Below are 72,089 nucleotides of genomic sequence, written 5' to 3'. Positions count from 1 at the left end.
GCCTTTTGTATTATGCTCATGAATATGAATTGAAAGGCAGAACAAATAAAGGTATTTCCTCCTCTAGTCAATTGTCTTTATATTCTAACATAAATTTAAATACTTTTTACTAGCATTTATCTTCTTTTGGAGACCAAACCTGGATGGGATAGCTTTGCAGTTAAGGAGATCAATTTTCAAGTCTTGCCTTTGACACAGGAGAGCTGTCTACTTGTGGCCAAGCCATTTTACCTCTTACTGTCTAGTCAACTTTCTAAGACTTAGCACTTACAGCTGATCTGCATTGGTAGAAGCAATTTCCATACTGGGTGTTCCAAAGAAATCACAGATCCACACTGAAAGATATTTTTCTTTTATTTTCTTTTATTCAATTAATGTTTAAAAACATACAAACTTAGAGGCATCACAAGAACATGATGGCTCATTTCAGAGCTTCCTTTTTAAATGAGTATGTAGCTGGCAATAATCAAACAAAGCAGAACAAATATAGAGTCGTGAAGTTTTTACTTTGGTTAACTTTGGAATCAATGATAATAGCCCGTAGTAGTATAGTTTTTAAGCCTTTTTTAATTAGCAAGAGAAAAACTGATTAATTTCCCATATTGTTTTTCCCCTTACGTTTTTAAAGTTTGCCTAAAGGGGAAGTGATGTTGGTTATTTCAGTGATTTCCTTTTTCTGGTATAGCTTGTGGCTATATTATTTGGTTTCCTAAGTAATGGCTCTGGCTGTCTATATGACTCATAGGGAAGTAGAGGCAAAGAAATGATCAGAAATTTAAGATACCAAATTTCTTTTTATTAGGTTCTATTTCCTTTTCTTTCATATCTACTCCTTTAGAATTCACTAAATAGAATGTAGGAAAACATGGGAATTTATGAAGGCTCTTCTTAGTTTCCACCTAATTATAATCTTTAGTTTAAAAAAGAGTTTTGGAAACTGTGTAAGAAATTAATTCTTTATTCTGTTATAAGATTGATGCTTTTTGTTAGTAGGTTATATTCCTCAAAGGTTAATTTAGTTATACTGTGGATAGGCAGTATGGTTGTTTAAAAAACATTTAGACAAAATACTTTGAAATTTCAAAATTCTATAATGTCCCTTTCTGGTTTAGAGACTCCCTGCACTGATATAGATTGCAAGCTTTCTGAAACTTAAGTAGATGGTCTTTGAAAGGCTTTGTAGTCAGAGAAATCAGAAGTATTCATCAACCTGTGGCCAATCTAGTTATGAGGTTTTCCTTACTTGGCTACACTTACATGGACAAGAGAAATATAAATCATTACTGGCTCATAATGACAAATATTCTAATGAAAATATTAATCATTGCTCATTGAGGCTGATTCTTCTCTTCTTTCCATTATTCTCAGGAGTAAATCTGGGAAACTACATCAACTTTGTCGAGTTTTAATGATGTAATAGCAGAGTTTAGAAGGCATTTGGAAATTCAAGCTCATGACTAGATGGCATTTAAGGAGCTGTCTAACTAACTCTGAGGTAAGGTCAGATTCATAGTTCACAGATCTTTGGGCAAACTTGTCTTTTCTCCAAATGATGGCTAACTATATGAATCATTCTTGAAGAAGTGGCCTCCTATTGGTACTGAAGCTGATAAAATGATTGCAAAAGGAATAGTAATGCAATAGATCTTTCTCTCAGCTGTGGAGTGTCTGTAGTCATGACGACTATGTCTTCTTGGCTGGCTGTCATGTTTGAGAATGGTTAGTGATGAGAAGACAGCATTGTCTAAAGAAGACAGGGATTAGCAGAGCTGGTCACTGACTAGATGTACGATCTTGGACAAATCACTTGGGCAACTTGGGCTTCATTTCTTCTTCTCAAAAAAGAAGAGGAGTGAATTATATGACTTTCAAAATCCCCCTTCTAGCTTTGATTCTATAAGAAACACATCAAAAAGACAGAGAAATGCTATTTTAATTGCAATTCAAAATCACTTGTAAAAGCATCATTCTATGAGAATACACTTATTTCAGGGATAACTCCATTAAATAAAATGCAAATGCAAAAATCTGTGACCAGAAACCATACAATTTGCAAACATATAAAGGGAAGTAATGTGGTTTGTTTCAACAGAAAACTTGAATTGCATATTTCCTTTTTAGTTCTAATGTTTATTTTACAATTATCCCTTTTCTGGGATAATATGATTTGTACAGCAGAAATCACAAGAACACAATTTACTGCAGCAAACATTTTGATTGATATTCTCTGAGAATGTTGTATGATAACATAATTTTCCATCTGTTCTTTTTTCTGTTGAAATTTTGCCTATGATATTAGAAATAGGACATAGCTGAGGGTTCCTATTTCTTATCTGCTGTTGACATATTACAAGTAAGACAACCATCATCTCTGATGAAAGATTACATAAGACCACTTTTTTTTTCTTGAGTTTTGATGGTCTCTATTTTTCCAACTATCTTTTCAATCTTCAAAATTTCTTGAATAATCAAGTCACAATTAAGGAAAAATTATAATATTACATCTGAAGTTGATGTATTTCCAAAGCTCACATTTACTGTGGTGATATGGTTGACAGGCATCATAAGATTATAAGACAGTTTGGAGGTGATCTATTCCAACTCCCTTATTTTTCCTGATGAAGCTCAGGTGGGTTAAGTGATTTTTGCAGTGCACATAATTAGTAGCAGAGACATATAAGAGATTTAAGTTCAGGTCCTCTTATTTATTCAGTGCTTGTTCCATTATATCATGCTAGCTTTTTAGAAAGACATGGCACAGTATAGCATTCATTCTCTTACAATCTAGGGAAGAGACAAAAAGGTCAAGTGACAATCTTAGAGAAAAGAAGATGCAGTTGAACTAAAATTTACCTTTTTTAAAAATTTAAAAAATTTTAATTTTAAATCCTCCTGAATACTTTCATTTTACACTCAAATGAAAGTATTCAGGAGGATTTAAAATTAAAAATTTTTTCTCCACATAAATCTAGAAAATACTGACCAACCATTTGGACTAAATTAGAGGCATCCACAGAAACTAAATGCTTTCCTGAGTTTTATGTCAAAGATAATAAAGAAAATAATACAGATAATTTTAAGAGGCATTGTAGTTACCTTTATTGATATGTTGTTAGAGAATTGTAGGAAATGATTAAATATAATTTTGTATTGTCCTGAAGGTGTGTTTTACCTCCCCCAACTGATTCTAAGCTCCTTAAATGCTGGGAATGTGTGTTCTTTTTCCTATCCTGTACTATCTGTTTAACTAAGTTTAGGGCACACTGTTGGTACTTACAGCACATTATTCAATGATTAAAAGATTTATTAGCTATATTCTGGTCTCTAATGGTAATAAAGTATTATTAGTCCCTTTCCCCACATTAAATATATTTTGTTATTCCCATTATCTCTAGAATCTCACATACTAGGATTCAAATTATTGGGGACCTCTTCATGGTATTTTACTTGGCTTATTTGGCTTCCAGTTCAAAAATAAGCAAATTTTGGTGGTAATTCAGGCATAGGTATTCACTTGGTCACCATGCTAACAAACTTGGACAGGGGATAACACTAATACATTACAACATTTAATCAGTATGGAATCATTAAAGTAATACAAGTGCTATAAGCATAAATTCCTAAATGAAAACCCTGATCTACTTCCCCTCAGAGTAGTTTGGTAAAACTTCAAAACAACTCTGAGGTACCACCTCACACCTACCAGATTGGCTAACATGACAGCAAAGGAAAGTAGTGAATGTTGGAGGGGATGTGGCAAAATTGGGACATTAATGCATTGCTGGGGGAGTTGTGAATTGATCCAACCCTTCTGGATAGCAATTTGGAACTATACCCAAAGAGCTTTAAAAGACTGATCATAGCACTTCTGGGTTTATACCCCAAATAGATAATAAGGAAAAAGACATGTACAATAATATTTATAGCCGCACTCTTTATGGTGGCAAAAAACTGGAAAACAAGGGGATGCCTTTCGATTAGGGAATGGCTGAACAAATTGTGGTATCTGTTGTGTTATAAGGGAATTAATCTGGTAGGTAATAAATTGGTTGTAATAAGGGAATAGGCTAGAGGTAATAGGGAAATTAAGTCAAGGTAAGGTTGTAATAGAGGATAAGGCAAGGTAAGGGACTAAAGTTAGTGTGAATAGGGATAAGGCACTGTGCATAGGGGTTTGTGGATCCCTAAGGAAGTAAAGTGGATAAGGAGAGTACAATAGTGGAGCGTGATAAATTGAGGTGGTAGGAGAGGTAAAAGAGTTGCAAGGGAGAGGATGAGGTATTTTGAGCAGGCAGCTGCAGCCTGGGAGACACAGACTGGGTACACAGGTTTGAGATAGAGACACTGAAGGGAAACAAACTGAGCCCTCCAGGCAGGAAGGGCACTTCTATAGACAAAGGTTAGGGCCAGCCAAGAATGGCTTGAAACTGACTAGAGGGCTTTTTAGTCAGTTTCTCAGGTTCACAAAGGAAGAGTCCAGATGAAGTATTGAGATTACACTTCCTCCAAAATGGACACCTCCAATTCCTTCAGGACCCAGAGACAATATTATTCCTTTCTCCCCTTCTCTCTCTCTTATCAATCAACTAATGAACTAGCCAAAGGTTTGATTAAGTGACAAACAGGTTTTATTGAGTTCCTGGGTTGATTGGAAGGGATGGAGGGATACAAGGTAACTCTAACAGCTGCCCAGGGAAAGCTTCAGGTGGGGAGGGACACAGGAATGTGAGACTGAGAAAGGACCTGCCTAACTCAGCCCCGAGAGGTTTTGTAGCCTATAGGGTTAGGAAAGTTGGTTACAATGATTCAAGAGATAATTTGTAACAAGGGTAAGCCCTATTTGACTACAGGGAAACTAAATCTACCAAGTTTGAAAGCTGCCACCCAGATCCACCCTCCTTAAAAAAAAAACCCATAGAAATTCAGGAAGGGAAAATGATAATTGGGAATAGGGGACGTTGGGGAGATCCAAAGGAAATAGTTAAGCTAACAAATTTTAAGATAAAAGCTGCAGAATATAGGCCAGGTTTTCAGTCCAAAGATAGAGCTCAGTTGACTGTCCTACTCTTATCGAGTCTCCAGAGTCAACTGTCTAACCTCAGGATTCTAAACCCTTTTCAACTGTCAGAAACTCTGCAGTAAGGCTTTGCAGGGTTAATATGCACCCTTTCGCACTACAGTTGGTGATGGAATAGTATTGTGCTCAAAGGAATAATGAACTGAAGGAATTCCATGTGAACTGGAACAACCTCCAGGAATTGATGCAGAGTGAAAGGAGCAGAACCAGGAGAACATTGTACACAGAGACTGATACACTGTGGTACAATAGAACATAATGGACTTCTCTACTACTAGCAGCAATGTAAGGATCCAGAGCAAGACTGAGGGACTTATGAGAAAGAATGCTATCCACATCCATAGGGAGAACTATGGGAGTAGAAACACAGAAGAAAACAACTGCTTGATCACATGGGTTGAGGGGGATATTATTGGGGATGTAGACACTAAACGATAACTCTAGTACAACTATTAATAATATGGAAATAGGTCTCAATCAATGATATATGTAAAACCTAGTGGAATTGTGTGGCGGCTAGGGGGGACGGGAGGGTTTGAGGAGATGGAAAGAACATGAATCATGTAACCATGGGAAAAATATTCTAAATAAAATAAATTAATTAAAAAAGAAGACTCAAGTCTTGGAGAGGGCAAGCTAGGTTCTTCGGAAACTTCAATGCAGAGAGAATTGCTGTCCAGCTACTCCCTGCAGTTTGTAAAGACTTATCTATCTGCTCTTAGTCTCTGATATCGCTTCTCATTTACTTTGCTTCAGGTGAGATTTGTTGCTCCCAGTTGTAAGCATCTCCATGCTTTTAGTCTGGCTTTCTTCTCCCTCCTTGTGGCCACAAAAACCTATTAAGAGTTCATACAAGTTTTCCTGGACTTTTTTGAAACTACCTCCTACATCATTTCTTGTACCACAATAAATAGTATTCTATTATATTTATATGCAATAATTTATTCAGGTATTCTCCAATTGATAAGCACTCCTCTTTGTGTTTCCAGTTCTTTGTGGCTATAAAAGATCTACTATAAATATTTTTGTATTTATGGGTTCTTTTCCTCTTTTTTGAATCTCTTTGAGGAATAAGGATTGCAGTGGAATCACATAGTCAAAAGGGACACATACTGTTTAGTTTTAGTGGAAGCACAGAATTTAAACCCAATGGTGTAAAGACAAAAAAAAAAAAAAACCAAACAACTTTGAGAAATGTGTGGACTCTAATTAGTTCAATGACTGACCAGGATTCTAGATAACTTGCAATGATATGTGGGACTCACCTTTTGATAGAGAGATGATAAACTTAGGGTATATATTGAGTCATATTTTGGATGTGGTCAGTTTGGGAATTTGTTTTGCTTGACTAAATGTATTTATTACAAGAGTACTTTTCTTTAAGAGGAGGAATATGAGATAGAGAGAAAAAATATTTTTGTTAAGTTGAAAAAATAAATTAAATTAAAAAACTTGGCAGAGATCTCTGTTAAGCCTTCATCTCTCAAGGGGAAAACAATCAACCTTCTGTTCTGGCCATTTTTTTTCTGAAATGAGGGGCTATGAAGACCCTTCTCAGATGTTGCTGGGGGAAAAAAAAAACCTTCCTTGCCTCAAAATCACTGAACAGCTGACTCTTTAGAGCAAGAGAAAAGGCAAAAGGAAGTGTACCCAAGACAGTCTGATGCTTCAAGGAGTAGCCAGCAATGTGTTAAATGATAAGGAACATTTTCCCATAGTATATATGATAGGTCTATTATTAATCTTTCCACTTTTTAAAAGGTATAGAATCTGAAATTTGGGTCTATATTAAAACCCAATGTCTGAAATCCTAAATAAAATCCTAGATATACCTTTGAAATCATTGCCAAAAGTGTCAAGAAAAGCTCTCTTTGCTTGGAGTCAAGTGATCTGACTTTAACCTTCATCTAACTTCCTACCTGAATAACTTCAGTAAGTCTCTATATAAATCTTGCTGAGTCTCAGTTTTCTCATTTGTAAAGGAGAAAAGTAGTACTCATCTCACTAGGCTGCTGTGAGAATCAAATTAGGTGTTTATAAAGCACTTTATAAGCCTTAAAAGTCTCTAAAAATATTAACTACAATTATTTTGGTGCCACTGGAAATCTTTAACTATTTTTGTCAATTTGTTTTAAGTGCTTCATTATTTCAAATTGACCTATTCCCATGTGAAAAATTAATGACATCTCATGTTTTAGTGGATAGTGAATAAACTGAATATCAACCAATACTCTGATGTTCTTGCTAAAGTTACTGGTTCTAGCCAATCTTTACAGGTTAATAACATATGATTGTACCTCATACTTTTAGCTTAATGGATCTACTCATCACTCCCATATGCAACATTTCATTGCCCCCTAACATGACTGCTGTCTCTTTACTTTTATCTTTTAGAATCCACGCACTAGCTACACTCAAAGACTTACCCTAAGGACAGCTTCCTATAGTAGATCTTTCCTGAATTCTCCAAAGTTAGTGCTGTACTCTTCCCTCCCCTACATAATCATTGTGTATTTAGTTTGTATATGCTGTATCTTGTATTTACTCATGTGTGAATAGTTTCTATCCTCCTAGTAGAATAGAATGTAAACTCTTTGAAGGCAGGGACTATTTCATCTTTGTTTTCCTAAACCTGGGGGAACTAGCACATAGAAGGTGCCTAATAAATACTTTTTGATTATCTGTTGATTGAAATACTAACTAGCTCTAGATTCAGAGGGAAAAAAGAAGCTGTGAAATTAAAGTGATCACTTTCTCCTTGGCAATTTAACTTTCCTTTACTTAGGTTTTCAATCATTAAGAAAAAGAAAATATTATTTCTGTAATAATTACCCATTTTTCTCTTCTCTCTCATACATTTGTATATACACTTTTTTTTTTACTGTAGAGGGAAGAGAGATTAAACCAAGGTTTATGAAAGCTTAGGTAGAGCTTAAACAAAAGATTAAAAAAATTGTAAATAAATGTAATTTGAGGGTCTGTCCCATACATAATTGTCTCCACATAGACATAATGAATTATTACAAGACTTCACAGAAAACTCCAGGCTTAATTTGAGTATGGCTTTGAGAAGATTAGGAATATGGTTAAAATTAGGCTAAGAAAAGAATTGTTTAGGGTAACTCCTAGTGATAAATAACCACCCCTAAATATTTCTCGTGTTCAGAGAGACAGACATGGAGACAAAGACATAGAGGGAGAAACAGAGAGGCAGATATACAGAAAAAAAAAGAAATGTCACAGACACACAGAGAAAAGAAAAAGATAAAGAGAGTAACTCTCTCCTTTCTCAGATTGTAAAAGTTATTCTAGAAATATAGCAAGCACACATTGTTTTGAATACGTAGAATAACTATGAGGGTTGCTGCTTTGGCAATGTGGTTTCCTGTCTGCTTCACCATTTGTGAAGGGGAACAGTCTATGAATAATATTTCTTTTAGATGGTACTAACAACCAGGAATAAAGTCCTTAAAAAAAAAAGGTTTTTTGTCTCTCCACCTGATATCCTCCAATGTTCCTTCTCATCCTGAAAAATAATCCTTTTACATGACTTCAGTTGCTCACTTACATGACAAAGCCTAGAAAAGTTGGTGAGTGTTTTCTAGGCTTTATACTTGTTCTTCAGGTAACTGTCATTAAGAGAATGGATGTACTTCTTTTAGTACTTACCTTTGGAAGTCTGTTATCTCCATTTTTTAATTGCTGTTGGCCAGTACTTTGCAACTGCTTGATAGATATTTCTTAAAGGTATCAAGTCATTTTTCTCTGAATATTTTAAAATTTATTCATAAAAATTATAGCATAGGGAACACTTTGCTTGTGTGACCTCCAGAAAACTATCCCAATTATGAAGTATTCTCTGGGTCAGCCTCCACTCAAAACTGTAATTCACAATAATTCACAACCAACAAAGTGTTTTTACCAGCCAACTAGATAGCACTTCAATTTAAAGCAAAAGGTATTATTTACTGAACAGGTAAGAGTACTAACTAGGGACCTTCTGGTCAGAAGCTTCCTCAGTGGCCCTTTTGTGTATAATCAGGCTTGAAACATTAACACTAGGGCTGGAAATGTGTTAACTTGTTCCTAGGCATGTTGACCCAGGCCCTCTGGCAGTCATATTCTAAAGCAATGTCATTTCCCTGAGAGCATTTTTGGCAACAGCAGCAAGTAGAAGATGGAGTGCATCAATGACATAGTAGCACTAAGGATCCTCTTGAGTCTTGACAAAGAGCCCCTGGAGGTGAAACAAGAGTAGGGAGCTGAAAAGTCACAATGTGGAAGAGCAAATTTGGACTTTAATTATGCCTTAGGAATATTTCTTTGAGGGTCCCTGAGGAAGCTGAACTCATCAAAGAAAGTTTCATGCCTCTGTGAGCTAATTTTGAATTCTTTTTGGTGTATATAAAAATATCAAAAATGTCATTAACTTGGTGCTATTAATGTAATATATGCATAAATGTAAATAATATATGATGTGTTATAATATTGTATATAATTCTATTTAATGTAACAATATTTATGAATGTAAATACCTGTCTTACTTCAGTGCCACATGGGGACTTAAGAGGTGAATCTGGGTTTTCACATATTATGCCAAGGAAACCAAGTTATTTTTAAATAAATGGGAAAATTCATAGATTATTTGTGTTTATGTTTTATCCTTCTAAGAGCATAGAAACTCATTGAGATTAGAGACTATTTCATTTTTTTAACCTGTTATCCCAGTGCTGTAAAAATAAAAAGGTCCTTTGAGTAAATGGAGTAATAGGAGGGTAAAGTGAAACCTCCTATATGGATAATTGAGTTTACTTTGAACCAGCTTCAGTGATTCTGCAGTTGAATGTGGTTTGTGATGAATCAGCTGACAGGACACTTTACTCACTTGACTCCACTTACTACAACTGACTAATGAGGGAGTAAATGGTTTCCCTCAACTAGTAACTGGTTTATAAAATGAATTCAAGAGTAATAAACTCTAATATCATGAATGCCATTTCTGACTGCGATTGTTAATCCTACACACAGAAGATCAATAAGCTTTTAGATGTCTTCAGTAGTGTAAAGGAGAAGTTTTAACTGACAACTTCCCCTTGGGATGTTGAGAACAAATCAGGTCAGTATCAGCTTCTTTATAATAACTATTTTAATGATGGTAAATAAGAAGGTAAAGGAAAGGATGGGTTAAATATTGAGGAAATGCCAAGAGCCCCTCAGAGAAATAAGGGTCCACCATCAGGGTACCATTGGGTCAATGCAGATGGCAGAGCCGTACATTGATCCCTGAAGCCTGAAAATCAGGCCACAGGATGGATGGATAACCCAACTTCAGACCCCTCTGTGTGACTTCCTTCTGATCAACACTTTTTATTATTGAAATTATTATAATCTATATTTTTAGGATAGCCTCAAGTTTTACAGAATAGATATAAAATCCCTTTATAGAAATCCATTTATAGAACTCCCCTTATAGAAATCCCCTAATTACTCTATAATAAACCAGCATTTAATGAGTTAATAGTTCATACCCTCAGAAAAATAGAAGCTCCTTTAATCTTTTTCTCTTTCTGCCTTGAGTTGATGGACACAGTGTAAATAAACCAAAATATTCTCACACTTCACTCCTTTCCCACATTAGACTTGTCCCCCCGAATTTGAGGGTTCTCACTTTAGTTCACTTTTGAAATATGTTGAAGGTCTGTTATCAAAATAATAATTGGATAACCTAAGGTCTTAGTAGCCTTGAAATCTGTTTAGACTAAAATGTAATTGATATGAGAAATTGTACTTTGCTTGCCAATTTTTCTATAACTGTGAGTTCTTCTATGTTTTGATTTTGAAATGTAAATTTTCCCAGCATTTGTGTGACTATGAGAGAAAAGTATAAAAATAAAGATTCACAGGAAGTGTTCAGAACAGCTTCCAGAAATCCACTGTGTCTCTGACTCTATTCTTTCTCACCTAAACCATACACCTTCCCAGACCCCCTGGAGCTGCTGGCTGGCTTCCAGCAAGGAAAGAGGGACTAAGGATAGGTCCTAAACCTTCTCTAGATAATGAATTTATGCTAAATCTTTAGTAGATTCCAGGAGAAGCTGATATCCTGAAGCCTGCCAGGCAGACTGCTTTGGCCAGGCCAAAGGCCTGACTGATTATTTGATGGTTTATCTCAATTAAAGATGATTTTGATTTTAGAGTTGATCTTCTTGTTGATAGTAGATTTGTATATGGATATTGAATGATGACTAAAGCCAGATGCTGTTAGCACTGTTAGCAAAGAATGACCAATGAGTAGCCTAGGTACCTAATCCTACAAGATATGAGTAACCTAGCTAAGAGACAATCCTGAGATGATGCCTGCCCTCCCACCTGAATCTCAAAATTGAGACCCTAATGTTTCAAGTCTCTCTCCTTTTATAGGCACATTTCAACTGGCTTTTTGGTCTCATGCCAGCTCAATGCCACCTCTGCATTCTGTGTTCTAACTCAGTAACTGGCAATCATGCTGGTACAAAAGTGGCTTCTTGCAAAAGTATCTACTGTGCTTAGCATTATCTGGCATGTAGTAAGTGCTTGATTTTTTGTTTATTAAATCTTCCCACTCTAATTCATCCTCTCTTCAGTCATTAAAGTGATTTTCCAAAGACATAGGTCCGATTGTATCACCTCTTCCTTCTCTACTCAATAAACTTCAATGGCTTCCTATTGTAGGACCAAATATAAAATGCTCTGTTTGCCATTCAAAGCCCTTCATAATCTAACTCTTTCCTGACTTTTCAGTCTTCTTATACCTTATGCCTCATACTCATTCCCTTTGATCCCATGATATTGGCCTCTTGGCTATCTCTCATGCCTGGTATGTTCTTCCTACTCCACTTCAATTACTGACTTCCTTCGCTTCCTATAAAATCCTACCTTCTATAGGAAGCACTTCCCAACCCCTATTAATACCGGTGCCTTTCCTTAATTATCTATTTATACTATATGTTGCTTTGCGTCTGTGTGTTGTCTCCACCATTAGATTGTAAACTAATTGAGCTTAGGGAACTTGTCTTTTGCCTCTTTTTTGTATCCTAGGTGCTTAGCACAGTGCATGGCACATAGTAGGCTCTTAATAAATGTTCGTTGATTAAATTGCTTAATATTTGTTTAGTTAAATTTGAAAAACCTTAGTAAGTAGAATAGCAGAATGACATTGTTAAGTCATAAAGGCATGTAGTGAAGGAGTATAGAGCTGCATGAATGAAATCATACTGATTTCAAATGGTTTCTACAACATTTTTGGAAATCATAATATATTAATTGAATAGTTACAGCAAATCCATTACATCCATAAATATGGGTCCTTCTTGTATTCATATAGATAAGAACTTCTCTCTTCCTTAGTAATTGGTTTTATTTCTGTGTCACCCAACCCCTCTCTCCCCTCCCAAATCTTACCATCTGGCAACCAGCCTTCTTATAGATGAATTCCTTCTGACTTAGCTAGGCTGGTACACATGTGGTAGACATATGGTCTATCTTCAGATTTCACAGAAAGCCCTTGCAGCTTGGTAAGACCTTGTTAGAATGTACACTTCCATAAACCAGCCTGAGATGCAGATTCAGATCTATAGCAGAAGAACTTTAAGGGAGGACACTATCTTAACACTTAAAAAACTCTTTAGCATGCCATGACAAAAAGAGACTCTGCCATTGACTTCTCACTAGAGATTAATTTACAGCAACCTTCAGTTCTAATTCATTTCCCTCACAGTTTCAAGCTCTCCAATACTGATTCATAATTTCAAGTGACACATATAGAAAGGGACTGAAGCAGGCATTAGGTCCAACCTCATCATTTTAGTGATAAGGAAACTGAGGCTTTGGGAGGGTGCAGCCCTCAACTGTAAAATGATAGCACCCACCTTCCAGGATTGTTGAGAGGGTAAAATAAGACATTTATAAAGTGATTCACAAATCTTAGAGCACACGGGAATGCTAGCTATTCTGGTGATGATTTAATCCATGGCAGGAGGCACTGGGAGGGTCTTGGACCTGAACTCACATTTACAGTATATGGTCTATGGGGACTGTATGGTGTTTCACTCCTTAGAAAGTATGTTACTTGAGGGCAGGAGTTCCAGGAATCCATACATCCATCTAGCTATCCATGTATCTGTCTGTTCATTATCTACCTATCTATCTCTGTCCATCCATCCATGTACCCACCTATCCATCTGTTTGTGAGTCTGTCCATCCATCCATCCGTCATCCATCTTTGGTATATATTATCTGTGACAGCTATAGTATATATAGACTGTATGGTGTTTCACTCCTAAGAATGTATTCTCCTTGAGGGCAGGAGTTCCAGGCACACTGAGCACTTTATGTGTGTGTGGCATCCATCCATCCATCCATCTATCCATGTATCTGTCTCTGCTCATTATCTATCCATCCATCCATCATCCATCTATCATATATATATTACCTGAGACACAAATAATATATATGATAGCTATAGTATATATAGACTGTACGGTGTTTCAGCCCTTAGAACCTATGCTCCTTGAGAGCAGGGGTCCAGACTTTAAATCAAAGCTCCTAAGCTGACTGAGGAGAGGTGGGAGCAGTGATTAGCTCCTCCAGAGCCCCTAGCCCCGCCCCCTCCCAGTCCGGGCGGGTCCAGGTGACTGTAGAGCCTCTCTTCCCACAGTCCCTTGCGCGTCCCGTTCCCAGCCGCGCTCCACCCCAAACAGAGGTCTCCACGTGCACCCTGGGCCATGGGGACGGGGCTCGGAACTGAATTCTCACGGAACTGAGAGGCGGCGGGTGCGGCCTGGCGTCTAGGCGGGGTGGGGGGGAGGAGACGCTGAGGGACCAGGCCCGGATAGACTTGGGAGACGGAGCCATGGAGCCATTGCGGGTCCTGGAACTGTACAGCGGCATAGGGGGTATGCACCAAGCGCTGAAAGGTACGATCCTCTGTCTCGCGCCTCACGTCCCCAGGATTCTGTGGGCGGGCTGCTTGGAAATGTTGCGCGTGCGCTGTGTCTCCTCAGAAACGGAGAACTTTCTATCCCCCTACCCTCTCGGCGCTTCCGCGGCCCTCGTTCTCAGGGCTGGGCCTCCCTCCGACGCGCGTCGGCCCCGCCCCCGGGCTAAGGACTCTATTCCTGGTGTCGGCTCCGCCCCTTCGCTTGCCCCCGCCCCTTCGTTTGCCCAACCCTCTCGTGCTCTTGGGGCGTCTCCCTCGGGGAAACTTCCCAGGGAGTTTATCCTGGCCCTGAGGTATTCCTGTGGGAACTCTTCCGAGCTCCCTGCTTTCCCTTCACTACAAAGTGAGCTAATTCCTGGGGCCGCCGCTGTTGAAGATAATAAGGCTCTTCTACCCTCAAGCGCCACCGTAAAAAAAATATCGCATCTGTGCTGGTTAGAGATAGACTTTTCTTTCTTTAAACTCCTTTTAGTTTCAGTTAACTAATATTTATTTCTTCTCCTTTGCGAGCGCTCCCCTTAAGTATAGGCAGCAAGCATTTATTAAGCCCCGCTATATACCAGGCATGGGCTAAACTCTGAGTTTACACAGAAGGCAAAAGACAGGCCAGTCAGAGAGGAGAGACAACATGTATATATGGCTGTATACAAACAAGCTACATATGGGATAATTGGAAATAATCAATAGAGAGAAGGAAGGCACCAGAATTAGGGGGATTTGCAAAGGCTTCCTGTAGAAAGTGGGTTTTAAGGAACTCAGATAAGCCAGGAGGTGGAGAGAAGAAGAAAGAATTCTAGTCAGTGGCTAGGAGAAGAGATGGAAAGTAATGTCTTGTGCAAGGAACAGCCTGGAGACCAGTGGATGATACAGTAAATTATAGAAACCCTGAAAAGGTAGGAGGGAACCAGGGCATGAAGGACGCTAAAAGCCAAACACAGGATTTTATATTTGATCGTGGTGCTGGGGAGCCACAAAACCTTTGTAACTGCAAACAAATTCCTAAAAATGTAGGTTCTCATTTTTGTCTTGAATCCATCCCTTTGCTTTCTGGAGATGGGTACTATAAAAATCACCATTAAACTTCTGGAATAGTTTGAAGTCTTTACAACTCCTACAGTATCAATTTAGAACTCGGAGACTTTAGAATCCAAGATGGCAGATAATAGTGGTAGAGTGGAAAAATCACAGGCTCTGGAGCCCAATGACATGGATTTACATCATCCCAGCTCTAATACAAACTACCTTTGGGACCTTGGGCAAGTCAGCCACCGTTGGCCTCAAATTTCTCAATTAAAAATTGAGGGTTTGTTGTTATTCGGATGTGTCTTGTCTCTTCTAAAGGCAAAGATACCAGAGTGGTTTCCTCTTTTCCTCTCCATCTCATTTTGCAGATGAGGAAACTGAGACAAATGAGATGAACTAGCAAATCACACAACTAGTAAATCTCTGAGGCCAGATTCGAACTTGGGGAGAGGAATCTTCCTAACTCTAGGCCTGGTATTTTATCCACTGTACCACCTAGGGAAAGGACTAGACTAGCTATCCTTCTGAGGTTGCTTCTGTAGAAATTCTGAGATTAGGTGTTGGGGGTGAGAGGAAAAGTGAATTACTGTGATTTTATCTTTGTGGCAACTTTTCCACAGCTGCAGATCCTCTTATGTTTGCAATTTATAATTCTAGGTCACTGAGAGGTTAAGTGGTTACTCTTTGGTCACAGGGGCATATGTCAGAGGTAGAATTTAATCCTAGATCTTCCTAACTCCAAGTCTAGTCCTTTTATCTGATACATTTCTTTTCAATTTAGTTCATTAGATTTGATTTGACCATGAAACCCAACACACCCACAGAATGTCTCAGAAGACTTGTACTTGCCTTTCACATTGTCAAATATTCCAGGTTCATATTTTAAGTTTTTATTTATTATTTATTTATTATTTTATTTTAGAGCTTCAGTAGAGTAAGCATGTTGATTTTCCAGCTATCATCCAAAAAGTATTAAGTTCCCTCTATGTGCCATATAGATACAGAAATAAAAGGACAAAATAGTCCCTGCCTTTCATCTAGGCTTCTGAAATGTTCAGCTTGAGTCACAGGATCACAATTCTAAAACTTGAACTGAATTTAATGCCTAGCTTGTCCAGATTCATCATTTTATGTTATCAGAAAACAGGTGAATGATTTTCATTTTTCCTCCTCAATGACAAACTATTGTAATTTAGCTTTATTTTAGTCTACCTATATATCACTTTCTATTTCACAAACTATTGTCTCCTGGTGTAAGGTTACTCTGAAAGACCTTCCGTACCTAGCCTCAGCTTACCTTTTCAGCCCCATTATATATTACTCACTTTCCAAATTTCGTGGTCTTGTTGTTTTTCACATTTGACATTATTATCTCCCTCTCCATACCTTTGCACTGGCCATCTCCCATGAAAAGATTTTACCTCTACCCCTAAAAATTTCTTGATTTCTTCAAGACTTATCTCAAATACCATCTTCTACATAGAACATTTCCTGATTCTCCAGCTGCTAGTGCCTTACCATTAAAAAACCTCGTTTTCATTTTGTATATGTCTGTCTATGTATATATCGTTTCCCCTAATAAAACTTTAGTTCCTGTAGAGTAAGAACTGATTCATTTTTGTCTTTGACAGTCCTGGTACATTCCTGGTAGATACTTCATAAATGCTTGTGGATTGATTGGTTGATTGCTTGGAGGGGTGGAAATGTTGTTTAGTGGACTATTTCTTAGATTGTCTCTTGTGTGCGACATTTAACCCTTAAAAGTTTTTTTTTTATCTGTTGAAATAAAGAGATTTAATTAACTAATTTCCAGTATCTCTTCTAGCCCCCAAATTATGTGTGCCATGGGAGACCTAGCAGTTGTATGGTTGAATGAACTTTATTTAACTCGAAGCCCCAGGAAATCTAGTAGAAAGTGATCCCTCCAAGGGATCATTTTGTATCCCCAGTTCCTGGTGAACAGTTGGTGCTGAATAAGTGTGTTTGATTGTTTTAGGTTTCAGTCCTGGCTTTGACAGCTAACTTGTGACCATCAGCATAGAGTTTGCTTCTTGTGGAAATCAGGATTATAGGTCTAAGGTTTGTCACTTTCCTATGTTTTCCACTGAGAAGAATTAGCTTTATTTCTCAAGCTGAAGTTGTGTTTTTTGTTTTTTTTACTGGTGAGCTTTTTTTTTTTGAACCCTTAACTTCTGTGTATTGGCTCCTTGGTGGAAGAGTGGTAAGGGTGGGCAATGGGGGTCAAGTGACTTGCCCAGGGTCACACAGCTGGGAAGTGTCTGAGACCAGATTTGAACCTAGGACCTCCCATCTCTAGGCCTGACTCTCAATCCACTGAGCTACCCAGCTGCCCCCATACTGGTGAGCTTTTGAATTAATTTTCTTCCTTTCCTTGAAGCAACATCATTTGAACTGGCTGATGAGAATTTTTCATTTAATTCTCAGGCCAAATTGCAACAAACATTTATTAGCTCTTGCTAAATGCAAGGCCCTGTGCTACAAGTACTTTGGCAGTTTCAATCTTAGAAGGAAATTAAAGAGACATGATGTTTAGCCTCAATTTTATTTGAATTGTTTAGTTGTTAAACCTAGTTTATTAAAGCAGGTTTACAGTTAAAATGCATAATAAACTTATCACTTTGATTTTTAAAAACAGTAGGAAAGTGTATGGTTTTCTTGTTCACCAGTAGGACATATTGTAGAGAGATTCTTGGTTCAGCTTGGTACTTTGGATTGGATATGGAGTCAGAATATCTTGGTTCAAATGACCTTTCTCTGTTACCACCAATGTAACCAGAGGCAAGTCCTTAGTCTCTCAGGGCCTAGATTTTCTCATTTGTAGAATGGAGATTAAATAATCTCTAAATATCATACCTCTTCTAAATCCTATGCCTTGATGATTAAATCCTAGTACAGCATGCTCCATAGAACATTCAGAGTTTTTCTTTATAGTGAATTTTTCTGTAATAAGGATAAATCTGTCTCATAAAGAGAGGTGATGCTTAGACTCAATGACACACATTTGGGAAATTTCTAACTTGAAGGACTTTAAATTGGAAAAGTTTTTCTTAAAGAAATAATGCTATATTCCAGTTCCCTCACAATCTCAAAAAAAAACCACTTTTTTTCCTGCTGCAAGTTCAATACCTATATGTATTGAATAATATAGAAGCCTTTATTTAGTTTGAATACCTTCAAAGTGTGGAAGAATCATTGATGCTAGAACCCCTGATGCCAGAATTGGTGGAAGGGGCCATAGGAGTCTGAGTTGTGAAAAAGAATTGGGAACTAGTGTCTCTCAAGATAGTCACCAAAGGAGGGGTATGATAGAAAATAGTGCAGATAGGTCATGTTGTAGCTGGGATAGATGTTCTTGAAGTAAATAAGATTGTAACTGACATTTCTATGGTGTTTTAAAGTTTGCAAAGAATGTTACCTATAGATCTAATTTGGTCCCTCATAACAATCCTGTTTTATTACCCTCATTTTTCAGAAAAGGAAACTGAACCTCAGAGAAGTTAAGGGACTTGGCCAGAGTCACACAGCCTTTAAATATTGGGGTTGGGATTTGATCCCAGCTCCCTGTGCAAAATACTGTACTGCCTCACTAGAGAATTGTGTTGACCATTAATGATCTGATTATGAGTATCTTAGGATGAGTCCTGAGATTGGTAAATTAACACTTCTATATGTTAAGTTTGTTCTTAATTTAATTCTATCAAGTGCTTGTGAAGATGATTAGGAAAAAAACAAATTTTGGTCACAGAGTTTACACTGGACCCCAGAGAAAATTTAGTTCATCTTTAACCCCATCAAGATCCTGCTCTACAACACTGCCAACAAATGGTTATTCAGCCTTTGCTTGAATATCTCTAAGTGAGGGGGAACCACCTTCAGAGGCATCTCTCTGTTCTTTTGGATAACTTTGTTAGGCAGTTTTTCTGTAACTTCTAACTGGCCAAACAAGTCTAATATTACTCTTTCATGTGATAATCCTCTATGTAATTAAATGTAGTTATTATTCCTGCCCCTCCCCCCAATTAATCTTTTTCTATTCTAAGTTAACTACCTGCATATTCTTCTATTGGTCATCCTAAAGTGTCACCTCAGTAGCCTTCAACAGCTTGGTTGTTGCTCTGTTCTGGGCACTTTTGCTTATCGGTGGTCTTTGCAAAATAGGGTGCCCCAGACTATATGCAATTATCTAGACATGGTCTCTGATGGGACCATCTCTTCTCTCATTCCATATACCATTCCTGCATTAATGTAAGATAGAAATCACATTTGCTCTTTTTGGCTGCCATGTTGACATAGAATAAATCACCTCAATGGAGGAGATCTTAATAGACTAACTAGGCTAATCTGTACCAGCAGCAGACCTCTCTACTGAGCTTGCCCATTCATTCAACACAGATTTTTTTTCAGATGAACTGCCATCTAACCTGTTTTTTTCCCATCTTATTCTTTTGGAGTTGATTTTCTATAGCCAACTTTGAAACTTTATATAATCTCCTTTTAAATTTAATCTTATATTTTTTGGCACAATTTTCTACTCTGTTGGGATGTTTTTGGATCCTGATTCTCTTATCCAGTGTGTTAAATAGCTCCCTTCTCCTTATCCTCTACTCCCCTTGTGTCACATGCAGATATGTGTGTCTTAATAGCACTAGATAGACATATAGATCCTAGGGAGACTTCACTGGAGACCTCCCTGGAAAGTTGACTTTGAATTTTTAATGGCTACTGTTTGGGCTTAGCCATTCAATCTGTTCTAAATCCATCTGACTTTCCTATTACATAGCTCACATCTTGTCATCTTGCCATAGGAAGGTCATAAGAGACTTTGTTGCATGCATTCTTCAAATCTAGGTAAATTGTGGTTATGGTACTTCTCATCAGCCAGTCCAATATTCCTATTAAAAAGGAAATTATATTAGTTTGACACTATTCTTGAAATCTTTCTAGTGCTTTGTACTGTAGTATACAGAATTGGGGTCACAGCTCAATGACTTATAATTTATAGATTTCATTTTCTTTTTTTTTCTGGAAAGTATAACATTTCCTCCACAATTTTTCAGTGTTAACCACATGGCAGTCACATTGTGGTGGCGTCAGAAAGAAGATGTGTGAGTTAGGATTGGGGTGGGTGGATAGATAGTGTTGGTAGAGATAAGCAGAATATGTATGTATAGAATGCTTCAAAGTCAGGAAGTTCCTGTATTTAAGAATTGAAATGACTATATTGTAAATATGGTTTAAATATATTAAAACTTTATTGCTTTCTGAAAACCTTTTTGTAGAGTTTTATTTTGTGTATCTTTTTCTTTTTGTTGTTGAAAACACTTGTATTGAAATTCAAATGAGCAAAATTTATAATCTTTTCCTTTTTTTAAAAAAAATCCTTTCTTTCTGATTTAGAAGCAATACTATTTATTAGCTCCAAGGCAGAAAGGTGGTACCAGTAATAGGCAGTGGGACCTAAGTGACTTGCCCAGGGTCACACAGTGTAAGGGGTAAAAAAAGGGTTTTGGTAGGTGGATATTTAAAGGTTTGGTTGCCAGGGAATTGAAGAATTATCAATTCCCATTAAAGAATACCCTAAAGTCAAAATGACCTTTATGGAAGTTTATTTATAAATGAGGAGAAGAAGAGAAAATCAGAAAATCAGAAAGAGAATAAGATAGGATAAGTAACCTAACACACTAGGTAATTTGTTCCAGTCCCCTAGATTAACCCAGGCAGATCTAATTAGTCTTCAGTCCAGCAAGGCCCAGCCTTGAACCCAGGGCCAGAGAGCCTGAGGGCCAGAGAGCCGGAGGGTCCTGGAGGTGAAAGAAGCAAAGGCGTCAGTCACAGTCTCTTTTGAAAGGGAACTTCTTTAAGAGAAGTTCAGGAAGATTTAGTCTTTACACTCACCACGTGAAATTCCAAAGGAAAGTTTTAAGAACAGTCTCACCAAGGTCTCAGGGTCCCAAGTCTAGCATTCCCCCAGGTTCAAGTCACAAACAAGAAGAGAGACACTGAACTCACTGAACTCTCTTTAAAAGGGGCTTCTTTTGCGTCACTTCCTGTGCTTTCCTCCTAGTTTACATGGCCAATCACAACAGATGTTTTTTTTTAGGACTGCCCAGGAGGCAGTCAGTAAATTCTGATTCTTCACTCACTCTAGCACACATGGGTCACAGACCTCCCAACTTGTGAGTTAAGTGGAGTTGTTTACACTTTTGGTGATTAGATTTGAGAATGGGCAAGATAGTTTTAATCTCATTAACACAACAGATAGGAAATGTCTTAGGACAGATTTGGACCCAGAACCTTCCATTTCTAGCCTTGGCTTTCAATCTACTGAAACACCCAGATGCCCCCTATTTAAAATATCTTCACACTTTATTATTACAGATTAAAGGCATTATAGTGCTCTATTTTGTTTCCTTTGATTTAACATTTTTATTGATACTTTGCTTTTATATTGTATAATTCTCAGAAGAAAATGTATGTTTTATAATCTATAATGCAAAGTTTAAATTCTTTTGAGAATAATTTTAGGATAAGGATCTTGCCATCTCCCCAGAATCCAGACGACGAACCTGTTTGGTGAAGACACCATGAAGATGCCTGAAAAGCCTTCACTGTACCATGAAGACCAAATTTGAACCTTGGGGTGCAGTTGATTGAACTATGGGGAGTGGAAATTGAGTTGAATGTATTGTTTTGATTGTACTTGTTATACCAATAGGGGACTGCCCCCAAATTGGTTTTTTATCAATGCGGCTAGTTTTATCCATTTGTTCATTTATTTCTTTTATCCCCCAAATTCCTAAAATTTTAGAACTTGTCTATGTTTACAGATCCAGCGAAGAAAAAAGACCAACTTTTTTTTGCCAGATCCCAGGGGGAATTGTAAAATTGGAATTTGGGAAATGACATTTAAAAGTATATATATATATATATATATTTTCTATGGACACGTGGGAACTATCAAACTACATTTCCCGTGGTCCAACGGGTTTCCGGTTCCAGTTCTTTGGGCGTGGGAACACCTGCGTCACCACGCAGAGAACAGTTTAAATGAGAGGAAATCCGAAAGTAAGCTCTCTTTGGCTAGCAGGCGCAGGAAGAGATGAGAGGTAACAATAATGGCGGGGGCGGCAGTTTTAAATTCTTACAAGCGCGTGGTCTAATAAATTTATCTCTATCAGCATGGCTTTAATTAAAATACTAATTTCTATATTTATATCAGTCTTTATCATTTTTAATCATAACAATATCACTTTCACTTCTATATATCTTCCCTATCCAGCAAACCATCCTGGTAACAAATGAATAAAGCATTTTTAAAAAGTAGTTCAGTAAAACTAATCAACCCACCAGTTGAATCTGACAGTATATGCAGTGTTCTCCCATAATCCTCTTCCTCTACAAAGAAGGGAGAATAATGCTCTAATCTTCCAGTGTGCCATTTATATTTTCATTTATTTTTTGGGTAAAGGGGAAAAGTAATAGTGTCAAAAGAAATGAACAGAATAAAGTTTCTTTTGTAGCGTTATTAATGAGTATAGATACAAAATGTAAATTTTTAGGAATGCTTTATATGTATTTATTGGAACAATCTAATCATTTGTGTGGGATTTTGTAACTGTTAAGGGAGACCTATTACACAGATAGAGTTTATATTATATTCTGGGTTTTTCCCTTATAGAATCTGAATTGAAAGGGACAACAGAGGCTATCTAATACATTCCTTACTTTAGCAGGATACCCTACTTTCACTATTCTTAAAAAGTAGATGTGTTTTTTCTGCTTATAGGTTTCCAATGATTGAGGAACTCCCCAGAGCTTATTCTACTTTTGAACACATTTTTGGATCTTGATTCTTATCCAAGTGAGCAGCTAAAATGTTAGCTACCCCATGTCTAGCACCATGTCAGCTAAAGACTTCTCATGCATGCCTTTGTATCTTCATTCATGTCACAGATAAAGATATTGAAAAGAACTCTGTGGTATTCAGCTACAGAATTCGCTTTAGGTTTCCATCAATCAGTAATCATAACAATTTAGTTTTAGAGATCTAACCAATTAAAAAATGTTTTTAATTAATTTAGAATATTTTTTCCATGGTTACATGATTCATGTTCTTTCCCTCCCCTCCTCCCAAACCCCTCCCATAGCCAATGCGCAATTCAACTGGGTTTAAGTATCATTGATCAAGACCTATTTCCATATTATTAATATTTGCAATAGAGCGATCATTTAGTGTCTTACATCCCCAATCTTATCCCCATCAAACCATGTGATCAAGGAAATGTCTTTCTTCTGTGTTTCTACTCCTATAGTTCTTTCTCTGGATGCAGATAGTGTTCTTTCTCATAATTCTCTCAGAATTGTCCTAGATCACTGCATTGCTGCTAATACAGAAATCCATTACATTTGATTGTGCCACAGTGTATCAGTCCCTATATACAACATTCTCCTGGTTCTGCTCCTTTCACTCTGCATCAATTCCTGGAGGTCATTCCAGTTCACATGGAATTCCTCCAGTTCATTATTCCTTTTGGCACAGTAGTATTCCATCACCAACAGATACCACAATTTGTTTAGCCATTCCCCAATCGAAGGGTATCCCCTCATTTTCCAATTTTTTGCCACCACGAAAAGCAGGGCTATGAATATTTTTGAACATGTATTTTTCCTTATTATCAATTTGAGTTATAAACCCAGCAGTGGTATGGCTGAATCAAAGGGCAGCAGTCATTTAAAGCCCTTTGGGCATAATTCCAAATTGCCATCCAGAATGGTTGGAGCAATTAATGTTTTTCCAATTATTTAGATCTAGTTTTAATTATGTGGAAAGTGATTTGTAGTTGTGTTCATATAATTTTTGTGTTTGTCTTGGCAGATAGATTCCTAAATATTTTATATTGTCTAGGGTGATTTTAAATGGAATTTCTCTTTCTAACTTGTTTCTGAGTTGTGTTGGAAATATATATATAAATGTTGATGATTTATGTGGGTTTATTTTGTATCCTTCAACTTTGCTAGAGTTGATTATTTCTACTAGCTTTTTAGTTGATTCTCTAGGATTCTTTAAGTAGACCTTTGTAAGAAGGAAAAATTTAGGTATTTATAGATATATATTAAATATGTGGCCGCCAGGAATCAACAATTCAGGTTGATTCCGTAATTAAATCAGACCCAAGTCAGCATCGGGTTGAAGAGTTTATTTACAGTCTGGTAGGTAAAAAGTAGGAATAAAGAGAAAAAGAGAGAGGCTAGTCCAGGCCAAAGGCCTGGACGGAGAGAGAAGAAGGTTATAAAGCTTATCAAAAGAAGCTGTAAGCCACAAGACCCAACAGCCAGATAGGCAGAGTTTAGAATTGGCCCAGCTAGGCCAAGGAAGTCAGCCTAACTTACCCACGTGACAATATAGAGCATAATCTGTCTGTGGTCTCAGGAGATGCTTCTTCTTCCAGTTCGAGACGGCAATTGCCCCCACAGGAAGTTCACTAACTTACTTAAAGAGATAGTGTCTTTCATCACTTCCTGTGGTCCACCTCTAATTCAAATGGACAAATGGCAGTTTCTACACTGATTTGGACTGCCCAAAGGGCAGTCCCTTATTCTTGATTTGTTACTTATTGTCACGTGTGGGTAACTCGTCTCCCCTCCCCACTAAGGGAGGTTAGGGTGACATCATTAGAACGCCTGGGTTGAGTAGAATTTTGACTATTAATGGGCTGGAGCTAATTCTATTTACACACCATCATATCATCAGCAAAGAGTGATAGTTTATTCTCCTTATTGCCTATCTTAATCCCTTAAATTTCTTTTTCTTCTCTAATTGCTACTGCTAGTATTTCTAGTACAATGTTAAGTAATAGAAGTGATAGTGGGCATTCTTGTTTCACTCCTGATCTTATTGGGATCTTAAATTATAATTTATCCCCATTGTAGATGATATTTGCTGATGGTTTTAGATATATACTGCTTATTATTTCAAGGAAAGGCCCATCTTTTCCTATACTTTCTAGTGTTTTCAATAGGAATGAGTGTTGTATTTTGTCAAAGGCTTTTCTGCATCTATGGAGATGATCATGTGATTCCTTTTGGTTTGGTTGTTCATATGGTCAATTATGTGAATGGTTTTCCTAATATTAAACTATCCTTGCATTCTTGGTATAAATCCCACCTGATCATAGTGTATAATTCTCACGATCACCTTCTGGAGTCTTTTTAATAGTATTCTGTTTAAGATTTCTGCCTCTAAGTTCATTAAGGAGATTGGTCTGTAGTTTCTTTTTCTCTTTTTGGTCTGCCTGGCTTTGGGATCAGTACCATATTTGTGTCATAAAAGGAATTTGGTAAAACCCCTTCTTTGCTTATTTTGTCAAATAGTTTGTATAGTATTGGGATTAGTTGTTCTTTAAATGTTTGATAGAATTCACTTGTGAATCCATCTGGCCCTGGGACTTTTTCCTTAGGGAGTTTTTTGACAGCTTGTTCAATTCTTTTTCTGATATGGGGTTATTTAAGTATTCTATTTCTTCTTCTGTTAACCTAGGGAATTTATATTTTTGTAAATATTCATCCATTTCACCTAGATTGCCATATTTATTGCCATATAATAGAGCAAAATATTTCTTAATAATTACCTTAATTTCTTCTTCATTAGAGGTAAGGTTGGCCATTTCATCTTTGATAGTGTTAATTTGATTTTCTTCTTTCCTTTTTTTTTTAAATTAGATTAACTAGTACTTTGTCTTTTTGTTTTGTTTTTTCAAAGTATCAGCTCCTAGTCTTATTTATTAATTTAATAGTTCTTTCACTTTCAATTTTATTAATTTCTCCTTTGATTTTTAGGATTTCCAATTTAGTCTTTATCTAGGAATTTTTAATTTGTTCCCTTTATAGTTTCTTAATTTGCATGCCCAACTAATTTACCTTTTCCCTCTCTGATCTGTTGATACATGCACTCAGAGATATAAATTTTCTCCTAAGTACTGCTTTGGCTTCATCCCATAGACTTTGATATGATGTCTCCTCATTGTCATTCTCTTCAATGAAATTATTGTTTCTATGATTTGTTCTTCATCCATACAAAATTTTTGGAGAATCATATTATTTAATTTATAATTAATTTTTGATTTGCCTTTCCATGTACCATTATTCATTATAATTTTTTTGCATTATGATTTGAAAAAGTTACATTTATTATTTCTGCTTTTTTTGCATTTGTTTGCAATGTTTTTATGCCTTAGTACATGGTCGTTCTTTGTGACTCTACCATATGCTACTGAGAAGAAGGCATATTCCTTTTTGTCCCTATTTATTTTTCTCCATATATCTATTTACTCTAGTTTTTCTAGGATTTCATTCACATCTCTTATCTCTTTCTTATTTATTTTTTGGTTTGATCTATCTAGCTCTGATAGAGGAGGTTTGTTTATTTCCCCCAGTAGTATAATTTTGCTATTTATTTCCTCCTTAAGCTTGTTATAGGGAATTAGCTTAGCAGAGTGAAGGTGATTGATAGGAGAAGGTTCCAGAACTTTGAGTAAGTGACTGGCAGAGAAAAGTCAGTTGCTCCTTGAATTTCTCTTTGGATGGAGAGAACTGCATTTCCTCTGTGTAGTTCCTGCTTTGATTGAAACCCATCATCTATTAAGAGACCTTTGGCTGGAGATTGGTTGAGGTTAAGTGAGGCATTCAGGGATGGACTCTGATGTCAAAATCCTTATTCCCTCTCCAAACTTGGATTATAGTAGCAGTATCATCTTGACTTCTGTGTCCACACCTAATACATTGTCTATTGAGCATTTAATGTAGAGGGTGATCTTTCAGTGTCTATTTTGCCTTTTTGTTCAAGAATATCAGGGCAGTTTTTTTGGATAATTTCTTATAGTATGATATCAAGGCCTCTATTTTTTCCCCCAGGTTTTCCGGTAGACCAATGATTCTCAAATTATCTCTCCTAGATTTGTTCTCCAGGTCTGTTGTCTTCTCAATGAGATATTTCATGTTTCCTTCTGTTTTGTCATTCTTTTGACTTTGCTTTATTAATTCTTGTCTTGTGAGATCATTAGCTTCTATTTGCCCAATTCTAGTCTTTAAAGAGTGGTTTTTAGCTATCATCTTTTGATTTTCTTTTTCGGTTTGGTCTCTCTAGCTTTTCATGACTTCCAGCAGGTAAATTCTGGTTTCCAGTTTATTTATTACTTCATGTGATTTCTGTATTTCTTTTTCAAAGTGGGAGATCTTGTCTTTTAAAGTATTATTTTCTTTTTGAACTATTTCCCACTTTTCCTGTCAAGTTTCTCCTATCTTTTTTACTTGGTTCTTGAATTCCTTTTTGAGTTCCTCAAGAGTTTGTGACCAATTTCCATTTTTTTTTTTTAAGTTTGGATGTATTTGCTTATTTGTCACTTTCTGCTATTGCTTCTGTAGTCTGCTGTTTTTCTCCATAGAAGTTATCCAGTCATAGGTTTTTTCTTATTTTTTTGGTAGTTGTAGATTGTAGTTTTTGGATGTTGGTGGCCGTTGCTGTGTTAGTTTTTTCTTCCCTTCCCAGCCAGAAGTCTGAGTGAGGAGGGCAGGCTCTCTGTGTATGGAGCTACAGAGGGGTTTTTGCCCTGAGGGTATTTCTCCCATTTCCACGGTATCTGCTGTGGGCAGTCTCTCTTTGCCCTATCTCTAAGCCCAAGCTCTGCATTCCTCAGTCTCCTTGGGTCCTAAGTCTTGCTGCCCTCAGGGTTAAGTCTGTGGTGCCCTCAGCCAGCCCCTGAGAACCTAGAAATTGCCCTGAACTTGCTCTGACTCTGGTAGTAGGTAGAGTGGGGGAGGGGTGATTAGCTTGTGCTTTGGTAGGTGTAATTTTACCCCCTTATAGCATGGAAATGCCCAAACCCTGCCTACCTTCAATGCTGCGCCCTATGGTAAAGCCCCTTTGCTAATCTGATTTTGATTTTTGTTTTTTTGAAGAGCTTTATATTGGTTGGTTGTGAGGAGAAGTAAACCCTTGCTTCTACTCTCTGGAAGTCCTTGGGATTTAGCCAATTTTGAATCAATTTTACTTTTTAGTTCATATTTTTCCATATTGATGATATTGTCAGAGAATTGGTCACATGCCTTGCTGAATCCAGGTCAGCTATGCCTATGTGTTCCCTCCCTCCCCCTTTAATATCTTGATTTAGTTACTATTCTATTAAAGGACACGGTTATACTGGTATGATTTATTCTTGGTTAGACAGTGCTGTCTCATAGTGATCAATGGTACCCTTTCTGCATGTGCACAAACCATTCTTTTATATAATTTTGCTAAGAACTGAAGTTAAGCTCACTAATTTATAGTTTGAAGACACTAACCCTGCCTTTTTGGAAAAAATGGTTTACATTTTCTCTTCTCCAAAATGCCAGGACTGTGGTATCTTTTTAATTTTCCACTGTTTTTCATAGATCATCATCAGTGGTTTAGTAATCACACTGTCAAGTTCTTTTGGTACTCTAGTCTGCTGGTTGTATGTGTTTCCTAATCTGGTAGCCAAGCTACTTATTTCTTCACTTGCCTTCTCCTATGGCATTTACCCTATATCACTAAAATTAAAGGTCCAGGCTTAAAAAAAAATAAGGCTTAACAAGTTTACAGTCTGAAGCAAAATAAAAGATAGGTCATTTTGCCTTCTTTTGTTATGGTCGTATGGTGCTTCTGTATTTGGGCCTGAATAAAGAGATGGCCTAAGATCCTTAGATGGTATATGGATCTAAGCTGAGTGAAGAATGGGATGCCTGAATGGCCACCAAGGCGTGCTGGTAACACCAGGGCTTATAAATGTTTGTCTCAGCTGAGCACCAGACCCCACCTACAGTGCCCAAGCCAAAGTGATGGAGTGAGAAGCTGTATATTAATCCACACAGCTCCTCTGGTTACTTGGCTTGGGGTTGAGTTAATGGACAAGGGTTTCTAGTGAGAATAATTGGTAATAAGGTTGGATAATGCTGTTGACTGAGATTTAAACAAATATTCCTTTTCCCCCTTAAATGTAGCTATTAAATTGCTCTTTAGAATGACACCAGTCTTCACTGAAATTAGTTCAAGGGTTTAATTCTAATAAACTCAAAGGGATAGGATCCAGGATAAGGAAAGTGGTGTTGGGGATGGCTATGCTAAACTATGGGTGCTAAAGTTGGCTAATCAATCACTAATCAAGTTAGCAGCTGGCTGGAGAGGTTTCTCTCCCTCTCAGGCCCTAGTCAGGCCCGGCATGGCCTTGACCAGGTGAAGAGAGTGTTTGTGATATTCTTGATGTTAGCTGCATATTTCTCAGCCCTATTCAGTAACAGGTGAGTTGATATTTCAGGCAGTACGGTATAGGAGCTAGTGATGTAGGTCTATTGGCCTACCCACCCACCACCCGGGCTCTTCTCAAGAATGAGACTCTGAGAGGCTCAGCTCCTGGGTTTTTATAGCGGTGGCAGCAACTGTCTTTTGCCCCTGGCTCATGCCATCTGGGTAAGTTCTAAATTCTATAACTGTTGGTTGTCACTCCAGTTGGTCTCCATCTTCTTCCCAGAGGTTGCTATAACACTTTCCATTGCCCATTATTATCCCATCCAACTCAAACAACAAGCCTGTTTCTTCTTTTTTTTTGTTTCTTCTTTAATAGTATGATTAATTGTAATATAGTTAAAATGGACTTCTATTTTTTTTATTTTTTTATTTTTCTTGCCTTCTTAATGGGAAGTGGAGGGGGAGTCAAGGGGGAGAGAATCAGAAACTGAAAATAAAATAATATTGAATTTAAAAAACTTTTAAAAGCACCTCTATACAGCCTTTATATTGTAATATCATTATAATTAGTTATACTATTATATAATAAATAGCACATATTATGTAATATAATACAGTATAAAATTATTATATAATTTTAGTATATTATTATTATAATATATAAAATATGATAAATGCTATCATCCTTAGCATTTATATTATGCCTTATTGTGTTCTAGGCTATATTGTTAGTACTATCCTTTTGAATTACTTCATCATCACCCTACTTTATTTCTATCTTTTTTGTATGTCTTTTTAAAATCTGAGTTGGATTTTTCTAGTTGGAGGAAACTTTAGAATTATTTCAGCCCATCAGCGTGAAGAAACTGAGCAGCAAAGAAATAAAATAACTAGCCTAAAGTTACTCATCCAATAAGGGGCAGTCAGAACTTTCATCTAGGTTCCCCCAATCTAATGCCATCACTTTTGTCAGTAAGTTCCCTATGTAAGAGTGTTGGTTTCTTTGGATAGCCCTTCTGACTAATTGGCTTTTTCCTTTTGTCTGTCACAGATTCTAAGATGGCATGATTACTTCCTCCCAGGGTTTTCTACATTTCTAGTTAAGTTTGCTGAAATTAAGTCTGGAATGGTAGTTCTCATTGCTTCCTCTGCCTCTTAAAGAATAAAGTTCTCTGTTGCCTTGCTTTTAGCAGGAGAGAGAGCTCTGGCAGATATCTGAATAGTTGAACCACCCCAGTATCATTCATTTCTTATTGTTAACTCTGTGGGCTATTTTGGAAACTCTTCATCCATTTTCTTCTTCTGGTTCTGTGGTCTGGAATATATTGACTTGTCAGCAATGGGCTTGTCATCACTTGGGCTTCTTCTCTTGATCCTTAATAAAATATTCTCCAGTTTGCTTCTTTCTTTGTATCATTGAATTCTCTAGAGGATTATGTTTTCTTGGTATAGGGGGGAATGCTATCACTGTTTTAATCTGATATTTTCCATTGCCATATTTCAGGCATAGGTTCACATCTCACGGGGTCTCAGTAACATCTGGAAGGTCTAATTTAGTGTTAAGATCCCCAATTCATTTTGTGCATTTCTCACACAGCATTTTTTTAATCTTTAAAAATTTTTTTTCAATTACATGTAGAAACAAATTTTGACAATTGTTATCTGACAGTTTACCATTCAGATTCTCTCCCTCTCTTCCCCCCTCCCTTGAAGCAGTAAATAACTCTGGTATAGGTTATTCCACTGCTGTCATGTAACACATTTCTATATTCCTAATGCTGTGAAAGGAGACACATATCCCACATATAAGAAAAATTCATGAAGGAGATAAAGCAAAAAATGGAGTGCTTTGATCCAACAATCAGACTCCAGCAGTTCATTCTTCAGCTGTGGATAGCATTTTTCAACATGAGTCTCTTGGGGTTATCTTGGAATCTTGAATTCAGCATTTTTTAAGAGATATCTGAAGTCACTGGTATTATTACTGCCTTTTTGAAGTATTGTTTCTTATTAGTGGACATTTCTCTTGACATTTTTCTTTGTTTTAGCCATTGCTGAATACATAAAACTTACTTAATAAATAAATACACGTTTAATGATATCTGACCTAGTACAACTATATGGATTTTTCTTCTCTTTTCATTTTAAGCCCTCTTCATGAGATTCAGGCTAATGGAAATAGTAGGGGATTTGTAAGTTTTAGAATTGTTTCAGTGTTTCAGCTCTACCTTCAACAAAGTAAATAGCATTTTTAATATAAAAATTATCTAGTCATTGTTATAAAATAGTAGAAAAATTTATTTTTCTTTATGTTTACATTTTCTTGTATTCATTTCCCAAATGTAGAACCTAAAATGTAAATGAACAAGTAGAGATTCTTTCTTTTTTCTTTCTTATTTATTATATCCCTAAAAGCCTATAACACAATGCCTGGCACATAGTCAGCACCAAGTAGTTTGATATCATAGCTTTTCCCAACCTCTGCTTTCAGAAATAAGATGAAGTCACAGAGTATTGTGAGGTGTGTATTCCTGACTTTTGAAAAGATGTGCTTCAGAAGTAGATGTCATGTTTCTAGTTTTAAGAGAAATAAAACAAATGAAGAATGAAAATGGTTTCAGTAAAAGTAATAAATGTGTATAAAATGGGAGGGAAACAAAGCCCTCGGTCATTTGGTTTATTAACAGAGCTCAAAATCCTGGAGGCAGTCCTAAAAGTAATAAATAAGTTTCTCTACAAAAGAATATCAGAAGCCCAGCCAGGGTGTCAACTTTGAGTTCTTTCCATATAATGCCTAATCACACTCAGGAAAATTGCTCCAAGTTGTTATTTTTGGTCAAAAATTTGAGTTTCACATTTATCACTCATCACTGATTCCTTTGTTAGTTAGACCTCTTAAGTTTTCTCCAATCTTCAGTGATTGCCAACTTGGGCCTAAACCAAACCACTTTGTAATTACATGCATTTATTAACTGTTTTTGTCTTATATCCAGACTAGAACATTGGGAGACATTTTTCCTTGTTAATAGAGGTGTCACCAAAGGGTACTTTTGGATCTTTGGTTTCATTTAATTTTTTTAACACTGGATCAAGGCTTCTTTTCCCTCTTTTTGTATTTGCCTGTGATTTTGGAACATTTTTCTTTCTTTGCTAAATTTCCCTTGGTTAGGTTTCCGTCCTAAGATTTAAGATAAGATTTAAGATTTAAGATAAGATTTAAAAGACTTACCATTTTGTTCTTTGAAGTACATTGTGGTAGGCAAATTATCCATTTTTTGCAAGCTTAGGTAATAAAAACAATAATATTTTATATTTACCTAGTAATTTACAGATGGTTTTTAGTTTGTGTAATTAAACTATTGGAGTGATATTGGAGCACTCATCTGTCTATTTAGTAATAGGTTTTTTTCTATGGTGAATGATATATACTTCATTAAAGGTGGCCTTTTGGGAAGTTTTTTGATTGCTTTTCTAATGGTCAATGAAGAGATGATTGATTTTTGCTATTTGGAACTTCCTACTGTGATGCAAGGATGCAACAGAGGCTTTTGCTTTTGCAAGGAGTCAACTGTAAACAGCCCTGGCAGGTAAGCCTTGGAATCTTCAGAGAAAGTCAGTTGGAACCTGAGGCTTGAAGAAAGCGGAAGGTCCAACTGAGGCTCTGCTTATGGCTTTTGGCTTTGCTTTGGCCTGTGCTTTTTTGTCTCTGGCAATTTGAACTTAGCTGATTTCTCTGGACCTCTCCCTGACCTTCTCCATATTATTTCCCTATTATCTTACCTGATTATCCCTTTGGGCTCTGGGAGGAAGGGTGGTTTGGTTTTGGTGATTAGACTTTGTGGGTATAGTCTTCTATAGGCAAGTAGGACATCTTTAAATCAACCTATCCCTTATTTTATTGATCTAGTAGATACTTTACCTTAAGGCAGCCAAATCTTTGGACTGGAAGAGCAGGCTCTCTCTCAGTCTAACCTTCTCCTGACCCTTCCCCCATCTTCAGTTTCTCCGTAGCGGCTAATACAAAACCCTAAACCCCTCTCTCCTTTCTGATCAACCCTAATATTAATAAACCTCTTTTGTTACCTACTCAAACCCTCTGGTGAATCATTGTGTTGAAAATTTAAGCAAGGGTTAAAGAGGGAAGGAATTATTTTTCTCTTTAATTCTTGAAGAACCGTGGGCATCCATCTTGGCAGGAAGTCCTTATCCGAGACTTCCTGCCATCTGTTTGACTGGCAGGGAAGAGCCCTCCCACTCCTTCCTCAAGGGACTTGGAAACTAACAAGAGAAAGCCCTCAAGGCAGATTTAAACACTTCTGACTGGCCCAACTCCTTTATGTCCATAGGGATACCTTTCCTCCCTTGAAGGGTTCAGCCTATCTCCCCAGTATCCTCTGTCTCTAGCCTCAGCCTCTAGCCCAATGGTCGGCAACCTTTTTGGCCGTGAGAGCCATAAACATCTGCAGAAGGAGGAGGATGGAGGCGGAAGGCGCTGGAATATGGGGCTGGGGCTGAAGGGCTCCCTGGGGCACACCTGGGGCTCTGCCCAGAGTGGCCAGTAGGGAGGTGGAACCAGATATGGCTCGAGAGCCATTTGTTGCCGACCCCTGCTCTAGCCAGTTTTAAGCTGCTTCTCCTGAACACCCACCTATTCCCTCACCATCCAATATACCACCTCATTCATTCCTTCCCTACATTCAGCCACCCCCTTCATTCCTCCCCATACCACCTCATTCACCTTTTATCTTCTCCCTTTAACCAAAGATTCAAAGATTTACTTTATTTCTTGATCACACTACCTCATTCTCTTTTCTGGAATGGCAGTTGCCAGATTTCCAAGAATCCTGGTGTGTTGAGTTTTTTTCTTCTTGCAAATCTATATTTTAAGGTGATTTGAGAGCTGGTATTGATAGACTGGCTTGTTTTCCACATCTAGTTATTCTTTTTTTTAAACTTTTCTTGGATTTGGATTATATTTTCTTGGATTCTTGGATTATATCCCAAAGAAATAATAAGGAAAAAGATTTGTACAAAAATATTTGTAGCCGTGATCTTTGTGGTGGCAAAAAATTGGAAAATGAGAGAATGTCCTTCAATTTTTAATGGCTGAACAAATTGTGGTATCTGTTGGTGATGGAATACTATTGTGCTCAAAGGAATAAAGAACTGGAGGAATTCCATGTGAACTGGAATGACCTCCAGGAACTGATGCAGAGTGAAAGGAGCAGATCCAGGAGAATATTATACACAGAGAGGGATACACTCTGGTACAATTGAATATAACGGAGTTCTCTACTAGCAGCAATGCAATGATCCAGAACAAGGCTGAGGGACTTATGAGAAAGAAAACTAGCCACATTCAGAGGAAGAACTGTGGGAGGAGAAACACAGAAGAAAAATAACTGCTTGAACACATGGACTATTGGGGATATTATTGTCGATGTAGACATCTAGTTATTCTTAATGAATTTGTTGCCATTTGTGTACATTATGATTTATGTTATATGATTTTTTGTTAGTGGGTATAATTTTTCAAGTCTTCATTTCTGCCCCAAAGCTATTATAATCTAACTCCTGCTCCCAGTATTGTTCACACAGACACACGCACACAGAATAAAATCATTGGCGGTTGATGTAGCACATAGTGAGTTAAATGAACTTTTTGATCCTCACAATTACCCTGTGAAGTAGAGCTATGTACAAGTATTGAACCCATTTTACAGTGAGGAATTGAGACTCAGAGAGTTTAAGCAATTTACCTAAGATCACACAGTAAATTCAATATAAATAGAAGAGTTGGAACTTCAACTCAAGTATTCTAACTCTTTAAGCTCCATTATACTTCTGTGATAAAAAGGGTTGCCTTTCAGAGATTGTTAACTATTTCAAGAAATTAGATTTTAGAAAAAATTTGAATTAATCAGTTAAATGGGCAAAAAGTATGTTGATAGAGAATAAATAATATTTGGATAGAAAAATAGAGGAGAAGCAAAGGAATTATAGATTTTGGAGCTGAAAAAGCTACAGAATTTGGAAAAGGCTTGGAATTGAATTGGAACATAGATGACCAGCTGTTATAATCAGGTATATTAATAATAATTGTAATGTAGATTGCATTGATTTCTTTTCTTCTGAGCAGACTTTGAGATTAGTTACTTTTGATGTTCTTGGTTGTTGTGGTCCAGATTTTGTGAAGTGATATTCTTGTCATCCTTATAAATAAAATAACTTTAATAGCAATGTAGTATCTAGTGGAAAGAATGCTGGATTTAAGAGTTAGAACATCTGCTTACTACATGTGACTGTGGGTAAATCCTTGAATTCTCTGCTTTTCAATTTCCTATTTTCTCAGTGAGGGTTAGCCTTTATGGGCATGAAGGTTCTTTCTTACTATAGTATTCTAGGATTTTTCTTGTATTCCCTCTTTTTGTTCCTTCTCTTAGAATTGATAGTAGGTATTGGTTCTAAGGCAGAAAAATAGTAAGGGCTAGGCAACTGAGGCTAAGTGACTTGCCCAGGGTCACATAGCTAGAAAGTGTCTGAAGCTAGATTTGAACTCAGGACTTCCCATTCCCAGGCCTATCTCTCTATTCATTGAACCACCTCCCTGCCCTTCCATTTTTCAATATACTGTTTCCTTTTACACATACAAAAGCTACAAAATCCTCCTTCCTAACCCTGAAATTTCTTCACCTTTTTTTCACTTCCTAGATAGCTGTTTGGCCTTGGCGTATAATGAAAAGAAAAGTGAACTCCAATTCAGAAGAGTCTCTATTTTGCTGGAGTTGTCAGTTAAGTCAAATTAAGACTTGACCTTCAGCAACACAGAAGTCTAGCTTTAGTTTCTTCATCAGTTAAATTGGGACAGTTTGTAGAAGTTGGCTTACAGGGTTCTTGTGAGTCTGATGGAAATACCATACCTAAAAAATATCTTAAGCTTCTGCAACAGAACCACAAGGTGTGGTCAAATCATGAACTGTTATGGGTAATAACAATAGCTTGCATTTTATAGTGTTTTTCAAGTTACAAAATACTTTTCTAGAAACAAGCCAAGTGAATTGACAGGATAAGGGAGGTCAGGATCAGTCTTATTTTTACTATCAATTAAAGTTTAAATTGAATGTTTTCTCAGGTCTGGACAAAGTTCTGTGGTTCTCTAAAGTAATTAAAGGGTGTCCCTTTTTTTTATTTCACAAATATTTGTTGTGTTCAAACCCTGTTAGTTCTTTCATTTGTAGTTCCTTACCTCAAAGAACTTGTAGGATAAAGATATATGAGTAAAATTATATTAGCTATTGAATGTTTATTTTTATCTGAAATCCTGTTTGTCTTCCATGGTCAAAGTGAGAATTAACTGTTAATAATACCCTGGAAAAGATTACACAAGAATAGCTATAGAGGTGAGAGCATTGCTTCCATTATGCTTTTCTTGGAGAGAAAATAGATTTAGGATGGATAAAAAGTTTATTAGATGACCTGGCCATTTGGTTGCCTTTATTATTAGCAGTTAATCCTTTGTTTTCTTTGTGGGCTTTATATCACACCAGAAAAGAATAAATACAATATGGCTCAAGCAAAAAGTTCTCCACTGAGGAGTTATGCAATTGTTTTTTGAACATTTGATGATTTTTCTTCTCAATTGGCAGTGTGCCTGTCAGCCCCTCATTTCTCCTAGAATGTTAATAGAACTTTGTCTGGACAAAGAGAGACTTAAGAGGGAACCTTTTCATAAAAAGCCCGAGCAGCAGGGAATGAGACTTTGAAAGCTTTATCAGGAATCTCAGTTATAGGGGTCTTCAGTCTGAAAAGAAACATAATTTAAAGAGAATCTGTAGACTGAGATAATCCTTCTTATATGGAGTATTTTTAAATGTTATGACCAAGAAATATATATTCTTAAATAGTAGCACTATTCTATATTTTAAATTAAATTTTACTTTTTTCAGTTTAACAAAAAATTTATCTTTTCTTCCTCCTACCTAGGTCTCCTACCCTCACTGAAAAATAAGGAAGAACAAAGTCCTTTTAATAAATATGTAGGTTCAAAGCAAAAATTAATCCCACATTGGCCCAGGTGTGTATGTGTGAGTACCTGTGTATCTGCACTCTTGAGTCTATTGTCTTTCTTTGGGTAGCCTGTTTCATCATGACTCCTCTAGAATCAGAATTATATCAGAGTTTTTAAGTCTTTCAAAGTTGTTTGCTTTTACAATAGTGTTGTTATTTGGCCAATGCAGAAATAGATTTCAACTATACATATTTTTTTAACATTTATTAATATTCATTTTTAACATGGTTACATGATTCATGCTCCACCTTTCCCCTTCAACCCCTTTTGACTCCTGTATTTTTATCTCAAAGGTTCTACACAGCTCTGATCTTTTCATTAGAAATGTTTGTAAATCCTCTATTTCATTAAAAATTAATTTCCCCCCTATAAGTTTAGATTCAGTTTTATTGATTAAATTGTTCATGATTATAATCCTACATACCTTTTGATTCTGAAATATCTTATTGTAAGCTCTCTACTTCTGTAGAGTATGCCTTCCCCCTGCCTAGAATTCCTGCTTGTTTTCCTGTTGTGTTGGATGTATTTCTACATATAATGCTGTGTGTGTTTGTGTTTTCAGCCCTCCATTGTTCACTTCAGATATAAGTGCGGTTCATCTGATGTTGGCTTCCCTGCCATCTCTTCCTCACTTGAATCTTAAGGACTGTCATTCTGAACAGTGTTAGGGCCTTAAGAACTTCTGGGTCTGTGTTATCCCACCTTGCTCTGGTCTCTTATCACTTCCAAAGCTCCAGAGATCTACACCCTGGGGCTTTTTGTTCTCCTGGTCCCCCCACCCTTCCCAAGGCTGGAGGTAGAGTAGGAGGAGGGGTTTCCTTCTGGACAGTCTTGTTTCTGGCTCCTCCCCAGTCCTGGTGATTGCTCTTCTGTTTGGTTTGTGCTGATACTGGCCTTGCTGTCAGGCCCCCTTTCCTTTTTTGCACATAGATTTCTGGTTAACTTTTTGGTGAAGTTCTGGGGTGGAAGAAATAAGGAAAGTTTCTCATTGGATTTCTTGATTGTCATTCAGTCTCATGCAAATTTCAGGTTTTTTGCTGGAATAGTATGTGGCAGCTGAGTGGTCTTTTTTTCTGTTTGGTCAGCAGAATGAAAGTCAAGATACACAGGATATCATTGGTTGGATAGTTAGGATGGGGAGTTGTTCAAGAGTCCAGGCAAGAGAAAATTAGGGCTTGAGTTGGAATGAGGCTGGATCTGAGCCTTGATGGGGCAAAGGGCTCAGAGAGAAGAAAACATAGCTCTGACACAGGACCCAGTCAGACAAGATAGTAAAATTATGATGACGTGAAAGAGTAGAAGATAAAGCATATTTTTTCTCTGAGGTTCTTTTTTCGTTCATTGATGTCCATAGTAGAAGATGTTTCCATAGGTCATATTAGGATGAGATCTGAAATCTTCTAAAGCAATAATGAGAAACCTTAAGCCTTAGAGAAGGACATGTAGGAGAGTTGGTCTGGGACTAATACCAAGTAGATTTTTGTGTCCCTAAAGGATGTGGAAATGTGATGATATAATTATATTCTGCCACAAGCATTTCCTTGTTCAAAGTGACATGAATATGGAAGGATAATCCTTAAGAACTGTATTAATGCTCAATGTCCCAAATAATTTCTTTTCTAGAATAGAAAAACTAAATCTTTTACATTTAAATTTTAATTTTTTCTCATAAGCCATTTTGTTCTGTAGTATAGATTACTTTGCTAATTCTGGGTAACTTTATCTAAAGCATTTCCAAGATTTGCACATTGAAAACCTATAATTAATATTCTGTTTTTGGTTAGTGATTTTAAAATATACTTCATGTAAACAAGAAAGCCCCTTTAACTTAAGTGGGAGCCTGACAAGCTTCCTGGGATAAGAGTAAGAAAGATTTGCATTTGTATCCTTTAAAATGCTATTGGAATGTAGATAGTTCCTCCTTTTATTTCTTAGAAAAGGTTTTCCACGTGATAGTCATTTGAAGCTGAGCCTTACAGTGGCTCTATTATGCAGTTTAATCATTACTAATTAATCTTTGTTCACTTGAACTTTTGCTGATGGATGGATGGAATCTAATAATGTAGGGAATCCCAGTTTTCCTTGTTTAGCTAAGCAACAGTTTATGTAGTTTTTTGGGATATCCTTGTTCAGTTTGAAGTTTCTTTTCTAGATGAATTCCAATGTAAAGCCCTCTGATTGACTTCAGAGGCCCTGGACAGTCCTGGCTCTTCTGCTTCTCCACCAGCTCCCCGGGCTGCCTCACTGTTTCCCACTCTAGACACTACACACCTTTGCTAGCTCTAGTTCCTAGCTTACCTAGCTTCCGTCAAGGCCGCTCACATCTCGCCTTCTGTGGGAGGTGCTTCCCTCCTGCCACCCCTGTACCCCCAGTCCCCTCATTTCAAGTGTAAGGAAAAGTTTGGCACAGAAAAGGTTTGGAATGTTGAAAGCAACCTTGAATGACAGGAGTGGCGATTGGAAGGAGGAACAGAGGCTTGTGGGAAAGAGAACCCTGGAAAGAAGTCTTTATCTTTGGATTGGGGGGGGGGGGAGACAGGGGACTTTACCTCACCTCTGGAGTCAATTGTGACTACCTGAGCTTTTCCCTTGCTTATCTCTTTACCTGAAGACCTGGAAGTGTTCCTGCTTCTCACATACGTCACTAAAGAAATGCTTAGCCCTCTACCAGCCGCTGAAAGGGGACTTTGGACCCAAAAAGCTCACTGGACAAACCTTGAAGACTCACTGCCTTGATCTATGCCATTTGAGAGAGACTTAATAATCCTATCCTGTTTGTAGATTAGTTTAGAGAACAAATAGAGAAAAGGGAGAAAGAGAGTTCCTGAGAGAGTTCCTGGCCAAAGCCCTCGGGCTTGGCCAGGCAACAAGGACCTCCTTCATATGGTGACAGAGTAGGGCTTCCTACCTCTCTCTCCACAACCATCTTTGATCCTGTTCGTGAATTATGCAGTCAGATAGCTTTCTGTAAAATCATTTGACCTGGACTGAGGGAAGAAGGGGATTTGGGGAGTGACAGCTTTCATTAAGCTCCGGTCATGCAAAACCCGGAGCTGCTTGAAATTGCTGTTACCCTGACAGAGGACTGGGGTTGGCTGGGACTTTAGGGGGTCAGGCCATTCGCTAAGCCCTGACAAACTGTCAGTACCTCACCCCAAAAGTCTTTTGACTGAATTCAGGTTTCTGTCTATCTCTGTTAGCAACATCATTCACAGAGATAACCCCTTGAAGCCCTCAGAGTAAAGGTGAAGAGTTCCCCAGATAGGATTAACATGCTCACAAGTCTGTCTGTCCAAAACATCTTTGGGATTCTCCCTCAATCATCTTTGCACAGGTTACCTTCTACTCGCACTGCATACATCTTGTATGTATGTGGTTATTTACATATTTGCCTCTTCCATTAAAAGGTGAATTCCTTGAGAGCAGGAATCATGCTATTTTCTTCTTTTTATCCTCAGTGGTTAGCCTAGTCCTGGTACATGGCAAGCCCTTGATAAATGCAGACTGACTGACTGTAGATGCTTGGGAGATAGGGGAAGAGGAGACAGAAGTTTTAGAATTTATATTTAATCTATGAGATTATATAGGTAGCTATAATTTGTTGCTCTTTTTATTTTATTGCTTTGACATGCTATTCAGAATTAACTTGAAGATTTCTTTGCTTAGTATTTAATGTTAAAAATGCAATTTATTTCTTAAACTTCTGTGCAGTCATTGCCCTTTCCTCCCCCAAATGCTTCCAGAATATTGACTTTCCTATAGAATTTGATTTTTAACAAACTCCTAATTTTGAGCATATTGTTGAGAAATAAGCAAACTGACTAATGTTTTTATCGTCTTCAAAATCCATATTTAGTTAAAGGACAAAAATGGTTTGCCTTGAACTAAAAAATAACTGTCAATTACTTAATCTTTTTTCTGTGCTCACCTTATCCCTGATGGTAGAAAAAATATAATAATTAAAACAGTAATGGAAGGTTTTTGAAAATTGTTTAAAAAAAATCAGTTAGCCAAAGCAAAATCAGTCAGCCAAAGCAACTTAAATACTGCCTTTATATATCTATTATCCATGTTAGTTATATGTAAGAATTCATCATAGCACATTTTACAAAAAGGGTTTCTGTTCTAGTGTCTAGCAGTGACATGGAGAAACATAAGTCAACATAATTTGCAGTTATATGAAATTCTATACAACATTTTTTATTGTGACTTTTCCCCCATGTAGTAGAGTCTGAATAAAATTCTACTTGTAGCTATAGATTCAATATTCTTACCATCTTCATTTAAACTTTTGTCGAACTTCCGTTTCTATATTTTTTGGATCTTCAAGCTCATCAGTATTGCTAGCATCTTTTCTGATGAAGATTTCAGACCATTCCTGACTTCTCCTAATGGGTGGTTCTTAGGATGTTCTGCCCTGCAGTAAATCCCTCCTAAAGGGACCTGCTTCTGAGGCTGAAGCCCTGACTCTAGGTCTGTGGATATTGGTGGGACCCAGGGAAGCCAGGGGATGCCTGGCTCTTGCCCTGACTTCTTTTGTGTGATATCTTTTTTTTGTAACCTCTTATGCTTCAGTCATCATTGGTAATGTGATCCAGTCAACTTAAAGATCTCAAGGCAAGCCTATCCATTCAGCAGGAAAGATAAAGAAATTCTTGTCAAGTACATTTCATTCTTTTGACTTTAACCAGTGAAACGGGAAGGAAGGATTAAGTCATTTTTTTTCTAGGCAGTAAAACTGGTAAACTGACTAGCAGATTTATCCTTCACAATCCTTCAGTCTTACCTGAATCATTCAATCTTAGGACCGGACTATTCTTCTAGATGTCAATTAGTCTTACTTCTGCCTTCCTGTAGTATAAAACTCCCTCTCATTGTGACAGTGCCCACTGTTCTACTATTCTGAGTCTTAGAGAGTTACCTGGATGGCACCAAGAGGTTAAATAGCTTCCCAGGGGGCATAAAGCAAAGATAGGTCAGAGACAAGGCTTGGACATGGCTTCCTGACTCTGTATCCCCTATGTGTCATACTGCTTCCCTCTGAAGTTGCATAGGAAAGCAAGAAGCATCTTGATCCAACAAAAAATTGAATGCCAAACTGACCATATATAAAATTAAACTGCACCCAAGCTTCTCTCATCTTTGCTTAATATTTGCCTCTCTTCCCCAAGCGGTTTCAAAGGAGAACCATTTGAATATCAAAGAATGATGAAAGAGGAGACTCAATAAAATTGATGAAGTCCTCCAATATAACCTTCATGTTATATTGCTTCAAAATGCTTCAAAAGTCAAATGTGAAGTGAAGGATTCCCCATCATGCTACCATAGAATCTTACTGGGAAAAGTTTGCCTCCCCCAGACAACTTTGATGTATTTTTTTGTTTCTTCTAAGAATTAATGTGTGGTTGTAATTAAAACCTAAATTCTGCTAAATATAAGATTAAGTGCCAGATATAAGCTGAAATAAAATAAAATAAACTTTTCATAATCTTTATTTTCATTTTAGAGGCAGAGTTTTTATCAGATCTTTCCACTATTTTCTGTGATGTCTAGCCCTGTTTTAAGTACATCCATTTAATTTTAAATGACTTATTTCATGAATCAGTTATTCTTAGATAACAAGAACTTCTTACATTTCAGTAACAAAATTTGTTTTCTTTTTCCCTCAATACAATGTAATACATATCTCAAATACATATATATACACAAGTGTATATATATATATACACATACATATCTGAAATATACTTATTCATCTATATATGCCCACACCTATAAGCAAATTCCCTTAAATTTTTCTCATTAGTATAATTTTCTGATGCTTTGGTGATTTTTGTGGCTTAAAATACTTTAAATCAAAGTCTGTTGGATTTGCATTGGTAGTGATCCCCCCAGTTTTTCTAGTCTTACCTCAGTTTACATCTGTTTTCAAAGAGAATGTGTGATGCTAAGGAGGGAGGGGATAGGACAGGATGGATGTGGAAATCCAGTCAGGGTCTCAAGTTGCTGCTTTAGGACCTGGGAGTGATCTTGGGATTCTGGTTCAAACTCGATACTGACTCAACCCTGAGAGAGCCCAGAACCATTTGGTTTTCCTTTACATTAGACTTAGGGTGTCTGAATCAGGGCTGCTCCAAATCCGCTGGGTGTCTGTCAGTGCATTAATCCTGTACTAGTTCCGTGGAGCTCATCCCCAGCCAGATGAGCAGCCAGATCCTGGTTGTGTTTCCTGCCAAGAAACCTCCCGGGGCTAGCCAGAGGCATGGCCAGAATGGCCAGAAGAGGAGCTGTGTTGGGCTCTCCATCATGTCAATGCCATTATTAACTCATTTTTCTAGAGACTTACTGGAAAGATTTACGGTGCTTTGATCTCTATTCTCACAAAGTTCCACATAAATTGGTGTCTCCACTACTTTACTGACACCTTTGTAACAGCTGGAGCCCTGTACCCTTTTTTCCCCTTTTCCTGTAATCCCTGCTGTGTTGGCATCATTTTCTTCTTTACTACTCTTCCAACTCTAGACTATGTTTTCTGTTTATGTTTTGCTAAATACTGCCTTTTTACATCCCTCTGATATGTGTGTGTGTGTGAAAGTGTCAGAGTTTCAGCATATCTACTCATAGTCATCTCATTTGTACAAGAATTTTTTTCTCCCCCTTTTTGGTTGGATATTACCAGTATACAGACATCTTTAAGCCAGTTTCAGATTACTAAAGAGAACGGTTTAAGGGAATTTGCTTTCTTTATAAAGGACAAAATCTGGACTCTGGGACATCCTCCACTCTGCATGCATCTGCTTCTCTGCCTGCTTTCAGCTGCCTAGACCAATATGACCCTGTACCATCCCAGCCCTCTCCCTCTTTCCTGCCTTCTTTTGTGTATTGCCTTCCCACCTTAAATTGTTAGCTCCTCGATGTTAAGGACTGTCTTTTTTATTCATGTGTCCTCAGGGTTTTAGCTCTGTGCCTGGAAAGTGGTAGGAACTCACCCAATGTTTATTGGATTGGAATTGGGTCCTCATCTTTACCACTAAGCTTTTCAAATAGATGTGGAATAATGCTTATTGAATTAAATTGTTGGATTATGTAAGTTTTCTACTTTTTCCTGAATCTGTAATCCATATTTTATAAAATATTCATAGATGGGTTTTAGAGCTGTAAAATATACATTAGAGATCATGTACTCACTCTGATACTGACAATTAGGAAACAGAGGAGCCCCAAGAGGTGGAATATTTGCCCAGGATCACCTTGTAGAGCCCCATGCTTCTCACCAGAAACTGGGAGTCTTCCCTGTGCAGTGCAGAAACCACATAGTCCCAGAACACTAAGGAGCCTAAATAGGGAGGATAGGAGAGGGCGCAGGGCAGGGCTTGGGCCAGATACAATGATGGTAACTGACTTGACAGGACACAAATGACTAACAAGGGAATAACTCGGAGGCCACCTGGTGACTCTCATTGAATACAAGTCAGCAGGTCTAGGTGAATTATAGCCTGGGGTCCTGAGAGAACTGTCAAGTGTAATGGCTGAGCCGCTGATGGTAATCTTTGAGAGATGGAACATGGAAGAGGTGTGCTATAAGATTGGGTTTTCAAAAAAGAGTTAGTTATTAAACCTCCAGAAAGGGATGCAGTGATTTCAAAGAGTCATCTTGGCTTTCCCAAGAACAAATAATGTCAGATGACCTTCATTTCCTTTTCTGACAGAATTGTGGAACTTGTAGATGAGGTCAATGTTCTGGATAGCTTGCCTACATTTTAGCAAAGCTTTCACTTATGTCTTTCTTGCTATTTTAATGGAAAATAGGATAGAGAGCTATGAAATAGATCAGGAGTTTTTGACTGTGTTCATGGAATTAAAAATATTTTGATAACTACAATTCAATATCATGTTTCCTTTGTAATTCTATTTAGGGTGTCTCAAAAGCCTTAGTTTTAATTAAAGGCCTAAAACTCCATACCTTGTATATTTTATTTTGTGTAGGCTTCATGCTAAAGGGGTCTGTGACTCAAAAAAGGCTTGAAACCCCGACATTAGCTGATAGTACAGTCAGATGTATTCAGAACTAGTTGGATGGCCACATTAAAAGTATGATTCTCTTTGAGAGTTACTGGTTTAACATCTAGTTGAATACCCCAGGTATCTTACTTGGCCTTGTGCTTTTAACACATTTTTCGAATGTGTAAACGTTTTTTGTTAGCATTAACATTTTTGTTAATGACTTGAATAAATGCTTGGATGGCACACTCATCAAAATTACAAACAACACAAAGTGGGGAGGCATAGCTAACACAGTGTTTGACAGTCAGGCATCAAAATATTCTTGAAATGTTAGAGCACTGGATTCAACTGAATAAGGTGAAATTTAAAAGGACTAAATGTAAAGGCTTAAGTAGGCACCAAAAAATCAATCTCACAAGTAGATGTTAGAGCGGTTAGCAGCTAATGTTCTGAAAAGGATCTGAGGATTTTGGTGAATTGCAAGCTTCAAATACATTTATAATGTGAAATGGCAACCAGAAAAGCACCTGCAATCTTAAGTTATATCAAAAATAGTATAACTCCCTGAAGTAGGAAAGTGGTATTCCTTATCACTTGCCTCTGGAATATATGTCCAGTTTGAAAATACTCCAATAAGTTGCAAAGCTTCTACTAGAATGATGAATAGCTTTGAGTCCATGTGATATTGGGTTCAGTTGAAAGACTTGAGGATGTTTTGTTTGGAGAAGGGAAGACTTGGGGTGGGGAGGAGAGAGATGGGGGGGTATGATAATTGACTTCAAGCACTGGAAAAATTGTCATATGGAAGAGAGATTAGAATTATAGGCAGAACTAGGAACCCTGATTGAAAGGTGCAGAGACAGATTTAGGCATGATTTCAAAGAGTATAAGTCCCTTGAGCAGGGAATGTTTCACTTTTTTTTGGTCTGTATCTCCAGCACCTATATATACCATGCCTAGCATAAAATAGCTTGTTTTGATTGTTCATTTATTTTGGTTCTATCTGATTCTTTGTGACCTCATTTGGGAGTTTCTTGGCAGAGATATTAGAATGGTATGCCATTTCTTTCTCCAGCTCAGCTTATTTTAAAGGTCAGGAAACTGAGGCAAATGGGATTAAGTGATTTGCCCAGGGTTGCACAGCCAGAAGTGTCTGAGGTTAGATTTGAATTCAAATCTTCTTTACTTCAGGTCTGGGGCTCTACACCTAAAATAGGTACCTTATTAATACTTGTTGATTGATCGGAAGCCCCCTCCTTAATAGGCTTTAAGTAGAAGTTAAATGGTTACTTGTCAGGTAGATGACAATAAGGATGCCTAGATAGCTGCAGAATTACTTTCCAGGTCTCCAATTCTATAATTTTGTAATTCTTTCATTTGAGATTTTATGTCAAGCTCATGCAAGTTTTCATATATTTTTAAAATTTTTATTTTGAATATTTTCCCATAGTTACATGTTTCATGTTCTTTCTCTCTCCCCCAAATCCCTCTAACCCCCCTTAGCCAACACACAGTTTCACTGGGTTTTCCATGTATCATTGATCAAGACCTAATTCCATATTATTGATAGTTCAACTCGAGTTATCATTTAGTGTCTACATCCCCAATAATATCCCCATTAGCCCATGTGTTCAAGTTTTCATATTTTTGAAAGTATAAGCAAATCTTGAAATACACTTCCTTCCATTACTTTTGTTTTAGTTTTAGACAAGCTGGATCTTAAAGGAAATTACATCTATGCATTTAATGCTTTTGTAATACCTCTGTAATAACCTCAGAACTTCTTAATAGCTGCACAATCTTTTAAAAAGATGGAAGAATGATGCTTTACTAATCTTGATAGGAAAGCTTCTGCAATGATTTGAAATTCAGAGTTCTTGAAGTGTTTATGGGGTCTTTAGAACTTTCATTTCTCAGAAATACTGTACTTCACAAAATTAACATAAATGTTGGGTTTTTTAGCAATTGTTTGTATTAGTCTCACTCTAGATGTCACTATTAGTATACCTGGGCAGCTAATACAGGTGTGAGTATGATGAGGTCATCAGATCGTAACATCTGTGTAAGAGGTACAGTGTTGAATTGTAACTGGGCAGCTCACATTTATTTGTAGCTCAATTGCTATAAGATTTAATTCAGGAAGTATTTATTAAACACTTGCTCTGTGCTCAGCTAGGACAGCTAGATGGTGCCATGGGTGGATAGAGTGCCAGCCCCAGAGTCAGGAATTCTCATCTTCTTGAGTTTAAATCTGGCCTCAGACACTTGCTAGCTATGCGACCCTGGGCAATTCACTTAACCCTGTTTGCTTCAGTCTGCTCCCCTGTAAAATGTACTGGAGAAAGAAAATGGCCAACCACTCTAGTGTCTTTGCCATGAAAATCCCATATAGAGTCACAAAGAATCAGACATAACTAGAATGATTGAAAGACAAAAGTGCTCTCAGTATGCTCACTTTATTAAGTGCTAGTGAAAAAACAAAATTGAGAAAGGGAGTCTTCCCTTTGGAAAGTATTAGGATAAAGCATACTACAGAAAATTCCCAGGTGACTAATGTATCTCTACAAATTAATTTACGCTTCTGGCAGACCATGACCTATATTTTGGGTCATTTAAAAGAGATCTTTAACTTTTTAAAAAATTAGTTGATTTATTTGTTGGTTACATTAAAATTCCCAGGTATCTCTCTCCCTCTCCTCCTTACACTAGAGAAGGCATCATTTGTAAAAAAAAAAAATATATATATATATATATATATATACATATACACATGCATATATATATGTGTACACACACATGTGTATGTGTATAAAATGATGTCTTACATGTTGCTGTTTCTTAGTTCTTTCTCTGAAGGTGAACATTAGCAAATTATTCATCAAAAATATTTCTGTTGCTATATATAATGTTCTTTTGGTTTTACTTGTTTCACCCATCATCATTTCATGTAGGTCTTTACATGTTTTTGTTTTTTTTTTTTAATTAACCTGCTCATCATTTCCTATAGCCTAGTAGTAGTCTATCACAATTGCATGCCACAATTTGTTCAGCCATTCCCCAATTGAGGGGCATCCTCTCAGTTTCCAAATCTTTGCCATTATAGATTGCTGCTATATTTTATTTTATTTTCTCTCCAATTACATGTAAAAACAATTTCCAACATTTTTCAAAGAATATTGAGTCTCGAATTTTCTCCTTTCCTCCCTCCACCCTCCTTCCCCCCACCCCCATCCCACCAATTCACTACTCCACTTGAGATGGTAAACAATCTCATATAGATTTTGCATGTGCAATCATTTAAAACATTTCCCCATGTTAATCCTGTTGTGGAAGGAAACTCAAATAGAAAAAAATTAAGAAAGTGAAAAAAGTTTGCTTTGGTCTGGTCTGGATTCAGACTCAGTTCTTTTTCTCTGGAAGTAGATGGCATTTTTTGCTATAAATATTTTAGAGCATATAGATTCTTTTCATTTTTCCCTGATCACCTTAAGAAAAAGACCTAATAGTGATATTGCTGGGTCTAAGGTTATACATGTTTTTTTTTTTTTTTTTAAACCCTTACCTTTCGTCTTGGAGTCAATACCGTGTATTGGCTCCAAGGAAGAAGAGTGGTAAGGGTAGGCAATGGGGGTCAAGTGACTTGCCCAGGGTCACACAGCTGGGAAGTGTCTGAGATCAGATTTGAACCTAGGACCTCCCATCTCTAGGCCTGGCTCTCATCCACTGAGCTACCCAGCTTCCCCCTATACATGGTTTTTGTAACTCTCTGGGCCTCATTCCAGATTGCTATTCAAGAGTTCTGTAGCTTTCTTTTTTTTTAAACGCCGACCTTCTGTCTTAGAATCATTGGTTCCAAGGCAGAAGAGTGGTAGGGGCTAAGCAATGGGGGTTAAATGACTTGCCCAGGGTCACACAGCTAGGAAGTGTCTGAGGCCAGATTTGAACCCAAGACCTCCCATGTCTGGGCCTGACTCTCAATCCACTGAGCTACCCAGCTGGTACCAAGAGTTCTTTAACTTTTTAAAGAGATCTTTGATTTCCTATTCAAGTTCATCAATATTCTCTTTGATAAAAAGAGAGACTGAATCAGCATCACTTATGTCTCATATCTATTCCTTATCACAAAAATGATTTAAAAAAAGTTATGTATTAGATTTTCATTTGCCAACATTTTTAATATTCCACTTATCAAGTGCTATTACTAATCTGGTTACTGCTACAAAAATCCATTTCTATTACTGTGTAAGATTAAAATTAATATCCAATAACTCCAAGCACTATATTTTGTAAGATTTATTAATAATCACTTGAAGTAAAAGAAATAAAAAGAACAAAGTAAAAACCTGAGTAAAGAAAAGTTCTCCCAGCTGTGTTTACGTGAAAAAAGAGAGAGAGGCAGGGCTACACAAAATTTATAATCTCCCTATGTTAGCACGTAATGTGAGAAGAAAAATGGAATACTGGGAGAGAGAGTTCTGGGGAGCAAATCCCAATTATACAATCCCCACTGTGATTCCAATGGAAAATGAGCATGTAGAAATCTCCCAGATTTACATGCCTAGTTTCCCCATGGAATCAGTACACATAACCAACTTATATCTCTAAATATCTTTAACTAGAGGTACATATAATATTGCAGTTTCTAAGGGGAAATTACAATAAATTGGGGATAAGAGGGAAATAAAAGAAAACAAAAACAAAACCAATGTTAAGTACCTTGACAAAAGGCTAATTGGGGGCAGTCCCCTTTGGCATAAGAGTGTTTATTCAAAATAAATGCATTAACACCTCCCTCCCCCGCCCTGTTCAATTTCACTAAATCCCAAAGTTCACTCTGGATCTTTCGCAATGTGTGGTTTCTACAGGCATCCAAAGAGTTCACTTTCTTGATTGGGGACATAGCAAGTTTCTTACCCTAAAATTACTCTCAAATAAGAAAAATACTTATAAATCTAAAATCCTATGATAATAATATACAATCCTCCCCCAAGGAGGATGTTGACCAACACACAGATCACTCTGGGATACACGGCTGAGCTATGAGGTATATGAATTAATTGTCAAAAGAAAAATCAGAAACATAAAGAACCAAATAAAAAAGGAAAAGTAACTTCTGGATGAAATATAAAATATCAAAGTCTCATATGTAAAATTTCTAAGTAAGGAAAAAATAAGTCTATAACTGGTCCTTGAATCAGGGCTCTATTAAAGTGATTTATGTCCCACAAGCCTGTAGTAGCAATTATGCACATATCCAATCAACAGCCAAGACTACAGAAAATTGGCATGCTATAGAAGACAGAAAATAATTTTGAAGCAGATAGGAAATAGCATTCCCTGGTCTGATTTTACCTTTGCTCTAAGGGATAGGGGAGCCAAAATGACAGTCAAACTGAGGTACTTGGTAGAAGTCTGGATCTGGCAGGAGGGAATCCTGTGTTTGACTTTGCAAACAGCTGCTTCCTTGAACCCCCAAATAAGTTCAAGTCCTCTGTCTTGGTGCAGAATCTCATCAATCCCACCAGGATTGGTTGGCCTCCTTGACCTTGTGTTCCTTGGCACTGTGCAGGTTAACTTTGTACTCCTTGGCACTGCGCAGTGGCTCTTTTGTGATCCCTTCTCCTAGAATCAGACACAATCATTAATCAAAGTCCCATAATATTTAACAATCAATGGCAGGTTTCCATAGTCTAAAGCTTTTTGGGCATGCATTGACATTAGGGCTAATGGACATTTTTTTACTTACTATAGTGTAAAATCAAAAAAACATTAATACTGGTAACGTGCTTCAAATACAAAAAATGAGAGAAAAAAGAAAACTCAAATACTCTATTGCACATACAAGGAAATACAATAATAAAATTTTTTAAAAATAAAAAACATATAATTCACAATCAGTGAAGAAGTGTATTACCCAAGGAAAGGCACAATACAAAGGTTTCTTAATCCAAAATGAGATCCATTTCCTTTTTAACTTGGCCATGATCCACAGTGTGAGTATACATAATTTTCTCCAACTAACAGCTTTTTAAAAACAGTAGTACAGCAACTATGCACATTCAAAGAAGTACCAAAATTCCCAAAATCACAAAAAGCACCTCAATTTCTCCAAAGGTTACTAATACAGGTTTTGTCCAACTAGTTTATGGACTTTTATAATGGTATTTTCTTCAGCCCAAGTATAAGATGATACAAATAAAGACAGTGCAACAGAATATATATAGCTAATAGCCAAAACACAGAAACAGAAAGTGACATAATGTAACAGAAAATTATAGATTAAATTAATATATAAACTTAAAAACAAAATTAAATCTTAAAACAATCAGCAAATATAATAAGCATGAGAGGATACAATCACTCATTATCTATAGAAGATATTCTCTTTACATGTGAGCAATGGATCCAAGAGTGCTTTTCTCCAATTTTGAAACCTGTTGGAGTGGTTAAGAGGACTTGGAATGGACCTTCCCAGGCAGGCTGAGTTGATCCAGTGACTGAAAGTTCTTTATGTCTTGTCACCTGAGTGCAAGTCATGGAGTAAGAAGTCTATAAATCCTGCTTGTATAGCAGCTCCAGATTCATGGAGTTCTCTCAATTTGAGTTGGAAATCCTGTGTATATGAGGCAATAGAAGTATCTCCCCCTAGTAATCATGTGTATGCAGGAGGAAAAGTCTTAGCCTACATAAGGGGATGTCCAAAAAGCATCTCAAATGGTGAGATGTGTAGATTTCCCCTGGGCCTGCTATGAAGATAAAAGAGGGCCAGAAGGAGAATTTCAGACCATTTTAAATGAGTCTCCTACCTAGTTCGCTAAAAATGTAAGATTAAAATTAATATCCAATAACAAAGTATTATATTTTATAGTATTTATTAAATCACTTGAAGTAAAAGAAATAAAAAGAACAAAAGTAAAAAGTTGAATAAAGAAAAGTTTTACCAGCCATGTTTGTGCGAAAAAAGAGAGAGAGAGGCGGGGCTAAACAAAACTTATATCCTCTGTACATTAGCCTGTAGTGTGAGAAGGAACATGGAATGCTGGGAGAGAGAGTTTTGGGGAGCAAATCCTAATTATACAGCTGGAAAGTGTTTTCAATATAATATTCTTTGACTTTTTTAAAAACATAAAATATTCTTTTGTATATTACTTTTTGTTATTAGCTGGTCTTGGAGCCACATGCACAAAGGGAAGACATAGAGTTAATTATTGATTATTGAATAGAATAAGGGCAATGGAATGGATTTTTCAGTCCTACCTAAAGAGACAAGGATCACATCTCATCTGGCATCAGAAAAACTCAATTTTGGTGAATACCTAAGGAAAAATGAAGCATCTTGTGATGTTGAAAGCTGTGAATATTTTCTTTGAAAATGTTTTTAAATTTATTACATAAAAAGTTTATTCAATAAAAGGTACAATTAAGTCTCTAGTGATAATCTTGAACTGAGGGTAATTCTTGAAGTGAGTTTCAGGCTGAGTAAAGAGAAATTTACAATTATACAAACTGATCTTTGAGTACCAATTTTCTCTTTCCTGGTGCTATGGTTAGCTTTTTTGATTATTATTGCAAGTTTCTCTCCTGAGTGCCTTTTTAACTGAGACAAGATTGATAACCTCAAAATGAGCTTTTAATTTAAGGAAAGTAACAGGTACTCTTATAACCAGCTTTAAATTAAAATGAGAAGCAGCTACCTAAGATATATAAATAGTAACGTAATGCTTTCTGATAAGAGACATAGGAAGCTAAAAAACCTCAATTTCTAAACGGGGAACCCAGGTACTAACTTAGACCATTGGTTCCCCTTTCTTCTCTCTAGTTATTTACCATTGTCCTACAAATCACTAGCATGGTTGTATTCTGAACGTGGATCCTTTTAGGCCTGCTTGCTCTTTGCTGTGAAATCATACCCATTAACTCCTATATTTGACTTGTCAGAGAAAAGCCAGTGAACCTTCCTTCCATTTAGCTTCAATTTCCTTCTGTCTCCCCACCTTTATGGTGGGAATGTCAGGAATACTGTGATTCAGTTTCTTCATTAGAACATCCCCTTGATGATTATTGGACCCAGCTTTCCCATTTAGCATACCAATAGATAAGTTTTGTTTGATGAGCTGCCATTGCTCAAAAGTTAGTTATCAGCTGGCCAGTCTCCTGATGAACTTGCTGGGATGGCCTTTGGAAAGCAGGCACAGTCTTTTGCTGAGGGCACCCTTGACGTCCTTCCAGCATGGTAGAGAGAACTTTCCAGAGCTCATGCCCCACTGCCAGGGCCTCTGAGACTCTCCTTGCCACAAAGAGGCATAAATGTGGAGGATTGACACGTCATCCATGTGCCATCTGATTGTACTTAAAGTTCTACTTAATTTACTTTGGTTTCATATTGGGCAAAGTGCCATTCCCTTCCAATTCCTCTTTTTAACTAGTAGAGCATCTTCTCAGTGTTTAATTTATTGTTGCAGAGAGCTGCGTGTCTGCAGAAGTGGTGGCTGCTGTGGATGTAAACACTATTGCGAATGAAGTATACAAGCATAACTTTCCTCATACGCAGTTATGGGCCAAAACAATAGAGGTGAGTAATGATTCTTATTGTTTTAATAAACACGTTGCATAGAAAGTGTGTTTGACACTTTACAAAATGAGGGCCACAGAGACTGTGACCAATACTATTTTAAGTCCAGGACATCTATCCCTTTTATAGAAAAGAGGACTAAAGCCAAACATCTTTTGTTTGTGGGAGAGGGATGTTGCTTCACAGTACTGTATTTTAACTGCTTGCACACGTGGTTCCATGTTGTGTTTCCTAATACTTTTGACTATAGATTGGAAAGAACCAGTTGTGGACGTCCTGAGCTTTAGATTCAGGTCTTCCCCTGAGGTGAAGAGTTTTTGGCAGAGTAGGGCAGATGGGGTGCTGGGGAGCTGAGCAGAGGGCCAAGAGCAGTGGTCCCGAGGGGCCAGGACAATGTCCGTCACAGGCCTTTCCTCTGGGGACCCCACAGAAAGTTGTCTAATACTTCTTCCAGAAGTAGGGATGCTTCTGCAGATCAAATGTTTTCTTTTCTGAGGCCTGCGGGGGAGAGGCCTCTTCTCTCTCCAGGGAAAAATGGGAGGCACAGGTTGGGGGGAAATGAGGGCTTTCTGATAGGAACCCAGAACATTGCTGGCTTAGGAGAGGAGCAAGTGAGGGCTCTGGGACTTCTCATTGTCAGGCTTCCTCCTCTCTCCTTCTTATTGGGCCAAGCTGAAAAAGAGCTTGAGTGATCGCACGCTTTGAGAGGGAGCAAGAAGCCATGTGCAGAGGGATGTCTGGGCCTTGGAGCTGGGGAGAGGCTGCCCTGGGGTGAGGGCTGACCGAGAGGGTGATGGCGGCGCACACGTGTCCAGTGTGAGAAGTCACCGGGCAGCGAGCTCGGAGTGAGATCTGGAGATTTGGCAAGGAGCCCATGGAGTACAGGTGGGCCTCTTTCCCCTGGGTGGGCCTTGGCTCTTCTCGGGGATGGGCACAGGCAGGCCTTAGGGTCTGGGTACTGGTCACCCCCAGGCACTCTCCCTGCCCAGCGGCACACACAGATCGTCTCCACCAGGATGTGGCGAATCATGATGAAAGCTGTCAGGCGAAACTTTGTCTAGAACGCGTGCTGGCCGCAGACATCCGAGCTGCAGAGGATGTATTGGAAAGGGGCCACGAGTAAGTCACCCGAGAGGCTTAAGATAAGGAGTGCGCAGAGCAGCGAGGGCCGGGGCCATCGGGCCCGTGACAGCGAAGTGGGGCATCTCGCTGGGCAAGGAGTGACTCGTTTCTAGTCTCTTCAGATAAAATTTCTGAGCGTGAGTCAATGTTCTGTTCGAGCAAAAGGGAGGGCTGTCACGTTAGAAGAAGGGATAAGAAGAGAGGACGATGCCAGGCAGCCACGGGCTGGGCAGAGCCCGCCTCGGTGAGGTGGAGGGACCCCGGCGCCCCTCGTCTCTGCTTCCACTTCCTGGAGAGTTTTTACAGATACATGGCAAGCACCGTGGAGGGCAGCGGACGAACCCCAGACATCGCCTCATTTGGCGATTGGCTGTTCTCTTTGACCCGAATGATGCGGCTCCCCGGAGCAACCAGAATCCAGAGTAGGATCTTCCTGACGGAGGACTAGGGGGGCTCCCGAGGAGACTCCCCTGCGAAAATGGGGAAGAGGAAATGAGCCTCTGAGGGGGCTTCCTGGGCTCTCGGGAATCTGGTGAACCCAGCAAAGTAACAGTGCCAGAAGGGCTGCAGAGGCCTGCGATTCCGACGCCTCGGGAGAGGCGCAATGATGCGATCTTCCAGCCCTTTCCCACTCTCCACGCCGCTCTCCTTGGGCCCGGCTGTCATTCACGCGCTCTGCACTTGGAACCCTGGCAGGCACCAACACGTCACCCACCGTGGAGAGACAAACCCCGAAAATAGACGCCGCTCAGCCAGCTACGCGTGTCTGCCCACATGTGCAAAAGCAGGACCTGCTGAGGGATGGCGGGCCTGGCCCAGGATGGAGGGAGGAGAAGAGCGGACTGACACGCCCGTCAGATGGCCGAGGGCCACCGAGCCAGGCTGCTCCCTGCCCTGAAAACCCTCCTTTTGACACAGGCAGTCTTTGGTGTAACTGCCTGCACGGGACATGCGGAACAGTATGGCGTAAAGAACAGTGGAATGGCGTGAGTGTGAAGGCTGTGTGGGTACAGCGTGCTGCCAGTGGTTTAGATTGTGAGAAGTTGTGTAAGAAGCATCATGAAGGGAAATGCATGGCAGAAAAGAAAATGGATCGTGAATCAAGAATGAGACGAGAGACGGCGTATCGATCATCCCAGGACATTAAAAGAGACAAAAGACTGCTCTTAGGGAATTGGGCATATTTTCTATGCATGGTCTAAACAGGAAAACATGGCCAAGAATGGAGCAGAATAGAAAAGTGGCCTCACTCCCATGGACCCAGCCAAGGCACCTGAAGCAGAGAATGTCGCTGCAAGTGCCTCCTAGCCCGTCAGTGCGGGTGCTGGTGATTTTCCAGAGAGCGAGCAGCCTGCTTTCTTTTTCTACATTCTCCCCATAATCTGGTTCCTTTCTCATCTTTAAGATGTGTTTAAGGGTGACTAGAAGGGAAGTGAAAAGCTTCACTTATGGATCAGTGGAAAGAGTTGGCATTGTTTAATCTGAAGAAGAAAAGCCTCAGGGGAAGGAGGGCAGGCCTCCTGCGGGCCACAAGACTGCTGACCTGAAGTAGTTTAAGAGCTGGCAGAGCCAGGACCCAGATCTGAGCTCAGGACTCTGGGCACATGCTGTCTTTCCATGTTTCATAATGTACTTTGAAATCTAAAGTTCTTTTCAATTTTAAACATTAAATTTAAATAGTTATGAAATAAATTCTCCAGTTCTGACCCCACAGAGTATAAGGGCCAGAGCAAAAAAGGGATTAGTGGAGAGAATGATGGGGTGGGAGTCAGGAGGCCATCATTCTAGTTCAGGTTCTTCATTTGACTTCTTTTGTGACTTTGGGCAAGTTATTTAACTTAGGCACCCTCTCTGTCAAATCCAGATAATGTTACCTGTACTGTTTGCCTCATGGAATTCTTGGGATGATCAAGGGCATAGGAAAGTACCTCAAAAAATATAGAGACTAAGTAAAGTAGCATATTATTTACTCCTTCTTCTAACTCTTTTCCATCTCTGTTTAAATCATGGCTGTTCTTCTAACTCCTCTAGGGAATTACTCTAAAGGAATTTAATCAGCTGTCCTTCAACATGATTTTAATGAGTCCTCCATGTCAGCCATTCACAAGGTAGGTATAATAAATTATTTTCTACTGAGGAAGATACTTGTGAAGGATTTATGAAGGATAAGACATTTCACTTTATGTAGATACCATTCATTATATTCACAAGCCTTTATTCTGTTATGTAATCAAGTAAATTAGATGTTGAATGAAAATCTGGCCCACTAATACCACCTTAATATGTGATATGAATTATTGTGGGATATGTGCATAATAAAGAGCCTGGATATAGTGAAAATTCCATTCCAAAACTTATTTCTAAGTTATTTGTTTAGAATTCAGAATATATTTTCCCACAGACACATTGTTGTGACACATGGTTGAATACAAGTACATACAACAAATTCCTGCTTGACTCATACTTCAGTCCTTTTGAATATTAAAGATTTGAAACAGGGAGGTGTGCTATTTTCTTTTTGTTTTTGAAATAAAAGTTCACAGAGTTAATCATGATTTTCAGAATAATTTACAATGTTAATTTTCTCTGTACATGTGTTCTTTATCCCTCTAGAATTGGCCTACAGGGAGATGTGATGGATCCAAGGACCAAAAGTTTCCTACATATTCTTCATGTTCTTCCAAAGTATATCCTTAAATTTCTCCAGTCTTACATGAAATGGGAAAATTTATAATTTTAGTGAATGTGGCTTTGACTTTCACTTTATTTAGATATTTTATACTAGACTTGATACAGATTTCACTTGAGAGCCAGAGGGTATCTTAAAGCTCACCTTGTTCAACTCTCTCATTTTGTAGATTTATGAGGACTAGAGGGATTAAGTATTAAAGCCCTTTGTCACAGAGTAAGTTAGTGGTAGAACCAAGCCTACAACCCAGATCTCTGTCTTTCAGGCTGTTGCACTTCATACTATAGTTTTTAAAGTGGACTCTGTTTCAATTTACTTTTGAAATGATAAGTTGACTGAGCCTATTCATTTCCCACAAGGTATATGAATAATGACTTTTCTAACTTTTCAAAGCTTCGGCAATAAATTCTTTCTCTTTGCAAATCATTTGAAAAATGTTTTTCCTAAATAATAATATAGGTCTTGACAAATAAATTTTTTCTTGCAGGCTACAAAAATTACCAGCCTATATCCTTTTAGAAAATGTTAAAGGGTTTGAAGTATCTTCTACCAGGTAAAGCATATGTTTTCCTTGGTTGTGTTTCAAACTTGAAATTAAAACCATAATACTTACTATTCATGCAATATAGAAAGAGTTGCTAGAGGACCAGCCTTGCAGTGGGGAATAATTGAGATTCATTTCCCACCTCTGACACATATTAGTTGTGTGGACAAATAAATCACTTAGCACCTTGGTGTCCCAGACGTCTCTCTAAAATTGTCAGTATGCCCCACTGAAGAAAGCTTCCATATTAGGGAGCTCCCCAACACCAAGAAAATCATTGACCTAGACCAGAAAAAAATCAGACTACGTGATAGGACCAGAAATTCTCTTTAAGTACATAATTAACCCAGACAAATGAAAATAATTAGGTACTCATGTCATAATAAATATAAAGAATAAAGCAATGACTACCTGCCATTGTGGAAAGGTCCATTCAGTTAAAAGCCATTTTCCTATAAAAAACAAATTATTTGACTTTCACATTCCTATCGTCTTTAAAACATCATAATAAATGAAGTAGACCCTTAGAAAATGTTTATTGATTTTATTAAATGGTAACTAAGCTTTAGAGAATCCCTCATTTCCTCATATATGCATTAAAAGTATTGGACTCTATCAAGGGTTCTGGGGTGATCGAGCATTGTTTCATCATCAGCCTTGACTCATTTTGTTTCACAGATTTCTCAGTTTTGCCTTATTATACTTGATGGAGACTGGTTTAAAAAATTCCATATAAAAACCTCAAAACATAAAAGAATGTCATTTTGTGCACATTGTGTAGAAGAAGACCTGTGCATTCTATGTTATTGAATTAATTATTGATTTCATATAAACTAATAAAATGTAATTTTTTTCATAATGTAATTGATTATAACCAATATTCAGTGGTTATCTAGACCATCTGAGCCCCTTGTGCATAGCCAGCACAGAGACTTATTACAACATTCTCTTTTGTTAAAAGCATCACAGCTTCCAATGGCACATGGTATGAGAAATTCTGATTACTTACCTTAATTATTCATATTCTTAAAGAATTCACATGCTTATATTGCTATAATTTTATTATGGCATATTATGCTCAGAGCGCCTTTAGTTGATGCCTTCTGGTAACCCAGAGGTGATCTGAGATTCTTGATGGCTCTCCCAGTGAAGGGTTAGCATCAACAAGTCCAACTAGTCTAGAAATACTTTCATTTTGAGCTTAGTTATAGACTCTGTGTCTGTCATCTGAGAAACCAGCCAAGATAAGTCCAGAGAGGCCTGCTGTCAAGTTGGCCACAGAGTGGTGAGCTCCTAGAGATCATTTCTTGAGTCTAAAAAAGTTCAGATCTGTGTTGGTGAAGGTTGTACTACCCACACTAGTGAAATCAAGGTTCATTGAATTATAAAAGTATTATAGAGTTGATTATGGTATTGGAAAACTTTTGCAGTGGACTTTTCATGGCAGTGTAGTTTTGTCCAAAATCTTTAACTTGTTTTAAAAGAACTTTAGTAGAAATAAAATTTTTATTTTAGAGTTCAGTGCCTTCAAATATGATGCCTTCAAATATGTTTGTAATTGCATTATGAAGTGAACTTAAATTTTTTTTCAGAGACCGTTTTGTGCAAACACTAGAAAATTGTGGCTTTAAATACCAAGAATTTTTATTATCTCCAGTATCTGTAAGTAACAAATTCTAAAGACTTGTGTGTGCTAGAGTTTAAAAGCTTTTATTCTAAGAATTTGATTCAGTAAATAGAATTCCTACTTTCTAGACTATTATTCTGTATAATGCTGTTTACCTTTTAAACTTTTTTGGTAGTGTAACACAGAGTCTCACCTCTTTGTGTTCATATTTTGATACATATATGTATTTGTATACATTGCATCTATACACACATTCTTTTGAAAAAAGTTACATGCTTTTGTAGTTTATATTCTATTCATTTAGCCACAACCAAATAAATGTTTAAGTCCCTAAAATGTGCAAAGCACATGTAATATATAAAATTGATCATATCAAATGATAATGCTTATAATTTAGTGTTAGATCATGATGTAAATATCAAAAATGATAAAGGCTGGTATAAATATATAAATTAGTATTTTAATTAAAGCCATGCTGATAGATAAAATCATTAGACCACGCGCTTGTAAGCATTCAAACCTGCCGCCTCCAGAAGCGCCTACTCGCCAAAGAGACCACTCCCTCCTAACCCAGGAGATTTAAGCTCTCCCCTGCGTCAAGACGTCGGAAATGGAAATCAGTTGGACCATGTTGGATCACGGGAAATGTAGTTTTGATACATTTCCCTTGTCCATAGAAATATATATATTTTTAGAATGGCATTCCCCAAATTTCACTTTTACAATGACTTTGTAATATGAAAAATGAAACTTTCTACTTTTGGACTAAGGGAGATTTTTGATAGGCGACAAATTTTTTTTTCCTTTAAGAGTTATTGCTGTCTGTTCTTTTACTCTTTTTTTTGGGGGGGGGGTTATCTTTACTTTAAAAGTTTTTTACTTCTTCTAAAAATATGCTTTCATATTACTCAACTCCCTGTTATGGAAGTGAAAGGAAGAGATATGTTAAAAATAACTAATTCTTGAAGCTAGTTATAAATTTTGGAGATAGATAATGTTTCATCTCTAAAAGTATTTTAAAATATCTTCATATTTGACTACTTTTAAATTTCTACCATAGTGACAGTTTTATTAAGTAAAATTGGTCAATAAATAAAAAGCCAAAACTTGACTTAAGGAGCAAAGAATTTACAGCTAAAGGATTAAATCCAAATGTATTGGAATTTTATTTACTCATACTAGAAAAATATCAGTATTTTAATATGATTTTACAGAGAGTGTCAGGTCTAAGACTAAGTTGTAGAGAAGAAGCCCACCTGCATTAGTAAAGGAAATAGTTTCTTTTTTGAAGAATTCTCTGTACTAAAATAAACCAAAGGTGTAGTCCCTGCCCTGATCCTTACTTATATATTTTCCTGATAATGGTCTGTAAAATCTACAATGAAAATAACTCTCTGGCACAATGTTTATTGGGAGCCAGCCTCATCCCCATCAGTTGAATATAAAAACAGGAATTTAGAAGGATCAAAAGATTTCTTTGGCAAACCCACAGCTAGATTTACTACTCTCAGAATAAAAATTTATGCCTAGGCTTTTAGAATATAGAAGGTTTTTAAGAAATGAATTAATTATAGTTATTCTGATGCAACTGTTTAAATGAAATTCAAATTTGATTTTATGTAACTAATTGACATTTTTTTGTTTTTTTTTAAATTTTTTTAATTTAAACATTTATTAATATTCATTTTTAACATGGTTACATGATTCATGCTCCTATTTTCCCCTTCACCTCCCTCAATCCCCCCACCTTTGGCCAATAATTGACATTTTTTGTTTGTAGCTTGGCATTCCAAATTCCAGACTACGTTATTTTCTTATTGCAAAACTTCAGTCAGAACCACTACCGTTTCAAGTTCCGGGTCAGGTAGCTCTTTTTTATTTTTTTTCCTATTCGTTTATTTTTAAAACATCCCATATTTAGTCAAATTAATTATATCAACAACTCTGACTTTCTTCCCTTTCTTCACACCAATTACATCTTAAAATTGTTATATTCTCCATTATTTTTGATGATGCTTTAGCTGATTATCTATGATGATTAAGCCTTACTGATAATAAATATAAGACCAACTGGGGGATATGGACTGTATTTACTAATACAAACTTTGATCACAGTGGTTTCTAGGTAAAGGATGAGAAAGCAAAATTGGGTCAGTGAAACCATAAGCCTCTGCCACCAAGGAGGATTCAAAACACATGTCCAGTGGAATAATCTTGTTTCTTATATGAAATACAGTATTTTAGCCCAAATGTCATGATAGTACATAATTTATCAGTTCTGTGAATAAAATGAAAAAATTTCTCAGCAAAAGCATTTTTTCATTCTTCAATTGAAAGTATTAAGTTGTAGTAGAAAAGTGCTTGTACATTCTTTTACAAATGAACCTTTATCAGATGCTGCAGATTTTGTAGAAATAATTGAGCTCTTTGGAAGTTGTTGTAAGTCTTAAGGGAGCTCCATGCAATAAATATCCACTGGATGTAAAAAGAACTTTTCTTCTTTCCATTACTGTTTTTCCTTTTGTTCAGGGAAGAGATCCAGTTCTTTTTTAATGAAAGCTTTGGCCCAAAATCCATTTTCAATAAATTGCTTCTCTGCCAAATAACTAATGCTAGACTTTGCTGGATGGCTTCTTCTGTTTATTAAGTGAGAGAGTAGGATAGCCTACAATATGTGACTACATATAAAAATAGACAATAGATTGTTTCTTTAGCCATGTAATAAGTGTCTATCAAAATATTGAAAAAGTAGCAAAACATGGCAGCTTATTATTTTTACAAAAGGCAAACCCTTAAGTGACCAGAGGAATTACTCTAAAAATTCTTTGGGCATTATTTGTGGTTTGTTTTTAGTTTTAAAAAATGTCTGCATCTTTTTTACTTTGTTCTAGGTATTGCTTGAAATTCCCACAGCTGATTCTGCAAATTCACAAAAGCAGCCAGCCACTATAGATTTGGGGAGAAATAGTGAAGGGAGGAAAATAGAACCAAACCTTCCCCATGATAGTGACACACAATGTTCTGGGAAAGAGACATTCCTTTTCAAACTGGAAACTGCAGAAGAATTAGAGAGAAAACTTCAGCAGGACAGTGATCTCTCTGTTCAGATGTTAAAAGATTTTCTTGAGGATGACAGTGATATGAGTCAGTATTTTCTGCCACCAAAGGCCTTACTCCGCTACGCTCTTCTATTGGACATTGTTCAGCCCACTTGTAGGCGATCCACGTGCTTTACGAAAGGGTAAGCTTTCAAAAGACCCTTTTGATAGTCAAAAATATCTTGCTCTTATTTGCCATAGTTTCTTTAATTACCTTCAAACAAGTGTTGTATTTTGGAAATGTTTCTGTTAGAATTAATTTTCCCTAATTGCCTGCTTTTTGGTCCAATAGAACATGAGCAAAAATTTCTTTTGGCAGAACATTATGTGCACAGCCCAAAAGTGCTTATAAAGGACAATGCCATTTGTTTGGTGACCTTCAGAGGATCTTAATTACTCATGGCAGAAACGTGATTTCTATAGATGGATGGACGACTGAATTCCTCAGATCCTTTCATTTCATTCTGTTTTGAAGTGACAAGGAATTATGGCTCTTAGATCTATGTACCATTAAAATGAAATTCTCCCAATCTGATTATTTTTAATAACTATATTGTGGAGATAGGATTGAAAGGACTTACTATGTTTGTACATGGGACTGAGGGCAGGAGAAAGAGTCGGAGATCTTGAGAATGGTGGCAATAGTCAATGTAACCAACAGGGTCAGAAATTCAGTCAGAAAAGCAGGGTAGGTAGCTTGGGGAATAGAGAGCCAGGCCTGGAGATAGAAGGTCCTGGGTTAAAATCTGGACTGGGTGACCCTGAGCAAGTTACTTAACCCCCAGTTGCCCAGCCCTTACAGCTCTTCTGCCTTGGAACCAATAATTCTAAGAGAGAATGTAAAGGTTTAAAAAAATAAGTTCTGCTTCATTCCTTATACGCTAAAGATGCTACTTGGTAGTTTACTCTGTTCTAAATACATTGTAATGGGTTCAACCCAGTTCACATAGGCTTAGCATAGCTGATTGTTACATATTCATTATGAGCATTTATTTACACCTCAGAAATCTGCAAACACTATAAATTAAAGCTTGATTTACAGTTTTGTTGATTTTCTAGACTGAAGAAAGTGATAAAAAAAAAAGTTGGTAATGCAGATTAAACTTTAAGGTGTTTCCTGTTTACATTTTTCCTCAGAGAGCTGGTTGTTAAGTATTCCTGGCTAAATCCTCCTCCTTATGTTGTTTTTCCCTAGTAAAGTGTAAGTTTCTTGAGAGCAGGAATGTTTACTTTTCCCTCTATGTCTTTAGCACTTAGTCCAGTGCTTTGCACATTAATAAATACTTAATGCTTTTTTTCATTCATTTACCATGAAATAAATGTTATGAAGGTGAAAACAATTTTATTTTAACAAGTCATTTTGTGTTGCAGTAAAGCCTATGTTGACTGTCGTTTTTTGGCCAATTCTTTTTTTTTTTTTAAACTCTTACCTTCCCTCTTAGACTCAGTACTGTGCATTGGTTTCAAGGCAAAAAAGTGGTAAGGGCTAGGCAATGGGAATTGAGTGACTTGCCCAGAGTCACACAGCTAGGAAATGTCTGAGGTCAGACCTCCTGTCTCTGGGCCTGACTCTCAATCCACTGAGCCACCCAGCTGCCCCTTTGGCCAACTCTTAATGAATGTTATAGAATATGGTAGGATATGTGGGTGTTTTAGAATGATGGTGGGTATTTAAAATAAAATAAAATATGAGTATTTAAAATAAAAGAGCTCTGAAAGAATTATAGTGTTGAGAAAATTTAAATAGAAAGGTTTCATGTGTTTTCCCCTTGTTTAATTTTTACTGCCAGGTTTTCTTTTCTTTTTCTTCTTTTTTTTTAAGTATTGAGATTATTTTAAGTATCCATAAATAAAAGTTTAGCATTCATCAATTTTAATTTTTTATTCACACGTATCTGAAATACATGTCATTTTTTAGATATGGAAGCTACATAGAAGGGACTGGATCTGTCCTGCAAACTGCTGAGGATATACAGGTAAAGCATTGTCAAATCTATTTAAAATCTTTAAACATAACTGAGTCGTAAAGTTTTTAAAATTGTCTTTTCCACTTTTAGAATTATTTATCTGACTAGTATTTGGCATGAATTTTCATGTGCCTCCATAATCCAGAGAAACATTATAGCATAGCAGGGCAGGATCTCTGACCCACACTGGCCACGCGATCCTCCCCCAGTAATTTCTTAGAACGCCAGACAAATTCCCAAGACTGTTGGTTCCATATGAATTCCCGACATCTGTCTGGGGAGGTAGTTCTCTACACTAATAAAAGCATCTTTCTGTATAGGAAAAAAATACCACAGAACCTTCTTAGTTTAGTGTTGTTGGGTTTAAGAATGCACCAACGGTTATTTTTGTGATTTCATGTAATTTCTTTTATTTCCCCAAATAGTCTCCATTAGTTAATATTCTGTCAATATCTCAGGCTTCTACTGACTTTGCCTCTAGGTCTGTGTCAGAGGCATTGTTGTCTCATACAGTCCAGTCTCAAACAAGATTCCTTTGGTCCTTCAGCCCTAAATTTCAATGAATAGAATTGAAATGGGACCTGCCTCCTACCAAATTGTACTCTAAATAGTAAAATACCCACGTTTCAGTGCCTTCTTCTGGGCCCTATTCACCATTACCTATTAACATCGATTTAACCTCATTAAAAATGACCTCCTCGTCCACTATGTTTCTGTATTGGAAGAGCGAAGTTTATCTCCTGCGGCTGGTCCTGAAGAGCCCGGCGTTAGTGGGTGCGAGGGGCGAGCGCCAGGCCACGCCGCCCCGCTCCGTCCTGGAGCCGCCCGGGCTTTCCCTTGCCGCCATCTGCTCTCCCCTTCCAGGGCTCTTTGCTCTTGTGGCTGGCACGAGTTTGCGGTCCTGTGTGGAATGTTTGGGAAGAGCACGGCCGGTGATCTCGGGAGAGACGCGCCCTGCTTTCTTCTGCACGGATTCATTCCTTTGTTAGCTCCTGATGTCATAAATCAATGAGTGACCTTATTGGTGAAAGAGAACCAGCCCGTGTTCTAGACTACCACATGCAACTTTCTCTTACTTTTAAACCCCTCCTTTTTCTGCCTTAGGACTGATACTCTATATTGGTTCCAAGGCAGAAGAGCGGTAAGGGCTGGGTCGTGGAGGGTAAGTGACTTGCCCAGGGTCACACAGCGAGGCAGTGTCTGAGGCCAGATTTAAACCAGGACCTCCCGTCTTTGGGCCTGGCTCTCCATCTGCTGAGCGCCCCAGCGGCCCCCCAACTCTTCTTAGAAGCAGCTCCCCTTTACTGTGCCCTCCAATGTGTGCCTGCAGATTGAGGATGCGTATGCAGCTCTGGACACGTTGTCAGAGGAAGAGAAGCTTGCAAGGCTGTCAAGGCTTAAACTGCGCTATTTTAGCCCTCGAGAAATAGCCAATCTTCATGGATTTCCTCCGGAGTTTGGTAAGTAAAAGGCGGGTCACCTTGGATGGAAGGCGCCAGGCTAGCCGTCTGGGCTCGGCTCGCCTCCCCCGCTGGGGCCGCTCTCGCGGCCTTTGTAGGGAGCGCTTGTGGCCTCCGCATCGCTTCTGGGTTTCAGCTGGGGAGATGGCGGTGCCTGCCTCCGAGGACGCTGGGTACAGGGTGGAGAAGTCTGCGCTCAGGGACCTGACACCCCACTTAGCGAGCTCCTGCCTCGGCGCTGCCGTTTCCCCGTTTGGGCCTCCTCGTGCTCCCAGGGCTGGGCTTTAGCCGGCTGGAGGCTCCAGAGGCGGGTTTGGAGCTGCGTTTGCTGCCCTGGTCCTGGCAGAGGACACCCGGCGGCCCTCCCTCGTCCTGCACGGGCAGTGGCGGCCGTGCTGCGGCCCGTGTGCGCCCGGAGCCGGAGACCCTCGACGAGCGGCCACCCCTTAGCCGCCTGCTTCCGCCGCTGCCCGCCGGCCCCCAGGGGAAGGTTGTTCTGAGTTCTGGGCCAGGCGTGCGCCGGGCGGCCGCTTCCCTCTGACCAGGGAGTGTCCTGACGTCCGTCCTGGGACCGAGTGAGTCAGAGCGCAGGAGGGAGCCTCGTTTTCCCTGCTGGGCCTTTTGGGCCCCTGGAAGACTGCCAGGAGGCGCTCCAGTGGCTTAGCTCCTCTCTGGGGCCTGTCCAAAGCCAGCCCATGGCGGGATGAGGAGGGCCCTGGGTGCGAGGCTGCTGTACCTGGAGCTAAGCTAAGCTCGAGGCGAGGCCCGTCTTCCCGAGGCCCACTTTGGGAAAGCAGCTTCGTGCTCAGGCTGACCAATCATGCTGCCCTCGTAGCTGGCGGCCTCCCTGGGCTTTCTCTAAGTTGTTTTATGAGCAGTAATAGAATGGCCGACAGAGCAACGTCCTGGGGCTCGCACTGACTTTATTTTAAACCCTTCCCTTCCATCTTGGAATCCACACTGTGCATTGGTTCCAGGGGAGAAGGGGAGCCAGGGCTAGGCCATGGGGGGGACGGGGCAAGTGACTTGGCCGGAGTACACAGCTAGGAAGGGCCTGAGGCCAGATTTGAACCCAGGACCTCCGTCTCTAGATCTGGCTCTCTAATGCTGATAACCACTGAGCCACCTTGCTCTGACTCTTGATGCCTTCAAATGAATACTCTCTTGTTCTTTCATTTGGCCCTTGATTTATCTACGTAATTATAATTACGTATATACATATATGTACATCCTTAATAATAATTAATTATATATGTGGCTGCTATAGTAATGTGTGTCAAAATTACAACCCCAATAGGATGTTAAACTGTGGAGTCAATGTTTCTCTCCAGGCCATATGTCAAGAGGACACGTCACAGGATAACAGCTAAGATTGAAATTCTGACTTTCATATTCTACAGTGAAAAAGAAAGGCTTTGAGTCTATGCAAGTAGAATTTATGGGGCATTTTGTTAAAAAAATAATGTTGCAAAATATGGATAGTGTAACGAGGGAGCTGTGGAAGTGGAGAAGGAGGAACGGTGAAATAATGGCAGCTGGGGGGTCGGTGTGCCACAGGTACTGGCCGTGCCAATCCATTTCCCCTCTTTCCTCCTGTAGGCATATAAGAATTATACATTTAGAGGTCTCCTACAAGTTTCTTTAAATCATTCGGGTAAATTGCACCCCCTCTACTTAAAAGAACGGAACCCTTTGTGTCTGGAATTCACCGTTACAGATATTCAGTCTGATCCCTCTCTTTTCCTCTCCCTCCTTCCCCCCCTCCCCCCTTCTCTGTCTCTGTCTCTCTCTCTCTCTAGAATTTCCTGAGAAGATAACAGTGAAACAATGCTACCGCTTACTTGGGAATAGTCTTAATGTGCACATAGTGTCCAAACTCATCAGAATATTGCTTGGATAATTATGAAACCGTCCAGGATGAAGGCCATGGTGTTCAGAAGACAATGATGAAATGTTTATTTTAAATTATTTTGGACAGATTCAGCTCACTGGTTAAATTTCTTTTAGAAAGAATTTGAAAGTTATTTAAGCATTTCCTATAAACAAATATTTAGCTAAACACAGAACTTCCCTTTGCTTTAGACTTCTTGTTACTTTCTACTTTGTTTTACAAGAAATAGATCATCATTATTCATTCTGAATATGAAGAGTATAGGATGAATTTGAAAATACAAATGATAAATATATTCTAAAAATATTTCCTTTGAATAAATGTATAAAGCTACAGGTATAATATAATGATCTCACATTTAGGAACACAGATATATTCTAAATAAAAAGACTTCTGATCTTTGTGAATATTTTATCAGCTTATGTGGGAAGATCTCTTTGAAGCATATTTAACCATGTAATTGATAAATTGTCTATTTTTGTATACTAAATAAAGATTTTAATGTGTTATAATTTTTATTTTGTTTCTTGAGGTATTGATTTTATTGGAAACATTAAACCACATGTTTCCTTCACAACCTAGTTTCTTCTCAGCTGCTTGTAATCTGATTTCTCTCTCCACCTCTCTGCTGAAATCGTTCTTTCAAAATTTACCAATGAAGCATCATTGTACATTGTTCCAGGAACAAATGCTGAATTTGGAGCCAAAAGACTCGAGTTCAACCCCTGCTTCTGCTACTTAATACCAAACTATCTTCTCCCATTCTCTTTATCACAAAACCTCTTGACATCACCTTCCATTCTTTCTTCCTTTTCCCATAGACTCTAACAAAAAAGTAGCCCTTTTCTTTGACAAGACCAACCCATGTACATGTGTCTTTGCTTCCATCCCCCCAGGAGTTAAATAAATGTTGGGCTAGATAATCTCCTAGAACCTCTATCACTATTAAAACCCATGATCTGTCATAATATATCCATTAATTTCTTTACCTATCTTCATATCTTTGTAGCTTTTCTCATTGTTGACCATCTCCTTCTATTAACTACTCTCTCTTCTCATGGTTTTAAGATACCACAAAATTCTAGTTCTCTTCTTTGCCTTGCTACTCCTCTTTCTTCTTTATTGTCTACTCTTCCTCTTTTTTCGATCTTCTGTTCCTTAGAATGGATATTCCCTAATGTCCTGTCCTTGTCCCCTTTTCTATAAGCTCTCTTCTTTAGAAATCTTATTTGTTTCCAAAGTGTCAGCTATCAGCATAGTTCACATGACTCCCAGATCTCTATCTAGCTCTGCTCTCTCCTGAGCTGCAAACTACTCACCAGTTCTCTAGCTATCCAAAGTCCATTTCTAGCTGGTCATTCCAGAAGCACCTCAAAGTCAACATATACAAAGCTGAAGTTATAATCATTCCTCCAAAACCTGCCCCTTGATTTTTCTTTTATGATTTCTATCAGTGGCACTATCATTTAGTTTCCAATTATAAAACTTTAGTTTTTATCTTTGACTCTTTTCCTCCTTTTTTAATCAAGACCTGCTAATTCTGTTGTCTTAAATCCATTCTTATCTCTATGTTCCCATCCTAGTTCCCTTCCTCTTCTGGGCTGTTGCCATTGTCACTTAACTGGCCTTCTGACCTCTACTCCTCACCTTCCAAACTAGTCTTCCTTTATGCACGGGTTATTTGCTCAGAAATATTTGCCAGTTTCTTCTGGCCAAACAAATTTGAAGGACTTCTGCCTGTCCATCAAAGCCTTTTGTGGTCCAGTGCCTTCTTGTCATTCCAGGCTGACCTCACTTTACTGCCCACTTCACATTGGTGCACGTTACCCAAACATGCTTTATGCTTGAGCATCCCTTTTATCTTGCCATTAGACTTTGATGATTGAGGAAGAAAAATTGAGGCTTGCTCTGCTTCACTTAAATCTAATTCACTTGTAAGTCAAGACAGCACCCAGTGAAGCCATTGGTCCTCTTTGGTAAAATGAATGACAAAAAAATTGGAAACTTTGAAGTAAAGGAACTCCCTTTCTTTCTCTCTACCTGCTAACTTGGGCACTCTGACTATAAAAGCTAACTCCCATTGCACAATCTTGAATTGCCAAGGGTACCTTTTTCTGATGCCTTGAACACCAAAGCATTCAATACATGTTTTTAATTTGATTAAAAAACCCCACAAAAACAAACATTTAATATTTGTGACCCCTATCCTGAAATATATATTAGCACTTGTAGTAAAAGTCAAGTTGATAAAACCTTCCTTAGTTCATCATAATATAGATTTTTCTTTCAGAATTTTCTAATCTGGAATATATTAGAATTCCTATAACCAGTGGATCCTTTTTTTTCTTAGACCAATCTCTTTAAAATATTTTGGGCTATAGTCAAACTGTTCTTTTCAGATCTATTCAAAATTGCTTCTTCTGTTGGATTTCATTTGTTATGGCATCAAAATATTTTCTCCAGTCCCTCTCTTTCCTTCCTATCGAGGCCCTGATTTGTTTATTGGGAAAATGTCGTGTTTTTTACTAGATATTTAAAATCTAGAACTATATATTCATAATCAGACGACTTCATTTGGCTAACTTTTTTTTTAAAAAGAAGATTGGCTTCAGCAGATTTTAACATAGTCAGTATGTCATTCACACCAAAATAATTTTGAATTGTCATTTGCCCCCTCACCCTATCCAATTCAAGAAAGAGCTTTCAACAAAATTTTGTACATACAAGTGAGCATGAAAATTTTTGTGAAATAATCACAAGTGTAGGCTGAAATTTGGAAACTGATTTCGAAAGTGGATGCCAAGTTAACAAGATAATTGCTCATTTTATGGCTACCTGCCTTCAATGTTGTCAGATTAAGACTAGAAACAGAAGAGTCAGATTGGAAAAATGCAAAGGCTAAACCTGGCAGCTTTTTAATGGAAGGTACACAAGATCAAAGTCCTCACTCATGGACCTTGAAGGGAGTCATTTATCACTGTGCTGATTTATTGAATCTTTGCCTTTTTTTTCTGATGTTCTTACCTATGGAGCTCCTATGGTCAGGAGAGTAGCCACAGTTGGCCACCTTGACTCAAATTTAGTACATATTGGTATTGGTTTTTATTAGTCTTTCTTGAAATAAGTCTTGGGCTTTCACCCTTTGGGATAATTATCCAGACAGAAATGAATGATGTCCTTTTCTTCTTGCAGTCTGTGTAGAATTTAAAACTAAATGACAACTGAAAGTGTCATGGAATGGATATCACCATTATTTCTGAATCTTATGACAAAATTTTTGGGATTACTTAAGAGATTGGTATCCAAAATTTACTGGTAAAAACTGCAAATAATAAAGTTCTTATATTATGAAATAACTGAAATGTACTGTGAGAGATTATCATGTATAATCACACTTCCACCTCTTCAGAACAAGAATTTAACCCTTCTCAACAATATTTAATAATAGCATCCATATAGGGCTTTGTTTTGCAAAACATGTAATCTCCTTTATCCTCACAACAACCCTGAGACATTGGTGTCATTATCCTCATTTTCCAGATGAGGAAACTGAGGCAGACAGATGTTAGATGATTTGTCCAAGGTCACAGAGCTAGTTAGTGTCTGAGGTAGGATTTAACTGAGGGCTTCTTCCAAGTCCAACACTCTGTCCATAGATTAATAAATCTTTCTCCAACTCATTTTTCAGA

General features: G+C 37.8%; 1 protein-coding gene across 3 annotated transcripts; it reads left to right on the top strand.

The window, feature by feature from the left end:
- The first annotated feature begins 13,858 nt into the window (after window positions 1–13,858).
- On the top strand, window positions 13,859–68,916 carry TRDMT1 (tRNA aspartic acid methyltransferase 1). Of its 3 annotated transcripts, none has more exons than XM_044677758.1 (11): window positions 13,859–14,031; window positions 53,893–54,002; window positions 57,156–57,232; window positions 57,738–57,809; window positions 58,301–58,366; window positions 59,950–60,019; window positions 61,765–61,848; window positions 62,876–63,210; window positions 65,001–65,058; window positions 66,380–66,509; window positions 68,309–68,916. In XM_044677758.1, exons 1-11 carry the CDS (start codon window positions 13,968–13,970, stop codon window positions 68,407–68,409), a joined length of 1,167 nt encoding a protein of 388 aa, XP_044533693.1. In that variant the 5' UTR covers window positions 13,859–13,967; the 3' UTR covers window positions 68,410–68,916. The 3 variants fall into 3 exon arrangements, with proteins under 3 accessions (XP_044533693.1, XP_044533691.1, XP_044533694.1); XM_044677756.1 differs by having other exon boundaries at window positions 62,876–63,225; XM_044677759.1 differs by lacking the exons at window positions 57,738–57,809; window positions 58,301–58,366.
- The last annotated feature ends 3,173 nt before the right edge of the window (window positions 68,917–72,089 follow it).

The sequence above is a fragment of the Gracilinanus agilis genome, chromosome 5 (assembly GCF_016433145.1).
Source record: "Gracilinanus agilis isolate LMUSP501 chromosome 5, AgileGrace, whole genome shotgun sequence".
Classification (NCBI taxonomy): Eukaryota; Metazoa; Chordata; class Mammalia; order Didelphimorphia; family Didelphidae; genus Gracilinanus; species Gracilinanus agilis.
This window is presented reverse-complemented; position numbering and strand designations above follow the sequence as displayed.

What these genes read in the sequence shown, in the direction of transcription:
- TRDMT1 (XM_044677756.1), top strand. Translation starts at nt 13,968, where the DNA reads ATGGAGCCATTGCGGGTCCTGGAACTGTACAGCGGCATAGGGGGTATG. An exon ending in TTTTATTATCTCCAGTATCT is followed by an intron (nt 60,020 to 61,764) that starts GTAAGTAACAAA and finishes TTTTGTTTGTAG; the next exon opens with CTTGGCATTCCAAATTCCAG. An exon ending in TGGATTTCCTCCGGAGTTTG is followed by an intron (nt 66,510 to 68,308) that starts GTAAGTAAAAGG and finishes CTCTCTCTCTAG; the next exon opens with AATTTCCTGAGAAGATAACA.